Raw genomic sequence first — 65319 nt, forward strand, 5'->3', positions numbered from 1 at the left:
TATCATCAGATTACTGACCAATTTGTTAGGTACACCTTGCTAGTGCTGGATTTGATTGTTTTTTTGCCGTCAGAGCTGCTTTAATTCTTCATGTTGGAAACATTTCTCAGAGATTTTGGTTCTTGTAAATGTGACAGCATCACACAGTTGCTGCAGATTTGTCAGCTCCACATCCATGAGTGAATCTCCCGTTCCAACTCCAATCTCAAAAGGTGCTCTGTTTGACTGAGATCTGCTGATGTGGAGGATATTTGAGTACAGTGAACTCATTGTTCAAGAAACCAGTTATAGATGATTTGACCTTCGTGCTATGGTGCGTTATTCTGCTAGAAGCAGCATCATTAGATGGACTGTTTTGGTCTTCAGGGGATGGAAACTAAAAGCAGCCTGACCTTTGACAGAAGGTAGGATGGATGCTTTCTTGCTTGCCCCAAATTCTAATCCTACGTCCTGAATGTCGCAGAAGAACTGGAGACTTACTAGACCAGACAACATTTTTCCATCTTCTAGTCTCCAGTTTTAGTCAACCTGTGAAAACTGTAGTCTCAGTTTCATGTTCTTAGCTGACAGAAGCACCACCTGGTGTGGCCTTCTGCTGCTGTAGCCTGCTTCAGTGGGTCGTCTTGACCATGTCTTTATGCCTAAAAGCTTTGAGCTGCTGTGATGTGATGGTAAATCATATATTTCTGTTTACAAGCAGCTGAAAAGGTCTACCTAATAATGTAGATGGTTGAGTATATATAAGAAGAATATAAACAAGAAATAAATCACAACATTCAACCAATTTATTACATGTGAAATTTATGTTTTTACTCAAAAAGCTGGATTGTTGATGCATTGACCACAAAGAGACACAAATCAAAGCAAACACCCTCCAATAAATATAAAATAAAAGAAAGAGACTAAGAAGATGAAAAATACACAAATTAGACAAATGAAAAGCAAAACAACCTGAAAAGAATCTGACAGCAAATCAGAAAGGAAATCAGTCTGTTATGGCTGAGTTTAATTACTTTAATTACAATGCTGTGACCTCACTGAGCCTCTCCATGCAGAAAAAAGGTTTTTTTCTAGCCCCTCGTGTTCTGGGTGAAGTGCCCCAAAAACCTCCAAATACAAAATACCTGAAACCCTCATTATGGTGTATTCCAGTATTCAAACATAATCTTTTCTAATCACAGCTGAACAGTTTTATTTATTTAAAAAAATCTCCTGTCCTGATGTGGGATTCAATAATTCACCAAAAGCTCCAAAACTACTATTTTCCATCCTTTAAAAGTCAAAAATCTTCCATTGGTGTATATGAATCAGTTGACAATCAGTTCATGAAATTTAACCGTGGCTCTTTATTATGAAGGGCCCAGAGATAATATATTCAAGTTTAAAGACCAACAGGTATGAAATCACTGGCTACAAGCTAATCGATACTCCAGAAAATAGTGTCACCATTCCCGGAAGATCCTTCAGACCTCTGTGCACAAATAGCAGGATGATATATATATTATTCAATGACTTAGACTAAATGAGCTCAGTATAAGGTGAATGCATACTAAACATACTAAACATTCCATTAAATGTTTACATTGTATTTATAGAATGAAATTAAATGGAAACTTTTACATGTGATTGAATTAGTTAAAGTCAAGCCATTTTTTAATGTTAAGTCTCTGTCTTTCCCAGAGGAGCATCAGTAGGAAATACAGATTCTCAGATGTGACTTTATTCACTTTTTTGTTTTTTCTTGTTGACTACAATTTCTTTTTTATAATAATGTTATCTGAAATCTTTAATATGTGATTAATCTTTAATCCTAAAACAGGACATGTCGTTATACTTTATTCACCTTATATCAAATTTGCACAACATTTGAATTCAGTTTTTATGTTTAATCTATTTAATCTTTACTCTCAGATCATTAAAAGCCACAGTTCAAAGAATACAAACTACCATATGCACATCTAAATAATAATTTAATGAGGTAATAATTACAACATATCAGATTTTATGATTTGTAATAACAGGGCTGCTACATGTTAACATGTACTGTCAGCTTTCTTTGGCTTCAAATACTAATATTTTTCCAGTTTTAGTGTGCACATGTTCATACAGCATTTTAAGTACTAAACTGCCATTTGGTGCTTTTCCTGTTACTAATACTCATACAGCTTATTTGCCAGCAGCTGTGTTACTTTCCGTCTGTATTGCGTTTATAATCGCTTCATATTATTCTAATACTGTACTTTTCTCTTCCTTGCTCTGCTGCCAGCACATTTATCCCTCTTTGTGATTGGTCAGGTGCTGCCAGCACCACCCCTTTCTTGTAGCTTGACTATTGAAACCTGGGCTGACTTACAGAGTTGACATGTGACCTCTGAGCCTGATTGCTGATATCAGGTTAAGTGAAGGTAATGAAAGCTATGCTGGCTATGATGAGCTTGCTTTGTAGCACAGGGCTCTGGAATATGAATAACAAGATTACTTGCTGAGACTTTTGTGCAACCCAAATTTTTTGCAGACAGGTTAAAAAAATACTGTGATTAACAGCTGAAAAACATTAGCACTGTTAAGTTATTTGTTATAGTTATGTTTTGTTTCAATGGAATGTAAAAGAGAAAAAATAGCTACAATAAATAAGCATATCAACATCAGCTATGAGACAAATAGCTGTTGGGGGGGGGGGGGGGGGGGTGCAACTCTGTTGCAGAGCGAACAAGCTAGGCTCGTTGGTGGCACTGCAGGCCAAGAGCAAAGAGATGGAGAAGATGGTTCAGCTCATTATCAACATCATTTAAAAAAAAAAAAACCTGCAAGTTTATGCATAAAATGCATGAAATTCTTTAAATGTCTTTCATGTTTCCACAGCTTATAAGAAGTGAGTTTCAAATGTGAGTGCAGGTTTCCTTTGAGCACTTGGAAGGATGCACTAATCAGATGGATTTTGGGGTCCTTTCTGAGGAAAATTTAAACCTCAGACTCTAATTTTTAACAGACTCAGCTTCATTAAACCATTTGAAAGGATTCGGTTTAATTGAGTTTTATTTATATAGCACCAAATCATAACATCAGTTGCATCGAATTGCTTTATATTGTAAAGACCCTACAATAACAGAGAGAAATCCCCAACAACAAAATGAAGAGCTCGATGAGCAAGCACTTTGCTGACAGAGGGAAGGAAAAACTTACTTTTAACGGGAAGAAACCTCTGGCAGAGCCAGGCTCAGCGACTGACTGTGGGTGTGAGGAAGTTTCCTAGGTCTTGTTATAAGAAGCATGCTACTAAACAATAGTTAAAACAGTAGAAATAATAAGAATAAATACTAAAGTAAATAAAAAGTAGATAATAAATGTCCTATATCAATTTGTGGTGGAAATTACTTTTTTATGTGAAGGAAACTGAAGTTAATCCTCTCCTGTACGTTTTTATTGGGGGGGGACATGCATGTGACATAAATAATGAGGGACATGCTCTGTGGATTTTAATATTTACTTGTTTTTTCACTGCTGCTATTAAAAATCACGGCACACGCAGAAGCAGAGACACACCGCCTATATAAAGTGAACCACGGTTTACACACTCCTGTAGAGTGAGTGGAGGGACACACACACGCACACTCTTGCTGTGCAGCTCCACGCGTTCAGCCTGGAAAGCGACCAAACTTCAGACAACCTGCACTTTTATTCCACTCTTCAAATCCTCTTTGTGCTCCACTTTATATCCGGATCAGAGGAAGTTAAAACTGAGCGGTTTCCAGTTTGCTTCTGGTGAGTAGGGACCAAAAACCACCACAACGTGATCCGGATCCCAGGCTGCAACTTTATATTTCCACATCACTTCTGACTGAAACTTTCACCCTGCGGAGACAGACCACGCAGGACATGCTAGGGTTTGTGCCTGTCCTAGCCGCCTTTGCGCTGCTCTCGGTGGGCTTCAGGAGCGCGGGGGCTGAGCTGGAGATGCGGAGCTCCGCCGTGCCCGCGGTGCAGAGAGCTGCAGCTGGGTTGAACAGCTCCGGGGACGAGGTCGGGGGAGCGGGGCGGACCAGCTGCCCTGGCCGCTGCCGGTGTGAGGTGGACGGGCTGCTGCACTGGGTGGACTGTTCGGACCTGGGCCTCCGGGAAATACCGAGCAACCTGAGCGTCTTCACATCTTACCTGTAAGTCAGCAGCGAAGGTTTTCGTTTTCTTTAAGGTAACCTGTTGATCCAAAGTCTGCACAAAGTAAGTGTGTGTGTGTGTGTGTGTGTGTGTGTGTGTGTGTGTGTGTGTGTGTGTGTGTGTGTGTGTGTGTGTGTGTGTGTGAGCGTGCCTGCGCGCGCACGGGTGATGTTATGTAGTGGTGAGAAACGGAACACCTGTCCTCTGTGCCTGTTTTTCGGGTGCATGTCAGGTGCTGTGGTTCATGATGTTTAAGGAAAAACATTTAATCTGCAGAGACCCAGAGTGCATCACTGAATTTACACCTGGAGACAAAAATAAGTTCCCAAATTCAACCACAGCACAAATGAAGCTGCAGTTCCCCGAATGCCCACTTGAGGCAGTCTCCAACAGTGGGTCAGTCCCCATAGATTCCCATATTACAATGTCCAACGTTAGAGGAGAGAAAACACGTTCACAGCCTGATACAAAAACACCTTTGCTCTCTTCACTAACTGCTGCAGTAGGATTATTTTTTATATAACTTAAAGAATTAAAATTTGAGTAAAAGCCATTACACACCGAGGACAAACAGGGACACGACATTCAGAATTTTTCAGATCTGAACTTGTTGCATTTTTTACAGAAAATTCACCCTCAAAAAACACACACTGTGAAAAAAATGAAGTGGACACCAAGCGATGAAGAGCTGGTCCTGATGTTTCTAAACAAGAAAAGGAAGAAACTGAGATTCTGGGTTCATCTAATTCTCAGGAGAAGGCAGAGGTAGGGTCAGTTTCATGGTTTGACCCAGGAGTTGAATCTGTGTTGCACAGCTGCTTTTGTGCACATTTCAGGATGTTGGTGGGGCAGTATGAACTCTCGTTAGCAGGGTTCGGACCACGTAAGAGAAGGCATAGAAATCATTTCAGAGAGCCTACTGACCTGAGCAGTGTCTATGTGTATGTCTGAGGTTCAAAAAATAATAAATGCCGCAAATTCGTCCATCAAAATTACGGCGGTGTTGTGAACAGCTGCCAAATGGCTGCTCTCGGGGGACTCTAAGTGTTAAGAATAGGTGAGTCCAAAAAATATTTTTTATGCTTGAAATATTACACGGATTTTATGAGTCCGGCCTTAACACTTAAAAGTTCATGTCTTAGCTGAATCTATAACCAGGTACATTGCACAGACTGCAGGGTAAGAGTGCCAACATCAGGACAGGTGTTATTTCGGAAACCGTTTTCAGCCAAGACTCATTGAAGAAGCTCCTGGAGTTTTTCAAGTGATTCTATTCTTTCTACGTTTAGACAAATTTGGAGAGGTTTCAGCAGTTTTAAAGGAGCTCTGATATTTCAGGTTTCATTCTTTAAAGGCATTTAAGAGATTTTTAATTGTTTCAGGAACCTGTTGAAGGAGTTCTTAAAGTTTTCTAAATGGTTGTGCTGACTGGAAAAAATAATTGGATGATCGACAGATTATCAACTTTGAAGAGTATAAGAACAGTTTTAATAAGGTTTCAAGACCTTTGAAGAAGATTACCTCGTTTATCAGGAAGTTATCCCTTGGCAATACCTAGGAATGTATTGGAGTTTTTTCTTTGCTTCTGTGATCCTTAAAAGAGACTTCTCAAGTACATCAGGGATATCAGGGAATTCTTGTAGATGTTTTGATAGTTTCTCTGAAGCTTTAGGATTGTAGAATTCTAACATACATTTAGAGACATTGAAGATTCTTTAAAGGACTTTTAATTTATTCCTCTACAGGCAAACAGGAATGTGTGGACTGACAATGTTTCAAGGGTGTTGAAACATCAGAAGACAATTTGGTGTCTTCTGATAGAGGATTAACAGATCCTTGAGTTTAGCCCACAAATGTAGAGTTTCCTGGAGGTTTTGAGAAGGTTAGAGGGATTTCTCAAGAGGTGCAGCTGGTGAAAGAGTTTTGCAGAAGCTCCAGGCGTTCTTCAGGAAGTTTTGGTTGTGGATCCTAGGGTGCACATGAAGGTAAATAAAGAGGTTTGATGTTTAAGGACGTTTCGTCACATTCAGTGATCTCTAAAGAGGCTCCTGGAACAATTCAAGCTGTTTCATTGTTTTTGAGGAGGGAGTTTTCAGGTGTGCTTAGAGACATTTCATTTAGTTTTACAGAAACGCTAAACTTTCAGGAACACCTGAAAGGGGTCCTTAAAGATTAATGGAAGCTTGGGTGCTATGACAGCTTATTGGATCGCATCATAATAAAAGCTAAACAGCCCGAAAAATGGACTCAGTGGAATTTTAAATGTAGACGACTGGGAAAGTCTTTGAAGAATACACCCCAAAAGTGAATGTATACAAAAAGTTTGATGTTTGATCCTTGAGGACTTCTTTTCAGCTTCAGTGAGTCTTAGAAAGTTATTCTGGACTTTTGAAAGAGGTTCCACAGGTTTTTTTGAGGCTTCTGGTGTCCTCCGGGAAGACGTTTTATGGCTGCTTAAAGAAGTTCTACAGATTTCTGTGGCCATGTAATAACAGTATTTGCGAAGTTTTAGTGTTTCTACTTGAGTGTAAACTACTGTTAAAGCAAGACACTTAAATGAATTCAAATCCATTTCACCTCACAGCAGGTCATCGGCCTCGATACAAGACTTGTTTCAGCTTCTGCAAAAGCATTACGTCATTGTACTTTGTGTGTGTGTGGAAGGAAAACCTGCTCGTCTTGGCTGTAGCTGCAAAGCAGCACAATGTCCAGGATTTAAATTTCACTCTCATTAAAGAAAACCTTCCCCTATTCAGAACAGCCGTGTGTGTGTGTGTGTGTGTGTGTGTGTGTGCTTCACAGTGAAAGCACTTTCCCTACAGTTCGTCCACGACAGGCAGATGGACACACACAAACCCACTCACACAGCGACTGCCAATCAAAGAGTCTTTGTGTCTTTATTAAAGCTCCAATCAGGAATCGAATCCAACAAAACATCAAGGAGTTCCTGTGTCTTTCTTTGTTTTGGAGACTAACCAGATAAATTTTTACATTTTTGTTTTGGTGCAAAAAAACCCAACAAAACCCTGCATCCACAGAAGGGACCTGCTCTAAAAACCTAAAACTAAACATGAGTCATTATTTTTATTATTACTAAATGTAAATGCTGGAAATCAAAACTGCTTAATTGATGAAGAAATTACAAAGGAATAGTCCACACCTGTCCAAACAGTTTAAAGTCAGCTGCTCACTTACTATGGTTCTTTGAAAAGAATATGCATTAATGTAATATCTTCAAATGAAACCTTCAAATTATAATACATTTGCGATATAGTCCTTTTTTCTGGCGTTAAACAAATGTGTCCATTTCTATTCTGTTTTTGATATTTGTAACCTAGAAAATTGGGGACATTAGGCCACTTTAAATTTTTTTCCACATATCAAACAAGGATCAACAGAAAATACCTTCTGTCTGAAAGTCAGCCGTGGGGAGAGCAGCAGTGCAACCACATCAATGACATTGATTAATTCGGAACAGCATGAAAAGGAGGAGCCAGATGGAAGTGGTTTGCAAAGTGGCTTGCAGATGTGCCGCAACTGTAGGTGGTCTAAAGCAGCCTAAATATGCCCACGGTATAAGATTCACCGACTGGATATGAAGATGTGAATATGTAAAAGGCTTAAGACTGATGGTGTTTGTGGCTTGACTTGACCTGAACTAACGCTACGCTCAGTTTATTAATAGTAACTGGTATGAAGAGAACATGCCCCAATTTAAATACTTGGCCAATTCAATGGCCAATTAGCATATGTCAGCAGAATGTTAGCAATATAAGGACAAAATCAGCTTCACTTTAAGACAAATTAAAGAATAATAGGTTGACCAATTGCATTTATTTCCAAAAAAGGTTTTAAAAATTCATTTTTATTTACGAAAACCTTTTTTGAGAAGCTGCTCTCTCCTTAGTGTCCTCTGGGTGAATTGAAGCGCTTCTCATAAGTTGGGTTTGTCTTAAATTCAGTCCTCCTGAGCACGTGCTTATAGTATACAACAGGGGTGCCCAATCCCAGTCCTCGAGAGCTACCGTCCTGCAGCTTTTAGACGCATCCTTCTTCTGACACACCTGAATCAACTGAATGCCTTGTTATCAGGCCTTTGCCAAACTTGATGGCATGCTGAAGAGGTAATCACACCATTTGATTCAGCTGTGTTGGAGTAGGGATGCATCTAAAAGCTGCAGGATAGTAGATCTCGAGGACTGGGATTGGGCACCCCTGGTATACAAGAAGCCGTAGAACACCATCAAAGAGAAACAACTATACTCAGCTTTTTGTTATCAATTTGATGCAACAGATCTTGAAAGCAAAAGTTTTGATTCAAACAGATGAAAACTGTTGATGACAAACAGTTGATGAGTTTGTTGTTGTCTATGATCAGGACTTGTTATGTCACTTTTTTGAAACCAGAAACAATCAATTAAAATATCAGCTCGAATGTCCTGTTGTGATTTTGTGCCTCCTGGTTTGTTGTGAGAACTTTAAGGGACCTTCTGAGGAAAGCAACTGATCTCAGAGTCGCTTTACAATCTCCTTCAGTCTGTCTGTCTGTTTGACCGCCGTCAGTCTGAATACTGCCATCTGTCAATGCCTTTGTGTGTGTGTGTGTGTGTGTGTGTGTGTGTGTGTGTGTGCATACACTTGCTGCATGCCTAAGCAGAGCTGCCTGAAGTCTGAATGGGCCTGGAAGTCTCTATTCTACGTGTGACTGACAGCAGCAACACAGGAATGCATTTAGCCTCAATGTGATGAATGGACTGATGTATATATGAAGGTTTCTGTAGCCACGCCCCTTCTGGCAGCCATATTGGACATCCCGAGCCCTGAGCATATAAATCATGTCTGCACTTTCCTACACTAACAGCTCTAAAATTAAATGAATTTCCAGGTAATGCAGATGTTTAGCAAGAGTGAACTTCCTGACCTTTCACGTGACATCACAGGAAGGTAGGTAGCCCGTTTACAGTCCTGAGTGTTTGCACGTCTGCACTAGTGGAGTCTTAGTGTGAGGGAGCTCCATTGGTTTGAGCTCAGCTGTCATCAGATGGTCCTTGTGGATGCCACGGTCCACTGCACACTCACACAGTTAGTTAAAAGAGGACGTGACAGACAGGTAAATGGACTACCTGACTTCCTGTGGGGGTATGGGAGAGGTCAGGCAGACAATAGAAAGTGATACTGAAATAGCCTTAAGCTATCAGAGATAATTGATTTAAACTCCACAACCGTGAGGCCACAATAAAAATGTTCATCAGTGCTTGGACATTTCTACTCCTAGATCTTAAAATCTGAGGTCAAAACATCCCAGCAAGTAAGCTACACTGATATTACTGAAGCTGTTTTAAAAGGCTGCGTTAAATTGCTAAATGCAGGCACAATGAATGTGGTTCCTTTATCTCGCTTTTAGAAAAACTTTGGACACTAAAAAAATGGTAATGAAAGGATGAGATTACACTGTATATTGAAAATGTGAGCTCATTTTGATTCCTGTAGTCCTGAAAACTTAGTGTTAACTGCTTGACAGCTCAGGACCTGATTGTCAGATTTTTCAGCTCTTTAATCTTCTAAATGTTTTCAGTGGGTGACATGTCTGGACTGCAGGCAGCTGGTTCTTTACCCGTTGTCTAAAACAAGTAGAATATATTTTTACAGTCTTGCTTTTCGGAGAAGACAAAGGTTTATTTAGCGGTTTATGTTCCACCAAACTTTGCACATCTTTCACTATTAATGGTGCCTTCACAGACTGAGCATCCCACCTGGACTAAATGCCTCCCTGTAACTTGTGTTGAACTATCTGATGGGATTATGTTGCTGAAATAATAAAAAAATAAAATGGATGACAGCATATGTTGGTCCAAGAAACTGTAGATCACTCAGCATTAGTGGTATTACCAACATGAATGCTGGATTTGAACTGTGGTGTGATTGTTGCGCTTTTCTTAGATGTCCTAAAAGAATCTCCGGTTTTTTGGCCAGACTACAGGACGGTTTTCCACTTTGCCATCTTAAATCAGTTTTTTTTCCCAGGAAAGGCGGTTGGTGACATTTCTGTATCCTATTTTAAACTTGTAGGAGGCTGTGGCTCAGGAGGTAGATTGGATTATGTCGTAACTGGAAGGTTGGTTGCTTGATATTTGGCACATTCAGTCCACATGTTGAATTGTCCTTAAGCAACTGCTTCTGATGTATGAATCTGAGTGTTACTGTGTGCATGATAGGAAAAGCTTAAGGGATGAAGTAAAGTGTTGGATGAATGAGGCTTGTAGTACCTTTTCATGTTTAATTTGGGATGCAGAGATGAACTGTGTTCGATGATGATGATGGTTTTCAGAAGTGTTCCTGAGCCCATGCAGGAGTACCCACCACAGAATCAGGTCTGTTTTTAATGCAGCGCTGCCTGAGGACCCAAGGACCACCAACATTTAACTTGCAGCTTTGTCTATTTGCACAGGAACTTGTCTGAATCTTTGTTATTACGAACATTTACTATTTTTAAATGCTTATAGCTTCAAATGATTTGGAAAACATCCTGTTTTTATCCCGTGGTGAGAGATTTGATTACAGGTACAGCCTGGTCCTGACTGCTGTTTGCATCTTTGGTAAGAAGAAGCAAACACATTCTTGAAGCTGTGATTGCAGCTTTCCTCATTGCTGCAGCTTCACGTTGTTGCTCTCTCTTATCTCTGCTACTACGTTAAAAACACGGATCGTCACACCTTCAGACTTTTGTACTGTTTCTAAAGCTCTGAGCATTTTTGCTACACAGGGGACCAGAACTAATGTCTTAGACAGATAAACTCTTGATGTCTAGATTCATAAACATTTGTTCTTATTTCACTGACTGAGCAGCTCGTTTTAGGCGATCATCTGCGCCTCAGGTTACCTTCGTGGACACACAAACACAGATCTGACAGAGCTGCTGTTTATCTTGAGGTATCTTTTCCTTTTGGAGGAGACGACACAGACTGATTGAACCGACCGGGGAATAAACCTCCTGATGTTCTCTCGCCTCGGGGGGCCCCCCGCTGACCCACCCCCGAAAGACTGAAAGAAAGGCAAAAAGAAAGAGCAAAAAAAGACAAAAACTGAGAGAGGCCTCGCTGTCACACTACGCCTCCAAACTACACAGTTCCCTTTTCTTTTTTTTCTCCAGAGTTTGTCTTTCTGCAGCCCGCCGACATTTGAATAATCGTCTGATATCCATCAGTTTGAGCCTGAGGAGACGGAAAATAGACAACACACACACAAAGCTTCGTCCACCACAACATCGAGAGGGAAAAACACACAACATGGATAATGTATTCGTCTTTTCTTTCATCCTTCTGTTCGCCTTGTTCTTCATATGTGCCTCTCTTTCTCCTCCAGAAAAAAAACAACTCAGAAAATATTCAAGCGTCTGCCTTAAAGATCTTTTGGAAAAGTTTTGATCCGGTACTTTAAATTTACAGTATCAACAGTTTGCTGTACTTCAAGGTCCAGAAAAAGTCAAAGATCCTGAAAGAGTTTCTGGGAAGTTCATAAAGTATTACAATTTATCTTCAAAATATTTCAGAGTAATTCAACATTTTCCTTAAATTCTTGACTTCATGCACTTTATTGCCCCAAAAACCCTGCAGTTATTAAATCTTTATTAAACCTTTAGAGCCGATCGGAGCGGACACGCTCTGTTTTGCGTAACTATTTTTAAATCCCAGTAGCACTGCAACCACGTAAGCTAGCGCAAAAATTTTTTTTGCATATGAAACCGGAGGAGTTGTACTTACATCTTATGCCATCAGCTTGTCCTCGGTCACGGTTTCCTTCCACATAAAGCTTTGCAAAAACTGCATAAAAACCGCTTGCAGGAACAAAAACATAATATTCCAGAAACATGCTTTACCGATCCGATCAGCTGGTCATAACACTTCCTACGTTGGAATAGACGTCAGCGCGAACTTTTGCATTTCCGCCATTACCTGCCCGAAACCGGAAGTGACGTCATTTTCGCAGAAATGTAGTCTTTTTTGCGATCAGGGCCTCAGGGCCTATACTGGTCTTTTTAAAACTTATCTTTGACTTTATGACTTTCTGTGTCGTTTCTGGGATGCTTAGGACTCATATTGCACTGCTGGAAATAGTTTATTTTGATGCATGTGCTGCTTTTTTGCAAATTTGCACTATAATATTTATTTTCGTTTTTCCTGCAGTGTATAAAAATTGGTGTATTTCAAAAATAAAACTATGAAGACACTCAAAATAAATTTCCTGTGGTGGGAAACTATTTTGTGCAACTTTTTTGTATTTACAGTTTTGAGGGATAAGCCTCTTAAATTTCTCTAACTACAAATATATGTTAAAAAATCAAAAACGATTTTAAATTTTTTTGTAGTTTATTGCACTTTTTTGCAATTTATGTAATTACTATGCACTTAATGGATACATATTATTAAAATCTGGGCTATAATGGTTGTATTGATGTATAGCAACTTGAAATGCTCCCAAAAATGGCTCCACAGCATGTAAAAATATAATATAAGCTCTGGCGGACTTGGTTCTATCAAATCAAATCAAATCACTTTTTATTGTCACATCACATGTGCAGGCACACTGGCACAGCACATGCGAGTGAAATTCTTGTGTGCGAGCCCCACAAGCAACAGAGATGTGCAAACACAACAACACAAACGAGCAAAATACAAGAATGGCCAACCTGAAACTAATAAATATATGTACAATATATAATAGTGTATGCATTTCTGGATGTGTATACTAAATATTTTCCTACGTGTGTGTGTGTGTATGTGTGTGTGTGTGTGTGTGTGTGTGTGTGTGTATACACATTTTTACAAATTAAATAGTAATAAAATAAAATAAAATAATAATAATAATAATAATAAAATATATAAAATATACAGAGTTGAATATGTGCAAAACAAGTGGCATTTATATACAGTGTGGAGTGCATAATGTTGAAGTTCCAGTAGTGAAGCTGAGGTGTCTATGACGTGTTCAGCAGTCTGATGGCCTGATGGAAAAAGCTGTCTCTCAGTCTGCTGGTACGGGACCGGATGCTGCAGAACCTCCTTCCTGATGGAAGCAGTCTGAACAGTTTATGGCTGGGGTGACTGGAGTCCTTGATGATCCTCCCCGCTTTCCTCAGGCACCGCTTCCTGTAGATGTCTTGGAGGGAGGGAAGCTCACCTCCAATTATCCGTTCAGAGCACCGCACTACTCGCTGGAGAGCTTTGCAGTTGTAGGCGGTGCTGTTGCCATACCAGGTGGTGATGCATCCAGTGAGGATGCTCTCAATGGCACAGTGATAGAAGGTCCTGAGGATGCGGGGGCTCATGCCGAATCTTTTCAGTCTCCTGAGAAAGAAGAGGCGCTGCTGCGCCTTCTTCACTGTTTTGTTTGTGTGTACTGACCACGTAAGATCCTCAGCCAGGTGTACGCCAAGGAACCGGAAGCTGCTCACTCTCTCCACAGCAGCGCCGTTGATGGTGATGGGGGTGTGTACTTCTCTGCACCTCCAGAAGTCCACTATCAACTCCTTTGTCTTTGCGACGTTGAGGGTGAGATGGTTGTCTTGACACCAGTGGGTCAGGGCGCTGACCTCCTCCCTGTAAGCCGTCTCATCACTGTTGGTGATAAGACCCACCACTGTAGTGTCGTCCGCAAACTTCACAATGATGTTGGAGTTGTTAGTGGCTGTGCAGTCGTAGGTGTAGAGTGAGTACAGGAGAGGGCTCAGTACACACCCCTGTGGAGCACCAGTGTTCAGTGTGATGGGGGATGAGGTGATGCTGCCCAGTCTGACCACCTGGCGTCTGTCAGACAGGAAGCTAAGGATCCAGCTGCAGAGGGAGCTGCTCAGTCCTAGATCCTGCAGTTTCCTGTCCAGCTTCGAGGGAACGATGGTATTGAATGCTGAGCTGTAATCTACAAACAGCATCCTCACATACGTGTCTCTCTTCTCCAGGTGTGACAGGGCAGTGTGTAGTGTCAGGGCTATGGCATCATCAGTGGACCTGTTGTGGCGGTATGCAAACTGTAGAGGGTCCAGTGAGTCGGGTAGTGCAGAGCAGATGAAGTCCCTGACCAGCTTCTCGAAGCATTTGCTTACGATGGGGGTCAGGGCTACAGGTCGCCAGTCGTTCAATGAGGAGATGGTGGAGGATTTGGGTACAGGGACGATGGTGGCCATTTTGAAGCAGGCTGGGACTACAGATAGAGAGAGGGAAAGGTTGAAGATGTGTGTGAACACTCCAGCCAGCTGAGCCGCGCATGACCTGAGGACGCGGCCGGGAATCCCGTCCGGACCAGTAGCTTTGCGTGCGTTCACCTTCCTGAAGCACTTCCGCACATCCTCCTCAGACACAGTGTGCGCACTGACGTCATCCGCGGTGCGCACACTGTCCAGTCTCATGGTGTTCGCTGTGTCGAATCTAGCGTAGAATACGTTTAGATCCTCACACAGAGAGGCCGTGGTCTGCGGTGTGCTGGTTTTCCCTCTAAAGTCTATGATCGTGTTTAGTCCCTGCCACATACTCCGAGGGTTGTCAAACTGTTGTTCCACCCTGTCCCTGTACTCACGTTTGGCTGCTTTGATCGTCTTCCGGAGTTGGTAATGTGCGTGTTTGTAGTCCGATGTGTTCGCGGAGGCAAAGGCGGTGTTCCGTGCCGCCAGTGCCGCGCGAACATCTCCGTTAATCCAGGGTTTTTGATTTGGGAAGGATTTGACTGTTCTGGATGGGACGACATCTTCCACGCATTTCCTGATAAATCCACAGACTGAGTCTGTGTATTCATCAATGTCTCTGGCGGCCACGTGAAACATTTCCCAGTCCGCGTGATCAAAACAGTCCCGCAGCGCAGACTCCGATTGGTCCGTCCAACAGTGCACCGCCCTCCGGGTTGGAGCTTCCTGTTTCAGCTTCTGCCTGTAGGCGGGCAGGAGCAGGATGGAGCAGTGATCTGATTGGCCGAATGGGGCGCGGGGGAGGGCTTTGTACGCATCCCGGAAAGAGGTGTAACAGTGGTCGAGTTGCCGGTTTCCACGTGTGTTGAAAAGGATGTGTTGATGGAGTTTTGGTGAGACTTTCTTCAGGTTTCCCTTATTAAAGTCTCCGGCTGTGATAAACGCTGCCTCTGGGTGTGCGGTTTCCTCGCTGCTGATCGCGCTGTACAGTTCCCTGAGTGCACGGTCAGTGTCGGCTTGTGGGGGAATGTAAACAGCCGTATGGTAGGTCTTAAAGGGTTAATCAATCCAATCAAATCCAATTCAACTCTATTTATAGAGCAGAGCAAACACCACAGTGCTAAAGTGCTCTCCAGTTATAAGACAGCAATGAAATACAAATTAAATAAAATATTTAAACAAAAAGAAAAAAAATAACGGTAAAACATGTTTTTTGTTTATATTAAAAATACTTTCATCTCAAACATTTAGAAAACCCCTCCCCTATTTAGAAAAATAAGATGTGCTTTAAAAAACATAAAATAAAAAAAATTTTTTTAGGAACTTATTGTTATAGAAATGTACAAGATGTAACTTTATTTTTGTAAAAACGAGCAGGTTTAAAGGCAGATTGGCATAATTTTACATTGTATATGCAAAATATCTTCAATCAGAACATAAATCTTTTTTTTTTGCAGCAAAAACATTCAAACTTTTCATAAATCTCTTTAAATTTGTTTCTTTTTGTTCTATTATCCATGAAATAAACATAATTTTGTATATATTTTGCAATAAAACATATAAAAATATATACAGATATAAAAAACAGTATTTAATTTCTTAAGTATAATTTCTAGATATACTTAATTTTGAATTTATTTGTAAAATATTTCACCCTTTTTAACTATTTTAAATGTAATTATTATTATTATTATTATTATTAATATTAGTAGTAGTAGTAGTAGTAGTAGTAGTAGTAGTAGTAGTAGTATAAAACAACAATGATGATAATAATATCATTGTTGTTTTTGTTATAAATTCCATAATAACTTTGTTTCCGGTATTTGACAGAAACATTGAGTCAGAGTGCACAGGAAACTTGGCAATTTCAAAATAAAAGCTCTGGCCTTCAGTCAGACAACAAACACAGTTTGTAGTTCCTGTGTATGTTTATACTGTCAGCATGCTAATCAGTGCTGGATGTTTACTTATTGTTAAAGCACAACAATACCTACTCCCATTGTCATCATCATCTCATCTTCATTGCAAAGTCGTGTGTGTGTGTGTGTGTGTGCGTGCGTGCGTGCGTGTGTGCGTGCGTGCGTGCGTGCGTGCGTGTGTGTGTGTGTGTGTGTGTGTGTGTGTGTGGTTGGGTGTGTATTCCGTGAAGGAAATCAAAACATAGGACACACTGTTGTCTGTCTGCTGCTTTCAGTCAACTTTCTTTCGATTTCGAATCTGTGTGGCAGTGAAAACAGCCTCTGGACCTCGGTCATCAGTGCTTTCTAAATAAATGATTCCACCTGTAAATATGCTGCTTTTCTTGCTGTTACTCTGAGTGGAACATTTTTCTTTGATGGTGTATTAGATAATTACAATAATAAAGGATAGAAATGATTGAACTGGTGAGGCGGTGGGTGCTGTTCCGTGGGTTTTCTCTCAGTGTGGAGAGGAAAGAGTCAATTAAAAAGAAAACATAATGTTTGCTGTGTGAGTCTGTAGGCTGAGGTGCAGTGTCAGCACACCCTCTGGAACAAACAAGCAAGACTAAAACTATATCATTGTGCAACTATCTCTTCATCTGAAAACCTTCTTCACTTTCAATAGGAATCTTACACACATGCAGATTCATTCATGTACAGTACAGTCACAACAACAACGACAACATCAGTGACGGCACGCACAGCAACAACACAGCAGTAATTCCTCTTTTCCTCGAGCGTCTACAAGACTACTCGGTTTAGTTCAAGTTTGCCATCACAATTGAGTACCAACTCAATGTATGAGCTGTACGAGCTGGTGCTATAGCAACGCAAAAGTCCCGTTACATCATTTTTGTGCAACATAAACACAAACACAACAATCGAGGAGATCAGGGCGATTGTACACTGACTGCTAAACTGGTGGTAAGCGTCTGTTTCTCGACATTAGACCGCACTGTTGGTTTGCGTGTAGCTCTCATGACTCATCTAGTGATGTTACTCCCTGGCAAATTTTTGTCATGTGTTGTGTTGATGTCACAGTTTTGGCTTGACTCAGCTTGCTTGGAAGCCTGCCCAAAAAAAGTACCTGGTACCAGGTACTACCACGTAATGGAAAACCCTAAAAACCGAGCCGAGGAGAGCAGGTGTTCGAGGAAAGATATGTAAAGGTGACAATGATTGTTATGAACTGATGGTTTTGTGTTTTGTTGCAATTTTCTTTAAACAAGAAAAAACAAACCAAAAGTTACCAAACTAATAAACTTATCAAGTAATTTTCATTAACAGCTTTTTCTTTTTCATGCTCCAGACTTGATCTCCACTGACGGTCAGTGTCATGTTGCGCTAAACATGTAGTGACCCTCCAGAGATCCTTAGGATGGTGCTGATGTGATAACATAATACGACAGCATATGGTGCTCCATGTCTGTGCCAAGAGCTAATGGTGATCCAGCAGCTAATGTTACAGGGGAGAGACCTTACTGTTTGATAATATGGAGATTCATGAAAGTAAAAAACTGTTCTAAAAATGTACTATTCTTAAAGTTGAACTTTTGTATTAAGTAAAAACCTTTTTAACTCATTCATATCTTCAGATTCCAATCTGCTTTAACTTGTTTGTTGCAGTAGATGTTCCTATTAAGCATCTCTTTAAATGTAACCCTGTGAACCAAAAGGCTTCCGAATACTCTAATGATCAGGAACCTCCGAGACCAAAAAATACAGCCAAATGTGGAAGTCCCAAAACTCGCAGTTCCTCTAATGTCCACTTGAGGCTCCAAAAGTGAGTCACTTGCACACCCACTTCTAGCTCTACACACACCTCTAGCTATCGAAGCACAGAAGCCACACCCAGCTGCTGTTCAAACCTCTTGTTTGTGAGAAGGAGCCAATCAGAATAAGTTGTCCTAACAAGTGAACAAATGGCAGTAAAACTGCTTCTTTCAGACAGTGGATGAGCTGAGGGACTAAAATCAAGGCTCATTATAAGATGAAAAAGGATTATTTTGAAATATGAATCATACAAAGCTGCTCTAATAGAGCCCAAGTATTAAAAACATTTAAAGCTGGAAATAAGCAGCTTTAAGTAAAATCACATTTGCAATCATAAAGAAACACATACAGCGATTTCTGTTTATGTTAATGTTCTGTATGTGGGCACATGCAGAGGCCTCCGCCTGACTAATGAACAGCCCGGTGTGTTGAAGCACGCTCACACGCAGCCTACACGACTACATATTTATCTTTATGAATGAATGAGTGAATGAAATGTGCTGGTGTTTTTGTGAGCGGCAGTAAAAGCCAATCAGCCATAACGGCGTTAGTCTGCTCAAGAGTAAAGGAGCATTCTGCTAAAATAAAGCTAAACAGAGGCGCTCTGTGTGTGTCTGTCTGTGCGACCAGACTACCTGTGGACACACATTAACAGGTTTTATGGAGTGTTGAGAAAGTTCCTTAACAACCGGTGTATTCAACCTGCAGACACACCCTCTCTCTCTCTCTCTGTGTGTGTGTTAAAGACAGAGACAGTCTGTCTCGGCTTCCTTTCAGACCCGAGCCCTCCTGGAAAGACGCTACCTGCCGATAGTTATCAGAGAGCAGAAAATAGACGGTTCAGATAAGAGAAGAAAAGAAAGGAGGAAGAACGTCATGGCTGCACACAAACACAACATACAACAAACGGTGTCCCTGCAGCCAATCACAAGCACCGATGTCGGCTTGTTTTAACTTTGCTTTTGAGCCGTGGAGCCATAAAAGTTCCAAAAATATTCACGACAGCGCCCCAAACGTGAATTGTCGAGCAAAAAAATTAATAAATAAAAAATTAACCAACATGCTGATGATTTTTTTTCTGTTTCTGCAGCCTTGCTAGTAAACAGATGAGATCACATTCCTGACATAGTGTTGAGGTGTGTGGATGCACAGGTGTGTATGCGTGGGTTATGATAGTGATGTAGTGTGTGGGGTTTTTTTTTGGTTGTTTGTTTGTTTCTTTTCGGTAATTCTGTGAATGCGCTGTGTCCTTATAATCAGATTGTTTCACTTGTAGTCATTTGCTTCTCTTTGTAAAAAATCTTTAATTTAATTGTAATTTATTTTTCTGTGTTCAGTTTTCATCTGTTTACAATTATTTTGTAACTTAATGGATGATTTTCCACTTTATGCGGTAGCTTTTCTCTTTCAGAATGCCCCAAATGTTTTTTTTTATCAGCCTTTGTGTTTGTTTATTTATTCATTTATTTTATTTTCAGGTCCATTTCACTCAAAGAAAATACTTTTACTGGAGGCTTGTTTTATGGTATTGGTGTTTGGACAAAAACTTTAATTAAGACTTCATAACATCTGTGTGTGGGTGAAATATTTTGACTCGCCAATTTAAATTTAATTAAAGTCTAAAACTACATCTTCATTAAAGTCTGAAGTCACTTCTCCAGGCTCAGGCTGAAAGTTGCTTGGATGAGGGATGAAGTGTTTCTCCCACTGAAATTTGTGTTCAGGTGAACTGAATCAACCTCCTTGGATTTCCTTACCTGGGTTATTCATCACGCGTCAAGAGATTAAAAGTTATTGATATTAACTTAACAAAATAGCTTTAGCAAACACGAGTTAAAGCAGCTAGCAAGCGGTTGGACTAAAGCTTTGTCTGAGAGTGTTTATTTAACTGCAGCGCATAAATCTGAAGATCAGAATACAGAGACCATTACTGTAGATTTCTGTGAGTCTTTTTTAGTGGGAAACAACACAGATCTGTGTACAAATCAGAGCTGTCACTAGTGATTCAAAGTTCTTGAGCTAAGATAACGTGAAGGAACAGGGAAGATAAAAGTGTTTGAGTTTGGCTGAGGTCACTGTGAGCAAGCGTGAAGGAGGGAAACCTGCTCCTTTCTTTCCTCCGGCTCTCCTGCTTTCAGTGTTTCCAGTAATTTCTACTCCTGTCTTGTTTCTCACTCAGGTGTGTGTTGACTCATTCCTTTCACCGGCCTTAAAAGAGGCGGGAAGTCCTGCATGGGTGTGTTTATGTGCTTGTATGTCAAACTCTGTGCATAGGAAACCGCTACACTCATGTCCACCTCGTTTTTACCCTGAACTCTGCTAGACTGGATTTGTGTGATTGAAATTGCAAAATAATCCTTTTTAATCTTATACTGGGCCTTCGTGCAGCCCTTCAGTTCAGATCTTCTGTCTGAAGCGATTTGTTTTAGTGCTTCCTATTAAAGCCATCATTTTTCTGATTGGCTCCCCTACATTAACAGCGGGACATTAGTTTGGGTTCAGCATGAGGGGTCTTCACAAATGTGGAAATATATGCGTAACGGGGCTCCCAGAGGTTGTCAGACTAAATGTTTTTACGTGCGAAGGCTGTTGAATGGTTCCTGTGTCTGAGCATAAACAGGTCTCTGTGGTTCTTTAATAATTCATAAGTCTAAATAATTCTGTTTATTTTCAATGTGTGTCATTATTTTTACAGTCAACACTGATTCATTAATATGTATTGGATGACTTTTTATTAGTTTATGCTCTGTTTTGTTTCTGTACTTACAAATCCAGGTGTGTCAGTCACGTCTGAGCCAAAAGGTCAGATGTGACTGACTAAAGCTAAAGATAGAGCGACACTAACAGTCTCTCTCTCTCTCTCTGTGTCTCTGCAGTGATCTCAGTATGAATAATCTGACTGTGTTATCCAGCGGAGCTCTGTCCAACCTGCACTTCCTGGAGGAGCTGTGAGTCACACAAACACATGGTCATGTTTTCATCATTTCAGAGGGCCTTTACACAACCTGTACTTATTTCCTGAAGACTTACTTGAAGTCAGTGTAGACTCAGAAGAAGTCTTGCCATTTCGAAACAATGGAGAAGATTCAGCATATATCACAGAGGTACAAGTGCAAGGTGACACGATGACACCGCTAATAGCTGCTCTAAAAGTAGAAGCCTCTCTAAAAATGGTCCAGAGGTGCACGAAAAGATGACCTTGAACCAACAATCAGGCTAACTTAAACCAGGCTTGTAGCTTTTAAGAACCTGTTCTCAGAATCTCCTCTCCACACCTTGTATATGTTTTCTTCTTTATCATCCTTCAAGTCTCCACACATGATCAGATATCTTACGAACCCTTGTTGGTGGGCGATGGACTGAGATGGATGAAAGTGAGGGTGTCTGAGCGGGCGTTGAGCTCATGTATCTGTGAGGAGATGATATGTAATCCCATCTCTCCTCACCTAGCAGCCGCCACGTCCTGTACGAACATTTCCTTAAAGCTGGGGAGCCGAGAGACAGCGAGGCTGACCTCACAGGGACCTGAACATGACTCTGACTGCTGTTATGCTCTGCTGCCAGCTGTATGTGTCTGTGTGTGTGTGTGATATTTGTCACCGCAGCGTGAGAAACGTCACTGCGGCGATAGGACACCGCACAGATGCATGCTGGGTGTAGGCAGACTGGCTGAACTTTGTGTGGCCCCTGAAAAACATACAGACCTACAGGACCCACTGTGGGTCAGTGTTTTGCTGTTGGTTTGAAATGAAAGCACCGTGTGTGCTGGAAACACGGATCCCCAAACACACCTGATGTCTGACTGTCAACTTGTCTAAAAGATGATGCTCAGTGCGAGTCTTAAAGCTAAACTTGTGAGTTTTTGGAAACAAATTCATCAGTTCATCTTGCAGACTGTATCCAAGCAGCTCTAAATTTTAATTGCTTAGGAATGGCATCTTCTAAAGATGAGATAAGATGCTGTCATATTCAGCATATAAGATGTCATATTTTTGCATTAAACTCGGAAACGTTTCAAAATATTAAGATAAATGTTGGTTGCAGTAAACCCTGCAAGCTCAAGGATTTGCTGTTAACATCCTCACCTGGACTGTGTTCTGACGTCCCGTCTGAAGAAGTAAAACAACAAACAACAGGCTCATAATTGAGGAAATACCCACAGCGGAGTATGAGTTCTACATTAGGAATGAAAAGGATTTTTTTTTTCATTATTATTATTCAATTTTGAGATTAAAGTTGAAATGGTATTTTGTAGAGAGTATAGCAGCCGTGGCAGCTGTTTGACTTGAAACAATTTTAACCTCCGTATTCCCACTTTATTCTCAACATGAACAATAATAATTTATCTTAAAACAATGTTCTTAATGTCTAATACTCCTTTGTAAATGCCTCCACCTACAACAGCAAGCACCAAAAGCACTAAGGACCCACTGCCAAAGTGTAAAAGAATAGTAAAAGCCCTCTTTTTGAGACACTTTGTTAGCATGAATGCAGCAGCTTTGATTGGTTGGCCCATCTCTGATGGGGGTGGACACGCTGAAAGGTGATGGTGGCACTTCATCTGAAGTTTACTTGGAACACTGAAGAGGACACCTTTTCTCATACCGGTACATGTTTCATTTTCATATTTGGAGGCTGTTTATAGGCTGACATGGTGCTTTGGGGTCACCCTGTGTAAAAGATATTCATGGCTGTACACAAAAAACATTCACTTTGGACTCCTCATAGAAACATTAAAAAATATTTTCCATTTGTAAACACATCCCTCATTTAGTTCATTTTTATGCTAATTTGGCCAAAAATGATCTGAAGTCAGTAATGCTTATAATCTCTCTCTCTCTGTGTCTCAGGCGTTTGGCGGGAAATGATCTGACCTTCATCCCCAGAGGAGCGTTCACTGGCCTCTACAACCTCAAAGTGCTGTAAGTTCACACATATTTCCTCACTGGCATGATGCCTCAGCAAACATACACATTTTATGATTGTTATGTGAATATGTTCCTAAAAGAACATCCTGGTTAAACACTAAAAAAAAAACATTTATTGGTTTTTGGTGTTTAACCTAGACTGTTTAATCCCATTATACTGTCTCTGCTGGGCTATTTTTACTGGGCTATTCTCTACCTGTATTAAGATCTGTTCCTTCAAACTTGATCTTGACCTTTAAACGTCCTTTGAATTTGTAAAGATTGGCCAAGATGCATCAGAGAGCTTTATTGTCATTGTGCAAGCAGTGAAACTTCACTGGAGACTTCACACATGTTCAAAGATAAATGGGACTGGAGTAAGATAAGAGCTATATACGGTTTACATCGGGGTGCATAAAGCATCAGTGATAAAGGTGCGATCTAACAGATTACGATTGTTTAAAACTGATAAGGGTCCTCAGAAAGATAGCAACTCAACCCCACCCTCTCCACAACCCTCACCCACCTCCTACCCCCCGGACACACACACACACAAGCACGCACACAAACACTGGAATATTGTGTGGTATGTTTACTGGTGCTAATCATTCACAGAGACACTTTGAAGATTTCATGTGTGTCTCGGTTTAGTGCACAGTTTCTGCAGTTTGGAACAACACTTCTGTTCCCTGTTTACATTTTACACATTCGCTCGTACCAACACATTATTCTGTTGTCTTTCATTCTTCTCTCTGTTCATTTCTGGGTCAGTTAATTTTCTATTTTATTGATCTGTAAACATTGGGACTGTTGAACTCCTGTTATTGCAGCACTTTATAGTACTGTCTTTATAATATTTCTAAAAGCTACAATCATACACATTATTAGTCTTGAAACTTGGTATTTAGTAAAGCATTTTTCTACTCAAACTGAACACACAAAGGGCTTTTTAATTACAAGCCTCATTCACCCAATATCATTCACCCAAAAAGACTTTGACATGCTGGCTGAAGTAACTAGAGATTAAACATCTCACCTTCTGATTGAGAGAGACCCGCTCTTCCTCCTGAGCCACAGCTGGCTGTGTTTTATGAATGGACGTTTCACATTTTTTGTTTTATTGTTAGACTTCATAAAATAATTGGGATTGACCAACACAGAAAGAAAGCAAGAAAATAAGTTTCCAGGTAACACAGAAACTTCTAAAAGATTTACAAAACAAATTCTGTAATAAATGGAGTTCCACAGGGTTGTGCACTAGGGCCTATTATATTTTCATGGGCCAGTAACTTCTACAATCTAAAGAGCCATTTTGAGCTAATTATTTTGTCCCCAAAATCTGTAGGGAGCCTCAAAATATATTTGAGTCTTGTATTGAAGCCAACACAACATGTCAATATTACTATTAAGTATAAACATCTTTGTATTCATAGAATTATTTGGTACTTTACAGATATTTATCTGGTATTAAACTTTTTTAATACTTTACTTAGTATATAGTATACTTTAAATACTTTTTCATTTCATTAACATCATGTTTATTGTTGCACTTAATGGGTTTTGATCTAAAAGAACATAACCTATCAACATAAAAAAAAATATGCAAGCATATACAGGCCAAAACAGAGTAAGCAGTCTATTTTTAGTCACTCTGCAACCAGGAGCATTGGCAGTGAAAGCTGCAGTTTTGAAAGGCATAGACAATATTTTAGATAACACAGAATACATGTTTGTTTGCTATGCAGATGACACCCAGGTATGTTTACCTATGAAGTCTGATTTATTACTTAATATACAAACATGTCTTGAAGAAAAGGAGGATATATCCTTTAAAAAACCAATATTATAAACTAAAATATTTTTTTAAAAATCACAACACAACACAGACAAGTATAAAAATAGTTATTCACCACTTTTAATCTATTTCCTTAATTTCCAGACTTTATGCTAAGATTACTGGCTTCTGATTATCCTGTAGATATACATGCGACTCTAGTATTTCCCAAAATGTGGTCCTTGTAAACCATCTTTGTGTTGTTTTGTTGCGTTTAACACTTTTTGTTAAAGTTTTGATTGCGTTTTTACAGGATGCTTCAAAACAACCAGTTGAGATCTGTTCCTGCTGAAGCCTTCAACAACCTGCACAACCTGCAGTCACTGTGAGTCACATTTCACTTTGGTTTTTTTTAGTTTCGTGTATTATATTATGTTAATTCTTACTTTATATATATATACCGTGCCATTTTACTGACCACACATTTTAGCTTTTATTAATACTGTGTATTATTTTAGTTTCTCTTAAATTCCTTTGTGTGCTATAATCATTTGTCTTATGTAAACCTAATTTTGCATCTATGCTTAATATAACTATACCTTTAACCTAACTTTAACCCCAAGTTAAACTATACCCTCTGTCTTTGTGCTATTGATGTATCTTATGGGAACATTTGTTAAAACATGTTTTTAACATATTCCTCAGCACATATGTTTTTATGTGCTGAGGAAGGCAACCTCTGTCCTGTTGTGCTCAGATCATCCTCTCTTTAATGATTTTCAACTGCTTCCATCAGGTCGTCGTTATAAAGTGCCTGCAGTGAAGACAAAGAGACATAGATTGTCTTTTGTACCTACTGCTATTATCATAGTTAATAACACTAAACCATAAGTGTTGTTGCCATTGCACATTGTACTTTTTTGATGAAAAATCTAGGTTGTTTTCTCAGGCTTATATTATATTATATTATATTATATTATTTTGGAGTGTGTATGTGATGTGTTGGTTATCTGTTTGTTTGTTTGTACGGACATACTGCAAATCAATTTCCCGTTAGGGACAATAAAGTTACCAATAACCAATAATAAGTCCATGCGATATTAAAATGGCTTAATTTTCCTACAAAAAATGAATAATACACATATAGACACACTAATCCAGCGGTCCTCAACCCAAGTCGTTTGGTACCGGGCCGCGAGAGTTGAGTTTTCAGAGTTTTTATCTGTTTTAATTGTTATTTTTTTATCGTTTTTGTTGTTAACCCTTTAAACCCTAACCCATCACGGGTGACGGTTAGCATTTTCAGCAAGGATGGGCAACTCCAGGCCCCGAGGGCCGGTGTCCTGCTGGTTTTAGATCTCACCCTGGGTCAACACACCTGAATCAAATGAGTAGTTCATTACCAGGCCTCTGGGGAACTTCAAGACATGTTGCGGAGGTAATTTAGCCATTTGAATCAGCTGTGTTAGATCAAGGACACATCTAAGGCTACGTTCACATTGCAGGTCTTAATGCTCAATTCCGATTTTTTGATCAAATCCGATTTTTTTGTCTGCTTGTTCACACTATAAATAAAATGCGACAGCAAACGCGCTCTAGTGTGAACGCTCAAAGCGGCCCGCATGCGCAAAAGAAGACGTCACACACAACGAACTCCGTTTATACCCTGAGCAAACAATATTGTTTGACTGATGACCGTTAATATAAAGACTTCCGACTTTACGTTTCCCAATTTTTGCTTTAAGTTATTTTGTTATTTACATAATAATGTAAATAACCTAATAATTATCCTTATTGCTGTTTTAGAGGAGCAGTGCTTCAAAGGATAGTTGCAGATTTCTGTCAGAATCTGCAGATTATACAGAACAAATAAAATGTTCACGTTTCTCCAACGTTGTCTTCCCAACAGTTTCACTGACATCTACACTGGATGGCCAGGAAGCGTTCGCGATGTCTTCTCCGGCGCTGATAATTGGCGTCTGTCTTGTGTCAGTGACGTAAAAGACGGATTTAATGCGACATGACCATTCACACAGCAGTCGCTTTCTGAAACATCGGATATGTATCGAATTCAGTACCACATACGAAAGTGACCCAGATCGGATGTGAAAATATCGGATTTGTGCCGTTCACACTGTCATACCATTATCGGATATGGGTCGCATAGGGTCAAAAAAATCGGATTTGATGCGCTTTCGCCTGCAGTGTGAACGTAGCCTTTAACCTGCAGGACATCTGCTCATAAGGCCTGGAGTTGTCTTCCCCTGGTTTAAAGGGTAAATTAGGTCAGGGTTTGAAGGGTTAACTCGGTTTCCCTGGGTCTTTGAATGTGTTATGAAAAGAGATGGGCAGTAACGCGTAACGTGTTACTGTAATCCGATTACTTTTTTCAATGTAAGGGATTACTATTGCAAAAAAAGGTAATTAGATTACTGTTACTTTCCCGTAAGCACGCCGCGTTACTGCATTACTAAAACTGTGATTTTTTTTGCAAGAGTGACAATGACGTAAGCGAGTACGACATTCGTGGAAACAGCTGTGTGCAGATAAACAATGGATCATATATCGAGTGCGGGAGAGAGTATGAGCGTGCAGTGTTTAAAGCGTGGAAGTACTGACCTTACTTTGAGTTTGATTCCGTAAAAAGTGACAAAAACATTAGCGTCCGCTGTTCACTGCGTGGGAAGAAAACTTATTTTTACAGCGAAAAAACCCTTAACTTCCAAGCAAGCACCGAGTGCGCTACGACGGAATGTGAAATTCATAGACAAACTCGCAGATTCTTCCACTGACTGCTGCGGCACATCTGCACCAGGGTAATCCTCTGCCTGCTATACAGGTGAAAATAGAGCAACAGGACCACTGAGTCTTTGATATTTTCTGCTGTGTTTTACTTGCATCTATTTGAAAGACTGAGTGTAAACACAAAAAAATATTTTATTTTATGTGCTGGGATGTGCAGAAAATAGGTTTAAATGTTAAACAAATTTCTTCCAGTCAGAGAATGTTGCATATAATTGAATTTTTGCTTGATGCATAAAGTTAAAAGATTAAAACTAATAAAACAAGTTTTAAAAAGGGACCTTTCCATTTGATTACATTTTATATGATGGATTATGCAGTAAAAGTAGAATTGGGCTGAATGATTTCTTTATTACCTATTCAGGTTGTAAATCGTGTTTTTAAAAAGTAACTAAGTAACTAACAATTAATTACTTTTGAAAATAAGTAATCAGTAAAGTAACAGGATTACTTTTTGGGGGAAGTAATCAGTGATTAGTTACTGATAACCTTTTTCAATTAACTTGACCAACACTGGTGATGAATAAATCTTCCTTTTTTTGCTACCAGTACTGGTTTCATTTTGTTGTATTTATCCGCGACAGCTTAAAGGTATAAACCGGTCTGTAGCGCAAAAAAGGGAGCGCTGCACTAATCCCTTCGTTTCATTTTACTCTTTGGTGGAAAGGAATCTGTCTCACACACACGGCTCAGTATATTAATGTATGTAGTGCAGCGAGTGTGTTCTCTGAGCCTGATAACACACAGTAATTATACTGAAACTGTACCTCTCTCTCGCTGTGTGTGTGTGTGTGTGTGTGTGTGTGTGTGTGTGTGTGTGTGTTTGGGGGGGGGGGGGGGGAGATAAGGGTATAAGAATGGAGACGTCTGAGTCTTTCTTTTGGTCTAAGGTCTCTCTCATTTATCTAATGGACAATTATGTGAAGTCCCATCCTTCTCTTCTCTCTCCATGTGAACAGAGGAACTACTGTTAGGATGAACATACAGTCAGCTCTCTCTTTATATCTACAGATCTTGCATGTTTATGTTGCACAGCCTGCAAAAGAGCTGTGAGTTTTCTGCCTGAACTCAAGACAGCAAAAGTCAGTAAAAGGGAACTGAATGATATTCAGTAACTTTTTAAAATTAATATTAAACTGGTCAATTAGTAAATTAAGACCAGACCCTTAGACATCTCTGTGCCAATATCTCAAATATCCCCACACCCAATCAGTCAATCACTGAGTTTAATCTGAGCATGTAGCATTAGCAGAATTATCATTTATCCTATATGCAACATCTATATCTGAATCAAACTTCCCTGATTCAGAGCACAAATCAACAGGTGTTAAAGGTAAAATGTTCCATATTGGGAAATATTAAAACACTGTCTATCAGATTTTATTCATATTATAAAAAACAGGAAAAGCTATACCAAGTATTTATGTATTATAATATTCAAATAAGTTGTATTTATATAGTGCTAAACACAACAAATGTTGCCTCAGCCCCTAAATTGTTGTGTAAAGAGGAAACCCCAACAATCAGATGACTCAGTTTATGAGCAAGCACTTGGCAACAGTGAGAAGGCAAAACTCCCTTTTAACAGGAAGAAATCTCTTACAGAACAATGCTTAAGAAGGAGCAGCCATCTGCAACCAGCTGGGGTGAGGGGAAGGAAACAGAACAAAAGACACACTGTGAAAGAGAGCCAGAATTTAAAATGAATTAGGTAATGATTAAACAGTGGTGTATAAACTCATGAAGAGTGAAAACAGATGAGTGAAGAAGAAGTGGTCAGTGTCTATTGCAGCGTAACTAAGAGAGGGTTCAGGGTCACCTGATCCAGCTCTACCTAACAACCTCTCTTTGAGCAACACAGTTAAAAATCAAACAGGGTGGTAAGACTGAAAAAAATGTTTTGATGCTGTAACATGTGTATAGAAGTTAATTAACACATAAACAAGACACAAACAAATTAAAATGGACCTTTAAATGCTTCAGTTCAAATAATTAAGCAATTATTTTTGCGTCTTTGCATTGTTTAATACCACTGCCTAACAAATGTTCAGTCACTCACTTATTAAGGCTTATTGTTTTAATTTTCCTGCTTTTTGAGAGCTATGCCTTTGTCCGACTCACAAAATCCACACAATCACATGAGTAATAAGTGTGGTCATTAAAATACCTTCATTTGACCTGAGAGCCAAGAGGCTGGTTGAGTGGTGCTTGAGCAGCCTGCCAATCATTCCTTTGCTGCTGGTCAAACACTTGATTTCTAATGTTCCTCTTGAACAGACAGTGAAGTGAAGCCTTCAGTTTTGCATTTTGAGTCTCTAAACATAGAGCTTTTATTGTGCATCTCAAAAAGTAGATGTTTTCTGTTATTATGTGAATAATTTAATAATAATTTAATCAGTAAAGAGAGTTATTAGTTCTAAAGTGTCTTAATTATGTAACTATAATGCCGCATTAAGTTAAAAATTGCAGAAAGGATGGCTGGGTTTTTTGTACTTTTTATTAAAAATGAGAAATTAGTATGTTATCTGCAGAGCAGGGCCCTATTTCAGGAAGCCGGTTTAGAAAACTCAGAGTGAAAAACGATACTCAGGGTTGAGTAACCCCGAACTGTCCAACTCGGAATATTCGGATTCAGAAAGGCTGATAACAATTAGTTCAGTCAACGCGGAGTTGCTTTAACCCCAAGTTAAAGCACGAGGATACATAAAGCCCTGATTAGTGGAGCACAGATTAAGCGAGTCACCATGGAGACGGAGGGAAAGAAGGCGCGGTCAATGTATCTTACAGCGCTTGAGGCCGAAATTCTGATGGCAGCATATGCCGATAACATGCAAATTTTGCGGAAAAAAAGTAACACAGCCTCAGCTGCAAAAGAAAGGGAGCATGCATGGCAAAACATAGCCGACAGAGTCAATGCGTGAGTGTTAATCTAAACATTGATCTAGGGATTTCCACCCATTTAACACGTTAGTTTATCATATGTTATTTTATTTTATATTTTATACATTTTATTTTGTGATGTGACGTGAGCGCAGGTGCAACCCAACAGGCCCCAAACGTTCCTGGCAGCAAGTAAAAATGAAATATAAAAATATAGTCCAAACAGGTGAGGTGTAATTGTATTATGAGCCATAGTGCTTGGTCTGTTTGTCCGATGTAAATCAATTGCAGTTAGAGGCTACATTAATTTCCCCTCTGTAAGCACTTATTGAAATTATCTGAGCACATTACAAGTACATATTTGCTTAGTCTGTATGCTCAAATGTGACCCGTTATAGCCAACAGAAAAAAAAGCGGAGGCCCGAAAAACAGGTGGAGGTCCTCCACCACCACCACTCACAGAGGCTGAGCAGTTGGCTTCCATATTTGTGATAATGTTGGCAGCATCACATATGATCTTCACAGTGCAGAGAACACAAATTAGCATCCATTACTATAATGAAATAATTTGTTAGTTTGAAATGCTACAGGGAGCTATGTACCTGTACATTAATGCTGTGGAAAGACTTCCTGTTCACATAGTCTCCTTCATTTACTGAAGGAGCAATGATTGGAATGTGAGTGCCATCTATACAGCCAATCACGCCTGGGAACTGTGAGAATAAATGTAAAATTTAAGTAGTAGTTCAAGTATCACCACATCATGAATTAAGTTTTGTTCATCCTGATACCTGCAATTTTGTGGCATCCCTCTTTGATAAATCTTGTGGGTCACAAACGAGTACAGGAGACGTTTCAGTGCAACTGTAACATTCCTGACTGCCCGACAGACGGTAGCCTTGGAAACGTGCTCAGCGTAACCAATATTATACAGAAAGCTCCCGTTTGCAAAAAACCGAAGTGCAATACAAATAATATGTACAGAACTGAGAGAATGTCCGCGATGTGTCACATGAGCAATATTAGGCCTGAGGATGTTATTCAAATAAATTATAGATTGTGCTGAAAAACGGTAACGTTCACACAGGAAATCATCAGGAAATGATAAAATGTCCGAACGCGCTCTAATCACTCTCTCCCGGCGGAGAGCTCTGCGGAGAATTTGGGTTTCAACATCTACTGGCTCTTCAAGGAAGGGACACGCCATGTCTGACACTTCCTACAGTCAGGTTTCTGACAAAGAGGCGGAGAACGTCAGGGTTAGTTGAAGTAAACCTGCTAGGGGGCAGGTTAGCTTCACGGAGTGTGTCGTCATAGTAACTCACTCAGAATTAATCTAAACTCGCTTTGTGAAACCGAAAACCCAGAGTTTTCGTTAACCCAGGGTATACTTAGAGTTTGCACTAAACCGGCTTCCTGAAATAGGGCCCAGAAATCGAAGGTTCCATCACTAAATTTAGTCTTTGTTTTTGTTTTGTTGTTGTTGTTGTTTTGTTTTGGGGTTTTGTTTTTTTTTACCATTTTTTTTAGTAACTGCACTTTTTTGTACTGTATGTTGTTAGTTTAAAGAAAAAGAAAACTCTTCAATTTAAAAGGCTGTTTATTAATTTTTATGTTTCTACAGTTGAATCAGAAACGTTGCTAGATTTCTAAATACCTCCAAACAGAAAATTTAATTTTGGAGCCAACCCTAAATCTTGTCCCTAATTTATTGATTAAACCAATCTGGGAATCGTCCCAGTCTCTGGGGATAATGGCCAATAGTTTAAGATTTCTGATGTTTCTATCTGATATCTGGAGCTAGCTAGCCATCCTTTCCTATGTGCAAATATTATAGGATCATCGGGTTTTGAAATTACCTCTCGTTTACTGGCAAAGAGCAAAAAACTTTTAGTACCAAAAATCTTACATTCTGCATATTATATACAGTTATGTGTTTGCACCAACCTGACTCATTGGCAATATGTATACAGAATTGCTCAGTGAAACTTTTTTTTTTCCCGCCTGTCCCGTTTGGTTCTTTTGCCATCAGAATTATTGTCTAAAGGCAAAGAAAGATGCCCAACAGATTTATTTTACCAAATGGATCATCCCGGCCTTGCTGTATTGGTCTTTTTGATTCACCTTTGCTTTTATTGTTTATTTTATTTTATTTTCACTTGCTACACATGGGACAGACTTGACTGGGGGAAAGAAAAGGGAGAAAGAAAGAGGGAAAGAAAAACAGCAGGCAAGAGGAACGGTGATGAAGGGCAAAAAACAAAAACCAACAAAACAAACAGACAAAAAATACACATATCAATCACCTGGATCAACTGTTGAGAAAGAAAAAAGAGAGAGCAAGCAAAAAAAAAGAGCAATATAATAAACAACATCATCGTGATGATCTATGTGAATATAACAGTAAATATTGAATATTATTGTGCAGCACGTAGGATCGACAGCGCACAGTGTGCTTTGAGGTAGGAGCTAAAATGGGTGTAGATTGTGTGTGTGAAACTGTGAAACTTCATAAATGCATTTACATATATATGTACACATAACTGTTTGCTTGAATGTACATTTAAATTCAGTGTGTATATCTCTTCATAGCCGACTGGACGCCAATCATATCTCTAGTGTTCCCGCTGGCTGTTTCTCCGGCCTGCGTTCACTCCGTCACCTCTGGCTGGATGATAACTCTCTGAGGGAGGTCCCAGTGGAGGCGCTGGGCGAGCTCCCTGCCCTGCAGGCCATGACACTTGCCCTCAACCACATCAGCCACATCCCCGACCATGCCTTCAGCAAGCTGGGCCGCCTGGTGGTGCTGTATGTATACACAACTTGGGTTATCCAGAGCAAACAAATAGAGTAGAATAGAGTAGAACACCTTATGTGACACTAGGGTTCCATTGAATAGAATAGAAATAGAATAGAATAGCCTTTATTGTCATTGTACAGAGTACAACGAAATTGGAGTGCCACTCCCTTGGTGCAAGTTTCAATAATAAATATAAATGTAAAATATAAAAAGTACAAAAAAACAATCGTAAGTACTCAAACAATAGTATGTACAATATATACAGGATAGCCTGTACATTCCAACTATCTACAATGGTTGGAATGTTTACAGGACCGTCTTGGAGGACCAGTTAACTAATGGTGTTGGTAGTAGATTTGCTGTTAAACTAGGCTGGTTACCAATGAAAGGAGCTGGCTAAATTTGGTTTATTTATGAGTAAATCCAACAGTGGTTGTCCATAGCAAACATACCATACATTAGATTTAGGTAGATAGTTTATTAGTAGGCTATCTTACTTTGTTATTCTGTTATAATTGAGACATTTTTTAGCATAGATCCAGTAGCTGTAATCTCAGAAACTGATTTCTGAGATTTGTATATAAACATAAAGAATCTGTAGCAAAAGGGAGAAAAAGATTTTTCATGGTCAAATGGATTTCATTTATTTCCTGCTTGTAGTATGATTTTCATTTACCAATCAAGTTTAAGTCAGGCAAACACTCTGTGAGGAGATCAAAAGGAGAATCTCGTTTACCAAAATGATGGTGCGGTATAACCACCGACTACCATCTTACAACAGTTTAGCTTAAATTTGTTTTATCTTTTTAAAAATGTATCTATATATTTTAAAGTTGAAAATTTTGTAAATGAGTTAAATGATAAATAAAAATTCATTCTTTGCCCATATATCTGCTTCAGATTCAGAAAAATAGTTGTGTGTGGTGTAATTTAATTTAAACTCATTTCAAAAAGCTTAACTTAAGTTTACTGACCTTAAAACATGAGGATTTAAATCAGATCTATTCTTCATATGCAGGCTTACAGAAACTCTTTTCCACTTTTTGGGTAGTGTTTTTGTTTTTATCTGTGTGTGTTTTTGTTAGGAGCATTAAGTTCAACCGTGGAAGCGACTGTCCCCGTCCGTCTGTATTAGCTCCTTAATAACATGCAAGCTCTCTGTTTGTGTGATGGCATTCAGCGCGGCAGCATTGAAGTCTGCTGTCATTCCTTTTGTCCAATCGGTTTGAAGCTAATTTGCATGAAATTACCAAAAGAAAAAAACCTTCTTGAGAGACTCCTGGGCCCCTTTGAAAGAACGCACACACACACGCACACACACACAGTCTTTGTCTGCTTCATTAGTCCATCAGTCTCTCGCTCTCTCTCTCCCCAGGCATCTCAACAACAATAGGATCGTTTCCATGGGACCGAACTGCTTCCACGGACTCCACAGTTTGGAGACGCTGTGAGTTTCTGTGTGTGCGCTCGTGTGAGTGCGTGTGAGCAGGAGTTGGAGCAGTCAGGGTTGAGTTGGGGTCAGGGTGAAGGGTTAGGAGATGAGAGAGCCTTAATTTTTACATTTGTAGAGGATCCTTAATGGGATTTATGTTCAAAGAACCTGCACTGATTTGGAGGAATCTTTTTTCTTTCTTTTCAAGAGTTTCATCTTTAGCCTACCTTAGCACAAAGATATAAGGAAACAAAGAGAAAGTACCAGCAAAGCTCCAGAGAAAGCCTTAAAGAGCAATGTTAGCACTGCTCTTTAGCGTACATATTTTATTTTGATGTGGTAAGGCAAGCTATGGTAAGACTGTAAAACTGCCGACAGTTCAGATCTGTGGCTTTGAAGAGAATAAACACCTTGATGATCTTTTTTTGATAAGTTGGAGCCCACATCTAGTTTGAAAATTATGCACTCCATCCCTGCATTTATTTCAGTTTGCAAAGGCATTCAGTGGGCTGGACTGGATTACGCCAAATTCTGACTATCAGGAGAAAGTTTGAGATCCCTGCAGTAAGTAATAAATAAACGTTAAACGAAGAAAAAAAACAATTGATAAATCTGATACATTTATTTTTTTAATGTTGTTTTCTGTCATATATGTATATTCAGGCTCAATGTATATAATGGCACTTTACAGTGGCCCTGTGAGATCAACTGCAATGCAACACCAGCAAATAGAAAAAGGCTGCAAAAACACGTAAAACACAACGTGTTGACGTTTCTTCATGTTTGTTCTTGATTTCTTAAGTTGCAGTCTGTTTGATGAGCCGTCATATTTATTTTGTTCAACTTAGTAAACAATCCAAATTATAGACACCAAGGAGACAGGTCAGTCAGGCTGATGGAAAAAATAAAGAATCTGGAGCTTTCAGATAAACAATAAGATCCACACAATGGAAAAACATCAATTTTCTTTCCTTTATCCAACTCAGGGTCATTGGAGGGCTCAAGAAACTCGAGAGCAAGAATTGATGATGAAGACAAAGATTGAGGGAGAAACTCAATAAAGACCGTGAGCAGGGTGGGAAAAGAACAAAGGAAGGAAGTAAAAACATGAAAGGCTGCTGACTTTCAAAATAAAGGCAGAAATTAACTAATACAGGGAGGAAGACTAAAAATAGGCTGTAAAAACCTCACCTTTATCATAGAAGTTAGATGCTTTTTTTAGATTTATATTCTATTTTGTCATAAACATATTTTTTACAACCAACTTGTCCAAGATCAAAACATCTATTTGTGTCATTTGTAGGTATATTATTAATATACAGTACAGTTTACTGATGGCTAGCAGCATCATGAGCTCCACATACAGCTGATTTTAAAAGATCTAAAAAATGGCGCGTGCTTGAACAGAAACACATGTGGGAATTTTCTGAGAAATGCTCGCTCTTAAAATGATCATCAATCTTATTTTAACCATTTGCAATCCAAGCCAGTACACGCTTTATGGCGAGATACCAGTTGTTTCTGCCGTCACCAGTAAGCATTTTACATGGAAATATTAAATGGAGACAGAGCAGATTAACCTGTGTGTGTGTGTGTTTATGTTGTGTGTGTGCGTATAATCTGAGGAATGTGTGTGTGGATAGAAATGTTTCTGTTTTCTCAGTCAACCAGAGAAGCAGGTTTAAACACACAAACATACACGGACTTCATTTGGAAATACTTCTGTGTGCGCTTAGCTGGCTCTGTGTGTGGCCTGGGCTGTATGCTAATCATAATTACTATTCATGCACACACACATTCATGGGCAGCATGTGTTTGTGTGTGTATGCGTGTTGGGAGGCTGTGTACCTGTATGATGAGCAATAATAAACCAGAGCAGAGACTCGTGTTCATCTGAAGCTACAAACACAGACAGAGAGGGACCAGGAAAACGGATATGAGAGCAGAAAAAAAATTAATGCAACCAAGCTCTGATCAGACCTAAAGGAAAACACATCCGACTTGTGGAAGAACATTCTTTCATGTTTCATGTAGGCCTCCTCCCTTTTGGCCAAATTAAGATTTTCTGGTTCCAGTAAGTGACGGAAACAGTGGTGAACAGAAGACCAAAATCCAGCTCTCAAAACATCTCCACACAAACCTTTGAGACTGTTTGTGGGTAACATGACCCAACCCACAAAAATAAAAACCACCATGCTGACTGACACCTGACAGTCAAGATAATGAGCCATAGCATGTTCTTAATTATTTTCAGTAGAGAAAGTAATATATGTCAATGAAAACCAAGTCTTAAGGGATCAGTTGGGTTTATTTCCACCTGCTGTATTTCCCATTCATTGGGTCTGTCTTTGAACTCTTCAAGTTCACTGGCTAAGGTTTATCACTCTGTGTGCAGAGCTCACCATTCCCACTGTAAAGGTGTTTATCCAAGAGCCAACCATTCCAGTACAGACTATCTAAAAATGATAATATCCAAAGCTTGTGTCGAGCATGGCTGATGTTCCTAATCCAGATTTGATAATGGTCATCCATCCATCCATCCATCCATTTTTTTCCCATTTATTCATTGGGTTGGAGCTTATCCCAGTTGTCATAGGGCAGCAGATGTCCAAATCTTGAGCTGACTTTCATTAACAAAATTGTCCTAAATTAGAGTTAGCCTTAATGCCTATGATGACTCATAACCTCTCACAGGATTTTTAGCACAGCCTTTAGTCCAAGTTTTGACCGATCATATCCCAGATTAATATTTCCAACGTAATCGTTCTTGCCCCTGATGTTACGCTTCAAAACATTGAGAGTTAACATTACAAATTTGACTCAATATTTCCTGTTTAGAGGATAAATAGATTAGCTTACTAAGTGTAGCAAGCATTAGCAAGGCTGGGGCTAATCATGCTAACTGATGTGCATCTATAACGCTATAAATCAAAGTACAAAGTAATAAAAGAAAACACTTGTTACATGGACATGGAAGACACAATTATTCGGAGGCAGAATTTAAGCTAAAATGATATTTGATTACTATTTACTATTTAATGTAACAAATTATTTGCTTAACTTCAAGGCAAAGGTTTATTAATTTTCCTATCTCTGTAAATACATTCATTACAAAAAACCGAATCATTACATCAAAACTAAAGTAATCTATGAGAGACAGAAACAAGAAGGCTTGATACAAACCCAGCCACAAATCCAAAAATCCTAACCTGATTGTAGATGTCTGAAAAATCTCTCATCCAATCCCAAACGTCCAAGCTCCATCAATAATAACCTTGGAAAACAGAAAGCATACCAGTTATTGTTGTTCCTGATCGTCCCCCGGACACACACATGTACTCACACACTCAGAACCAGACGGAAGCAATTTCAATTTAATGGTATTTTTCACAATGTGGCAGCTTCATTCCACACACAGTGTGTATAATAGCCACCTGCATCCCAGAGATGGATGAGAGAACCTAATTGAAGCCATGTGTGGACTTGAAGAATGCTCTAGTCTCTGCTGGTGATGAAAGAAAAGAGCAAAAGAGGGAGGCACAGTTAAATGTTTCTTTAATAAACTCAAAAGACGGGGAAAAAAAGATTAAGCTAAACATCAAACTTGAAACCCAAACATTTACGTGAAACACTTTTCTAATATAAAGCTGACATTCCCACAGCTTCTTAAAAACTGCTTTTTTGTAATAGAACTAACATAATTCCCAGTGTAGAGCTGGTTTTCTAAATGTGAAGCAGTTACCAGTCTGGAGATGAAATTTCCAGTTTAGATTATTGGTGTGACTTTGGTGCTATTTGCTTCCCAACATCCCTTGTTTAAAGTATATTATTCCCCAAGGGCAGGTGTTTACCATGCTATATTCCCAATCTAAAGGTTATCATTAAGAGTACAGAGTTATATATAAAGTGTATATACTTCTATATACTTTACACTACAGATGGACCAATCCGATATTACGTATCGGTATCTGTCCGATACTGACGTAAATTACTGGATCGGATATTGGAGAGAAATAAAAAAATGTAATCCGATCCATTAAATAACAAAAAAGCACCTCACAAAATAACCGTAGCACGTGGCAGCAGTATGCCTCACGTGATAGAGCGGCTGTGTGTATTTGTAGCCTTGCTACCAATCCGGCATTTCATTTCCGAGGAAGTGATCCCAGAGAAAAGTAAAGCAAATGTGTAAGTTCGTCTCTGAATGTTTGTAAACCATTGCCGAGTTAAGCTTAACAACCGATATATGGAACGACTGCCTCTCTCTCCCTCCCTCTCCTGCTGCTACTTCAATCATGAAACTGATCAATGATCAGCTGATCGGCTTTTCTGTCACGAGTCCGTCTCTCTTGCTTGTCTATCGCCCACTTCGCTCCAGAAAGAGGAAACCAGCGGCTGAACAACAGCAGCACCTTTAAGCTTGATAATCTGTTGTTAGAATTGATTTAATATTACTTTGCACACCAGGATCCTTTTCTACATACAGTGGGGCAAAAAAGTATTTAGTCAGCCACCGATTGTGCAAGTTCCCCCACTTAAAATGATGACAGAGGTCAGTAATTTGCACCAGAGGTACACTTCAACTGTGAGAGACAGAATGTGAAAAAAAAATCCATGAATCCACATGGTAGGATTTGTAAAGAATTTATTCGTGGTTTTTGCTGGGAGTTTTAGAACCCTATTAGTTAGGTTGCTTAATATTTCTGCTAAGTACTCTTTAAAATACCAGAATAGGGAGGATGGTGCAGGTTTAAGTTTATTAGATTGATCAGTTTTGCTGAACTATGAAATATTTTGGGTGCAGTGTATTTTTTGCATACAGGTATGACAGAATAGCTTTAGTGTTTTTTTTTTAACTTGAGTATGAACTTATACAAAAAGCAGCAAGATATTAAAAAAACAGTTTTATTGATTAAAAAACACTATATCGGATACATATCGGTATCAGCAGATATCCAAATTTATGATATCATTATCGGTATCGGACATGAAAAAGTGGTATCGTGCCATCTCTACTTTACACTATACTCTCAATTTGAGATTTATCAATACTAATATGGGATTTATGTTCAAATTGAGAGTCCACAATTCTCAGTACAGAGATTGTATTTCTAGCCTAGACTTTGCCATTGCCAGTATAACTGGTGCTTCCTGCTACTGGTGACAAATCCAATTTTTTTTTTTTTTGAAACAAACATTATTCTAATTTATAAACATTTTATTGTCAGAAATATTACAGAAATATTAGTTTTCTTCTTTACTGATGTGAAAGGTAATTAATTCAACAAAGTTCAGCAGAACTTTTTAGCACCTTGGCATTTACACACCAAGGGGCGCTGCAGAAGACGCTACATAAGGAAATCTCTCTTTTTCTTCCTCAGAGATCTGAACTTCAACAGCCTGGTGGAGTTTCCCACAGCCATACGATCACTCAGCCACCTCAAGGAGCTGTGAGTCTCAACCGACTGATTGAAAAAGGCATCTGTTTATCCACAGCAGACATGGCTAGCTCAGGTTCTCCGGTTTAGCAAATTTTAGCATATGAGGCAAGATGTGGACAGCATCTTATGCTTGACTGTTTACATATTTGATGAAAAAGAAAAAAGGACAAAATCAATAAAAAAATTTCCCTGAAAGTTAGTTCAATCAATCACGACTGTCATCAAAATAACGAGAAGGGCGAGGGAAGCTTCCCAGTAATAATGATGAAATGAAGGAAGGAACTTTTATAACAACACATGGTGGAAACTAATTTCCTTTATCTTCCCGTTTAGCGGATTCCATAGCAACAACATCCAGTCTATCCCGGAGCACGCCTTCACTGGGAACCCTTTACTGAACACCATGTAGGTACAACTAATAACAGATTCAACAGATTGCAATATTTTTTACTTCCTGGTTCCAAAATTAATGAGGATAAAATCAATAATCTGCTAAATTCATCTGTTATTTTTTATATCCTTAAGATAGTGACAGTCATGAATGATGATCCTTCTTCTTACTCCGTTGTCACCTTGATAAAAACTTTGCTGATGAGTTTTGTTGAACTAAACATGATGTTTATGCTCGGTGATAATTATTAGTGATAATAATTTTTTTTAAAAAGATCATGAAACATGTTTTATTATGTTTTAGGGTGGGGCATGCAGAGCCCCTCGGTTTCTCAGTTCGATCCCCTGTCGTATGAGAAATCAAAAAGCTACAATAGCATGGTGGCTGTCTCCATGTTTATATCCAGCATCTTAAGTAATTTTGCTAACCTCTGTTTAACACTTGTTAGCTTCTCACTGCAGCCTGAGATGAAAAACGTGTTTTTGTGGATGTTTTGCAGATTTTTTTATGACAACCCAATTCACTCTGTCGGACGCTCGGCCTTCCAGAACCTACCAGAGCTTCGCATGCTGTGAGAAACACTCAAATTCAACACACAAATAACACAGCACAGCACTTTTATAGATTTAACTAAACCTGTTAAGTGCTTCAGTATGTTTTGGGACTTTTCTGCCTGACAAACAATAGAATAGAGACATTTTTACTTCTGCCTAATCAAGAGCAGAGACATAAATAAGTCTCAAAGCAATGAGTCAGTTAAAACTACTGAATCTTTTCTAAATATTCTTGAATCTGAATTTAGATTGAACTGTAAGGACCTTCACACCAGAAACTCCTTCCAGCCATTCAAAGAGGAGGCTGGCATAACATAAACTCCTCGAACTTTATGAGCCGATAATATTCATAAAGGTCCAAATGATCATTTCTAGACAAACAGGCTTAAACTAAAAGTGAAACTGATATCAAGGAGCAATTTTTTAAACATGTCTACATAAATATGGGAACTTTCTTCCATTATTAGAAGTCAATAAAAGGAGCAGGGAATTTTACCCCCCAAAAAAAACAAGAAAACAACAGGTATTTTAGACATCTGTCCAAAACATCTGCAAAACTACATTTATATTGTTACTTATTAGGCAAAAACAAACTGCATTCCAAATTTAAGCCAACACACTGCACTTGAAAGCATAACATTCAACAAATTAAAATATATATTTTTTCTGTTCAGGAATGCAAGTAAAGTATTTAAATATTTAAGCAAGTATTTAAGAATTACCAAGCTTGTTCATACAGGCTGATTAACCGATTACAGAAACATAAAACGTGATTTCAGTAATTACCAATACTGTGCATTTAGGATAGCTATGGCATATCCTTCCATTGGGTGGTGCGCTAATAAATTTATTAATCACTGTACATCTTCTGTTCGATTGATGGATGTTCATTAAACATGAATAAAGTTCCAAATAAGATGAGGCAATAATGCCCATGACCCAAATTTCTGTCTAACAATCTTGTCACAGATATGTATATTATCAGTATTACATAATTTCTGCTCTGGATTTCCGGTCAACACGTTAAGGATGTGAGATAGTTGTTTCTTTTTTATTTCTTTCAACACGGCACCTGAAGACATTTTGCTGGACCCTTCATGCAGCATCACAAGTCCTTAAGTTATCTTTATTTCAGGAAAACAAATTACATTTTTCTGATTTTGTTTTAGGAATATATCATTAGTAAAATCTTTCAAAACCAAGCTGTAAATGCACTCCATTCACGCTCCAAGACCAGTTTCAGTAGTGCCACAGAGATATACTCTGAAGGTAGAGCATGGCAGCAGCTATTACAAAGTTAGCCACCTCTTGTAGGACCATCAAGGATGATCAAAATGCCTGCTGGCCTTTCACAGGCCCTTAGTATGGTAGAGGTATCTTCCATTGCCTCAGAAGTTTCAGCTCTGCATCAAAGCAAAATGGAATGACAACATAAGATGCTGGACCAAAATGTCTTACATCTGGATGTATGGATGGCATAAAGCAGTAGCTGTGGAGTCAAAGAGATGTCCATCTGCCCTTTCCTTCAGCCACTAAAGACAGATTCAGTGGTTTCCAATGAACATATCCATAAACTGAGTTTAAATACCATCCAAAGCAATGGCCGACTGTAGCAGAAGGAGAGCACCAAGACTGAAAGGCAAGGTTTACAAGATGGTAGTGAGACCTGCTGTGATGTTTGGTTTGGAGACGGTGGCACTGGAAAAAAAGACAGGAGGCCAAGCTGGTGGTGACAGAACTATTGAAGTGAAGGAGGACATGCAGGGTGGTGGGTGGTGTGGCTGAGGAGGATGGGGGGTTTGGGTGAGAGTGGGTTAAGTGATTCCCTGTGGTGACCCCTGAAGGGAGCAGCTGAAAGAAGAAGAAGCAGCACTGATAAACTGAAGTTGAAGCTTCTGTCTTTGAACCTCACAGATCCGCCCCATGACAGATCCAAGTGTTGACAGCTTTAGATGAGAAATATCAAGTAATCGCTGAGCATATATGACATGCAGACTCAACCTCCCTGTTGCCCTTTTGTTCAGTGCAGATGTTAATTACGCAAATAATGAAACGCAGTAAATCATTTTCTGCTTCTCTTAGCTTAAACGCTCTTTCCGTGTCCAACTCTCAGATCTCTGAATGGAGCTGCAGATCTCACTGAGTTTCCAGATCTGACGGGAACCAAAAGCCTGGAGAGCCTGTAAGTGACACGCACACACACACACACACACACACACACACACAGGAATGTTTCATATCCGAGTGTGTTTCTGAGAGCTGAACACCCCAAATCACACTGCTGTTATTAATACACAGCAATTATTATTCTATCTGACAGACTGTAACTTTATTTTTCTGCAGCTCGGCGTGAAATTAAAACCCTTCTTTCTCCTTGTTGTGACCCACTTTTCCGTGTCACAATAAACACCATGGCTGTGTTTATTTTCTTGTCTTTTTCCATTTAAGCTCATTTCTGAAAGCAGTGTGTATTTAACAGTAACCTCACGCTGAACCAGTAGGTGGAAATAAAAAGTCCAACCAAACAAACCATCCCACATTCTTCCATTTGACCCCCTCCAGTGTTAACCCCCCTCTCCAACATCCTGTTTCATCCTGTGAATCCAAATTCTGCACGTAGCTGCTTTTCTTTAATCAGACTTTTCCATATTGATGATTTATTTTTCATATAATGAGCTTGGACCGCTCACCGTATTACTCATTACTGTACTGGCTTCATTTCAGTCATGTGGATAAGGGAGTCATTCCAACCTTAATGCAACTTCAAAGCACCTCAACACATGGCTGTAAAGTGTAATGCACTGTGGACGCCCCTGGACACATCACAATGTTTCTACATGCTATTTAACAAGCATATACAGTTTATTTTACACAATTTACAATACAATATACCCAAACATGTTGTGTACTAACCTGTTTCCAAAAAAAACAAGACTACAATAAATTGAAAATGGTTCAAAGACAACAATAACTTAATTTCAGATTTAATCACTTTCTTAAAGGCTTTACAGGCCAAAAGAATCTGTGTTTGGCAGATTGTTTTTTTTGTTGTAACAAACTTTCTAGCAATAAATCTTATAGCACTAGGAAGCCTGTTTATTTCCCCTTTTCCTCTGATGTGGAGCCACATTTTCAAGGAAAATGCATCTGTGGGTTGCCCCCATGAAAAACTCAGATCTTCTTTGCCAGTGCCAAACATCTTATTCTGCTACCGACTCTTGTCTGGTGTCGTTTACTGGATTGGATGAGTGAAGTCTGAAGAAACAATTTGTTCATTAAACAAACAGGTAGCATGTGGAAGTACCATGTGCAGCTACGACAGCCTGGCACCTCCTCGTCATGCTTGTCACGAGCTTGGACACGCACTGCTGAGAGATGACATCCCATTCTTCAACTAGCATTTGCCGCAAGTCGGTCAGTGTGGGTGTGTTTGTCACTCTGACAGGAGCAGCACAGCCAGGCTGATCTCACAAGAGTTCAGTGGGGTTGAGGTCAAGACTGCAGGCAGGTCGTTACGTCCTCTCCACTCCCAAATTCTGGATGTGGTCTCTGATAAACTCCGCTCTGTGGGGGCAAATACTGTCATCTTGGAGTATAGAGTTTGGTCCCAGACTGTGGAGATATGGGATTGCTACAAGTTGCAGAACCTTATCTCAATGTCTTTCTGCTTTAAGATTGCCTCCAACACCTGGAGTACAATAAACTCAAAACAAAAGCCAAAAGCAGAATAAGCTGTTTGTCATTGGCAGAGAAGATTTGTCAATTTTTTCATGGGTGCAAACCACATACTCAACTCTGCTGCTCAACCAACAAATTCATTTCCTTACAAGTGTGGCACCATTTAAGGGGAAATAAACAAGTTTTTCAACAGTATAACATTTACTGCCAAGAAGCACTGTCACAATAAAGAAATAATCAACCAAACACAAATTCCCTTACTTCTTGTACCTTATTTAATGTTAAAAATTAAAAAATCTAACAGTTTTCCTATTTATTTTTTTTAAACGTCACGATCAGGCTGAGAAAGTTGTATAATCCTACTTAAAAAACAAATGCATCCAGATGAAGACCTTGCTTATTTACGCAAGACCATGCCATCCTCCATGATGGTATTGCAGAGGCATTAGTGCCTGTGGGGGGAGTATCTTGTTCATCCGTGACAGCAGCATTGATGTTCAACGGTTTCTACAGACTTTGAAGAAACATATGTCACCACCCAGATTCCCAGCGTCTCTGTACGAGAAAGACGTGCATATTTCAGGATAGCAATACCAAACCACATTCTGCATGTATCCCAGCCCTTTAAAAACATCTGGAACAATATGAAACTAAATATATGACAAAGGCAGTCCAGATCTATGGAGCAGCTAGCTAACTTGCAACAAGCAAGAACTCTTTTTAAAGAAGGTCGAAGGCATCACACTGTGAAATATTCCCTGGCACATTCTTTTTAAACGTGTTGCTGATGATAAATTTGTAATATGAATGTAATATCTGTAAGGGGAAAAAACTTAAAAATTCCAAGTTTTAGCATTTTATCTTTTAGGTTGTTTCATTTTCACAAGATTCACAGCCCTGTTTCTTCTTATTAGAAACAGGGCTGTGAATACATAACACATTTTTAATGTACTTCTAAATTGCTCCCGTGGAAAACTAGTTCTGTTTTATCTCTCTGTGTGTAGGACTATCACCGGAGCTCAAATCACCTCATTGCCCAGTTCGGTTTGTGAGCAGCTTCCAAAGCTGCAGCTGCTGTGAGTCCAAACACAACAATTACATCCACATCTCTGCATGTCTCTGAACACTGAACTCAGGCTGAAGGTGGTCCCTGAAGGCCCTGTATATCATCAGGGACTATTCATGTCTGTCCATCAAATCATATCTGCTGTTGCTTCATTTATTTCAGATATTTTTTTAAGTCTTGGCTTGTATGCTGGGAGCTGCTGTGATGTGTTCAGTGTGTATAGGAAATTACGGTGCTGACAGCTTCAACTCACTCTCTCCCTCTGCAGCGATCTCTCCTATAATCAAATCCAGACTCTTCCCAGCTTTTCCGGCTGTGAGAGCATTCGAAAAATGTGAGTTTAATGTTCATTTTACATTTAATTAAACTGTTCTTCTTAATGTTTTATTGCCTTTTTTGGGAGGGTCGGATATAGCTTATTTTTTGCCCGTGAAGCTTTTAAGACACAGTTATTAAATCTGAAGTTACCATAACAATCAATAAAGTACAGACAGCTGTGCATTGTGGGAATAATTATCACCCTCATAGTCTATTTCTGACCAATCAGGTCATTCAGGAAACACTTGCTGTAAAACAGATTCTTTAGTGATGTAATGGAAACAACGATGGCTAATATGTGTGTGTACATGTATGTCTGTTTTTGTGAGGACCGCAGTGAGTTCTGGGCCTTGTGAGGACATTTTGCACAGTGAGAGTTGAGAGTTTGTACAGTTCAGGGCTTCAGATTTAGTTTTCGGGGGATATGAGTTAGATCAAGTGGCACCCCCCATTTTATCTATTATTTAGCAGGTACAGTATGTGTGCCCATGTGAAGCACCCATACAGCTTATGGATACAACTAATCAATAATAATAATAATAATGATAATAATACATTTTATTTGAGGGCGCCTTTCAGAAACCCAAGGTCACCTTACAAAAAACACAATTAATAAAATGAACAGTAGTCATAAAATACATAAAATAAGTTAAAATTACAAAACAGAGAACTGGGGTAATATGAGCACTTAACGGAGTGCAAGTTATGACCCGAGCTACAGAATTTTGAAGAAGTTGGAGTTTATGAAAGGACCTTTTAGGGAGACCAAATAGGAGGGAATTACAGTAATCAATACGGGACGTAATAAGACTATGGACAAGGATGGCAGCAGCATGAGGAGTAAGGAAGGGACAGAGTCAGTTAATATTACGTAAAGCAGACCGGGTTATGTAATTAATGTGAGACTGGAATGAAAGAGTATTATCAAGTATGACACCCAAACTCTTAACCTGAGGGGAGGGAAGGGTAGGAGCATTTTCAATGTTAATGGAAAAACTGTGGGATGTGGTTAAGATAGATGGTGTACCAACAAGTAAAACTTCAGTTTTATTACTGTTAAGTTTGAGAAAATTGGAGGAGAACCAGGATCTAATCTCAATAAGACAGTTTGAGAGGGAGGTAGGTGGGAGAGATGAATTGGGTTTAGAAGAAAGGTAGAGCTGGGTGTCATCGGCATAACAGTGAAAATTGATATTATATTTTCGGAATATATAACCAAGAGAAAGCATATGAATAATGAATAAAAGAGGCCCTAATACTGAACCCTGGGACACACCAGCAGAAACAGGATGGAGAGTTGAGGAATGGGATTTAAATTAAAGGATATTTAAGGATAAACTGAGTGCGGTCTGAGAGATAGCAGGTAAACCAGGCAAGGGGGGTGTGACTAATACCAATGGATGCTAACCGGTTCAGGAGAGAAATGGTATCAAACGCCGCACTAAGATCAAGAAGGATGAGAATGGATAGGAGACCAGAATCAGCTGCCATCAGAAGGTCATTGGTAATTCTTAACAGAGCAGTTTCTGTGCTATGATTGGGGCGGAAACCAGATTGAAATTGTTCATAGAGATTATGGTCATTGAGATGTAAATGAAGCTGGGCAGCGACAACTTTTTCAAGAATTTTTGAAATAAAGGGGAGATTTGATATAGGGTGAAGATTATCAAAGTTATTGGGGTCTGCACCAGGCTTTTTGAGAATTGGGATAACAGAAGCCTTTTTCAGTGCTTCAGGAACAATCCCAGTGTTCAGGGAGGAATGAATAATATTGGTTATGAGAGGTGCTAACAAGGGAAGACAGGCTTTAACTAACACAGTAGGGAGAGGGTCAAGTTGACAGGTGGATGACTTAGATTTTTTAATGAGATTAGATACGTCAGTTATGGAGGGAAGAGTAAAGCTTGAAAATAACTCACAGGAAGACAGTAGGGGGACCAGGAAGTCTACTTCAGAGTCAGGAGCTCCTAAAGAGTTAAGTTGACGGTGAATGTCTGAGATTTTACAAGTGAAAAAAGAGAAAAAAGAGCACAAGAGAGTTGCAAAAATCAACAGAATACATGTGGGAGGAGAATGTGTCTGGAGGTTTTGTAATTTTACTGAACAATGAATAGAGGGACCTGGAGTTACCTTCATTAAACCAACCAGACTAGCTGGCATTTCTCCACACACTCCAGCCTTTCATCCAAACCTTCTCCATAAACCATGTTTCATTTACAGCCCGAGAACTCAGGTTGATGGAGCGGCATGTGAATGCATCATATGAGCGATGGTCCTCTCAAAGATAGAAATACAAACATGTGTGTGTTTTTCAGTGATCTGCATCACAATGTGGTAGAAAAACTGGAGGAAAACACATTCGCTGGTCTGCTATCACTACGCTCACTGTAAGCATGCAAACACACACGCACACACACACACACACACACACACACACACACACACACACACACACACACACACAGACACACATCGCCAATTTAATTGGCCAGCAGATCCTGAGCAGAGATCCCTCTGTAAGTATTTCCAAATGGAAACTCACTTAGTCATCCAGGTGGTCCGCTTGTGGATGGGACAGGTTTGATGCTATGGTTTGGAACAAAGACAAGAATCTGTACAGCACTACACCTGATACTACAGCTCATACTAACACTACACTTAGGACTATTAGGGTTAGGGTTAGGACTATTTGCAGCCTCCAGTATTACAGCATCTCAAACTGAGAAACGAGACATGCCTCTCTTAACATTACTGCTAATTTTATTATGGTATTACAGACGTAAGAGTATTATGTGCACAGTTTCTTTTATTCTGGGATTAGAAACAAAGACCTGCTGTTTCGTAGGCCTGCGGTGCTTTCGCTTTAATCCGAACTAACAGCCTACGCAACAGCAGAGATCAGGTCAGCGTACAAAGTTTACCAACAGATTAAAGTGGAGTAAACAAAACTGGACAAAAAATACAGAGAAGGTTATGTGTCTGCACACAAGGTATTCATAGGCTAAAATACAATCATGAAAAATTCAAAAGAAAATGAAACGCATTGATTTTTTACATATTTCCACAAACCCTGCAGACTGGGTTGACAACCAGAAGAACATCAGAGTTCTTTCTGTTAAGGAAAAAGCAACTAAATCTCAGGCACCACGGCTAGTATTTAGCAGAACTAACTTCTTGTAGATTTAACTGACATATTTTTTTATTATCATAAATCAGTATTTCTGATCACATGACTGCTGGTTTGTTTTCTGACTTCATGTTTTTCTATCCTGCAGTGATTTGTCCTGGAATCGACTGTCATCAGTGAAGCCAAACTCGTTCTCTGCTCTCCCTGCTCTCACCAAACTGTGAGTTCTTTATCTGTCTGAACATTGGTTAGTAGTTTTGAAACCATTTTTTAAAAATTCCTTTTATAAAAATTAGATAGCGTAGTAGTGGAGAGTGGACAGGAAAGCAGGGAGAGGAAGTAGACAAAGAAGCGCAGCACAGGTCGTTCACAAACTCGTGAGCTGAACGGGTGCCTGGAAAACCATTTTTGATTGAAAAGTTGAGGAAGCACGTTAAAACAGCTGCTAAATTTTCAGCAAATATGTTCAACTGCCCTTAAATATGTCATTTTAAGTTGAAGATTTGTGGTTTGTGTGAGATTGTAACCTATAGATGTCCAGGAGACGGGAAAATGGCCTGTTTTCCTTAAATTTATCTGAATTAGTTATAGAATATAATTAACTGGTTTCCACACTGGTTTCCTCTGTTTTTGCAGTGACTTGTCATCCAATCAGCTTTCCTCTCTGCCTCTGAGTGGCCTGCAGAGTTTGACTCACCTGCGTCTGGCTGGAAACCAGCAGCTGATGGAACTAATAGCCCAAGAGGATCTGCCTCGAGTCAGGTGGGCATTCACTCATAAACAAAGGAAGACATATTTGTATTAAGAGACGTCCACGTACCACCAGACTGTGATGCAGGACCTCCAACATGGTTATCAGGAAGCAGACTTATCCACAAATCTGTCCTGCAATGCAAACACTGCTGATGTGATTTAGGAAAAGGTTTGAATTAACAGCCACTTTGCTGCTGATTAACTCCTGTAGTGTTTAGATGTCACACACACGCAGATTCACACACTCACTCACACACACAGTGTAATCTGTCTCCTCCATCTCTGATGGAAAGCATCTAAAGGGACATTCCACTGAACAGCAGGTGCAATAAAATGAATTTATTTGAGCCATGTTTGGACAGATAGAGGTGTTTATCACTGTGTGCGTCTGTGTGTGCTCAGGGTGATGGAGCTTCCCTACGCCTTCCAGTGCTGTGCCTTCATCTCCTGTGAGCGGAGAGGTGGAGGTGCAGGAGGTTTGTCCTGGGAGAGAGAGGAGGCAAGAGACTCAGCTGGAAGAGATGCAGCTATCCTTTCCAGCCAAGGTGAACCCCAACACACAATGGAAGTTTTCACCTGAGGAACCAAATGATTACATACACCAGGCATAACATCATAACCACTGACAGGTGACATGAATTATACTGATATCGCTTAATCATGGCAAGTGAACATGCCGTCTTCAAATTTTATGTGACCTCACAACTTACAGGTGTTAAAGGATGCTGCTAAAATCTTGGTGCCAGATACCTCAGCACATCTTCCAGGTTGGGTCAGGGTGGTTTTGACAGCACTAGGGGGACAGATGTTATGTTATGCCTGATCAGTGTATTAATAAGAGGTAGACATAACTACTTGCTGGTTTGTGGGCTTCACATTTTAAGCCTCTGCTTTAGCTTTAACTTCATGGAGACAGCTGTCCGCCTCTTTATCTTGAGCCAGAGGTGATCAAGAGGTGAGCAAGAGGGTGAATTCAGACAACACTAACTGTTTTGCTTCGGAAGCTGCATTCATTTCAAGTAAAAGACCAAAACCAGAGCACACTCTTTTTGGATAGTCTATTTGGATAATTAACTGTACAGCAAACATATTATTTGTTGGTTAATTCCATTAGAAATTCTCCAAAAGGCTCCATGAGCACAAATACAGTCCAGACTGCCAGTTCATGGAATCCAGTTAATGGACCTAGCAGAGAGCTAGCATGTCACTAAATTTTAAGTCTCAATTTCCCCCGGACTGGAAATTTTTCTATAGATGCCACAACTGTTTAGTAGCACGCTTTAAATGTGTTTATTACTGCTGTAAAGTTGGATATTTTAGCATGGGAGACTATGGGAACTGACACGCTTTTGGAACTGCCTCAAGTGGCCACTAGAGGAACTGCAGTTTTCCGCTTCATGTTTCAGTGGCAGAGGTTGCACCTTATTTAACTCCTCAGAAAACCCTTCCTCGGGGTACCCCCTTTAAGATGGGACTTAGAACACTGGACAGTGTTAGTTTGTTTCTATTTTTTTGTCAATCAAAACTACAACATGGAGCTTGTTAAGCATTTATAGAAAAAAAGGGGAAGAATCCAGCAGAGATTTGAGGCACTCCTCTACACAGGTCAGCCCTAAAATTTTATTCAGGTCATCATTTTTCTTCATTAGATACAAAACTGTTTTTTTTTTAAAAAGAAGCTTGGTCAGAGTGGAAAGCAGGTAATGAATGGGTGGAAAGTGGAAAGTTCCATGAGCTTTATGTAAGATTTAATATGAGGTGTAATCAAAATGTCCCATAAAAATAAAAATATTAAGTTTCCAGTTTCAAATTTGGCTGATCACCAGTTCAAAGTTGTTTTTTCATTCAGCTTTGACTTAGGGATGCTTGTTTTTCCACTAAAAGTAGAAATAAAACCAACGTACTGCTGTCCTCACTGTGTCTCTGCAGTAGATCAAGATTGGGAAGATTTCCTGATGGAGTTGGAAGATGAGCCCAAACCCCAACACTCAGTCCACTGCAGCCCGGCACCAGGTACCAAAAACCCCTGTCTGTCAAATCAAAACACAATAAACACACATCTGTTATATGAAAATTAAGGAAACACAACTCTGAAACAGATTTTATTAGTTTTAGAGAATCAAATCAACAGCACCTCTATGATAGCTGAGTCTTTATCATCAGTGCTACATTACCTATGAGGATTAATTACTTAAATCTTTATCTGTGAGAAAAATCTCAGCTCTACATTTCTACATTTTAAAAACAACTCAGTTGCACATAAGAGCTTAGAGGCACACTTCTTTGGCTTACAATCATTTCTGTATATCCATATCTTATATCTTTGTTTTAATTAAAAATAAATACTTGTTTTAAATGTAAAACACCAGAGGGCGCTGCAGGAAGGGACTTTTATCATTACAGAAGCATAAATACTAGTTGTGTGTACAAAAACATTTAAAAGATCGTGTTAATGGTTTATGTTTCCTGCAGGACCTTTCCGTCCCTGCCTCCACCTGCTCGGCAGCTGGATGATCCGTGGTGGGGTTTGGCTTATCGCAGCAATCTCATTGGTCAGCAACAGTCTTGTCGTCCTTTCAGTCTTCTTTTCTCCAGCCACTTCTCTCACTCCCCCCAAACTACTGATTGGCTTACTTGCCCTGGTGAATGGCCTGATGGGAGTGTGGAGCGGCTGGTTGGCGGCAGTGGACGCTTGGACATTCGGGAGCTTCTGGAGGTAGGACACCAAACCAGAACAGACTGGGGACTCTGGGTATCACTCGAGGGATTTAGGAGGAGATCAAGGAGAAGGGGGGATATACTGTATGTATTAAGGAAATTAGGGATTGATTATTAGAGGAATTTGGGACTACTTTTCCAAAGAGTGTTTTTAATTACCTTAAAATCAGTCGGATTAGAATGCTTTGAAAGCACTGTGGATTACAGGGACCTTGGGCACACAGGAATCCAGACAATGACGTAATTTTTGGGGACTCGTGAGACATTGTGGATTTATTCTGGAAGCAGGGAACAGTTGATTTCTGAGATTCTCAAAAACAGGCAGGGTAGTGATAGATACAGTGAGAGCACTCTGGAGTCTTAGGACAAGCTTGTCATTCCTATTGGCATGAGAAGCTTGCCAATAGGAACCTTATAGATAAACAATAAAATACATGTATCACATCTGTCAGAGAGACTACCCATCTGTTGTATATAAGATGTAGTGATGAGTACTAAACCTGAGTGTATAGTGGTGAACAAAAACAAAACAATCGAAGATTTTATGAGTGGAGACAGATGTGTTTTGACATTGTATGTTCCAGGTACGGGGCAAAGTGGGAGAGCAGCTTCCTGTGTCGACTCAGTGGGTTCCTTTGTGTGTTTGCGTCACAGACCAGCCTCTTCCTCCTTACCGTTGCAGCTCTAGAGCGATGCGTGGCCACCACTGTAGGACACAGCAAAACTGCTAGCAACAGTGGTGAGGAAACATATATGTAGATCCAGCAGCTTTTATTTACCCTCTACACCAACATTATTGTCTCTACCACCCAAATGTGTCCAAGTCGATTTTTACAAAGCAACACAACTATTTTATATGCCACAGATATAACATATTTTTTATGCACATTACATAATTTCATGTGAAAAAATTATGTAATTTTTTTACATAGATGACACAGTTCTATATGCCAAAACTGTACATTTCATCATGTTATATATTCAAAATCTGCAAAGCTTATTTTTATGCAGATGACACTGTTCTTATATCCAAAAACATCAGGCATCACCAAACTCAGAGATAAAAATTAAAGCCACCAAACCCTAATTGAATTTTAAAGAAAGTGAACTTGTATGATTTTGGGGAACTAATTTCACCAAAGTGATGACATTTTGTGTTTTGATGCATGCTGCAGGTAAGTAAATCCCAAAAAGCTGATTCTGTTCATCTGGATGTAGCGCTTTCAGATGGAGACCAGTGACCATTGATCAGTGGCCATGAGTACCTCAGAGAGAGTTGGCTGCAATCACAGCATTGTAAGATGGTGAAAGAGGTGCCCTTAGGCCCCCTCCTCGACTTAGGTCTTTCCCTTTTTACATAAATGGCCTCCTTGACTCCCCGCTCACACCAGCGTTCCTCCCTGTCCAGGATGTGTGCGTCCTTATCATTGTTCATTCAGTGGGTTAGTTTCCATCATTATTCAAAGGTACTGTTTATAAGGTTGTGGAAACCTGCAGTCAGCTGAGACTGAAGAAGTCACTTGTATGTGTGATGAAACGCTTCTCCCACTGAAAACGCTACGTCCAGATAAACAGAATCAACTTTTCTGTCCAGATGACTTTTGGCTTCATGATTAATAAAAATAGCCTAAAAGACATTCTTTGCTTAAACTCATCTTTAACAGCTCATCAGTACTTTAATTTGGATATTGACTTTAACATGTCTACATGTTTACTGTCTACATACAGTTTTCAAAGCAAAATTTTTTTTGTCATTGATATCCAGCACATATTATTATTTTCGTCTGCCAACATTCAGACACTCTTAAAAGTTGATTTCTGATTTCACTCTTTTTTTTTTCTTTTTAAAAAAAATCCAGGTCACTCTTCATCGCCGTTATCCTTCCGTGTTTCCATCTGTCTGTGTTTCCTGTTGGGCTTCACTGTCACAATGCCCTCCCTGGTGGCCGGACACAGCAGCACCTCTCTCTGTTTACCGCTACCTTCCTCATCATCATCGTCGTCCTTAGCCTTCTCCGTGTCTCTGGTGCTCTTCGACTCCCTCTGCTTCCTTCTCATGACGTTCTCCTACACTCATCTCTACTGTCGCGCCCACAAGACTCCACCCAGCTCAGAGGAGGAAGCAGCATTGACGCGACATGTGGCTTGGCTGCTCTTCTCTGACTGCCTCCTCTACCTCCCTGTTGCCTTCCTTACGTTCTCCTCCCTCCTGCGCCTACCAGCCGCTGGACCAGAGGCAGCAAAGGGGGTTCTGCTGCTTGTTGCCCCACTGCCAGCCTGTGTCAACCCTCTGCTCTACCTCCTCTTCAACCCGCTCGCCAGGGAGGAACTGGCCGCACTGGCCAAATGCACCTGCAAGGGCGTGGCACTACTGAAGCTACGCAGGCCGAGAAGAGGAGGCGGCGGAGCTGGAGGTCTGAGGCCATGCACACTGGATTTAGCGTACGACGAGGATGCAGAGAAACAGTCATGTGACTCGACGCAGGTGCTGGTACTTGTCGGAGGTGTCAAAGAAGAAGACGAGGAAGTGGGACAAGGAAAAGCAAAGAGTGACGCACAACATTTAGCGACACTTCAATAAACTGAACACAAACACAAAAGGTTTCAAGTCTCACTTGACAAAAGGTAAATAAGAAAACGTTGTGCCAGCTGGTCACTGCAATCAAAGAGCCCCTGATTAGCTGTAACTAACTATAAAGTAAAGTATTATTAAGTGTAACAGATGACCAAGCCCTGTTTGGATGGGATTTCTTCATGTAGGGAAATCAGCTGATTTAGTGTAATTTTCTGTGAAAAAAAGTGTGTCCCAGGTCCTGTTTTACTTTATCTGTCCTGTCCTAATGGGTTTAAAGCAGTGACCAACATTTAATACAGTCACAAATTATTTTCAGACACACAACCATGAGAATAATGAAAACTGATGGCTGCAGAAGGCACATCAAGGCTTTGTCAAGTGAGACAAAACCAACACAAACATGTACCGTATGTATAATCCACAGCAGACTGACTGACAGGACTGTGAGGCAGCAAATGTAGCAAAGGATGGTGAAAGGAAATGAAGGGTGCTCACCATGAACTCCCCACCAGTTTCTGTTGTTGTCTACCTTCTCCACCATCTTTTTTTTTCTCCTGCAGCAAACTGTCCAAGGCAAAGGCAAAACTCTGAAGAAGTACAAATTAGGAAAAGCAGGAGAAGATGGGACCTATGTTTGGTCCGTTAATCTTATTGACGAGGACAGACACCCACACACAGAAACACACGCATTATCAAGGGTATAAATTCAGCAGCTTTTATTTTGAAATATGACACAATTTACAGCGCAGTGTTACCAAATGTTGCCCCGCATGCTTCTGGTAACAGCTCATGTTTTCGCGGGTGTGTGTGAAAAGTGCAGCGTCCTTGTGAGTGTCGTCACAGTCCATCCTGAAAACAGGCGTCAGGAGACGGAGAGCTGAAGCTCGTGTTCAACACCTGGGAAAAACATCACAACTGGTCCTCCAAACGGAGTAAACCATCTCCTCTCCCAATCATGAGTGTTCAAATTAAACATGGTCGCATTATGATGTCAGAATACTGAATGTAAGAGTGCGAGCAGGACACAAGATGAGCTTCGGGCTGCAGTAAGGGTCATCAAAACATCTAGTGTGAGTTAACAGCTCATGCATGATTCATAATATTCGCACACTCACTGCAGCTTTAAAGGTTAATGATGCTAGTAAATGAAAGGGGGACACCTGGTGTTTCAGGTGCAACTCGCTCTAGATTGTGTTCCAGGTGGTAAGTACTTAAAGATTAAAAGACTTGGGATCATAGGAATAAGAAACAGAAGGTTCATATTGAACCAAGTGTCCTGTGGCAAATGATTCAGCATGGAGGAATGTACCTTTGAGCCCTTAATCCACCTTAAACAGGCTAAATCTGTAAAACATGCTTTCTCTCTCGATTTAAGCCTTGTCTACTGTCTCCATTTGACACTTTTAACTCTCCAAATGGGTTTACATTAGAAAGATCCGATCTCATGTACCTTCAGTAATCAGGAGCATTTACACTTCTTGTTTTGGACTAAGGAAGCATAATTTTACCCAGATGTACAAAAGTAATTTACTTGAGCAAAAGGATGCTGCATGTGTGTGTGTGTGTGTGTATGTACAGTAAATGTGTGTACATATTGTTGTAAATACAAGCTACTGTGACAATCTTTTTCTTTCTGTGTAGACTGTGAGAAATCTTTCATTTTTTAATGTTTGTTCATTTTGGCCCAATGTCAACATTTGATTTTCTCTTCAGTTTAATTTATACTGTCATACATGTGCACCTCAATGAGCATTATTAAGCTGTCATAGATTTCAATCCGTGAATTCATCCATTCTTTTTTTCTTTTCTTGTAAGTAATTTGAAGTCAGGTTTGCGGTGGCGACAGATTGACCTCTAAACATCCACCAGGTCACTGGTGAAACGCTTACTGCTGGCGCTAGGGTTCGGTTGTAGTTTAGCCAAATGCTAAACAAGCTCACTTAAAGAAACAAGATGCTGCCTTTCAAATTAAATGTTTTACCTTCGTTCACTTCTGTTTCTACGACTTCTGCAGAGGTGAAAATTCCAAATAAAAGTGTAGATGTGAATCTGAACTTAACCCTAAATAGTAGACTGTTCACAACAAGTTAAGCACTACAGTCCAGATGGTCATTCCCAGGTCTAGAAAGTGGTCTGGTAAATCAGAAATGTTGCCTTTAGGCTCAGATTCCTCTGAACCACAACAGTCCTCTGCATTAGTCCTCTGTACTCTGCCTCCTGTCAACCTCACACTTCATTTTACCCTCATTGTGAAGATCCAGGGAAACTACTTCCACTGAGGCAACAACTGTCCACTGCTAGCTGTCCCAAATCAACTGAATCAATCAAAAAGATCTCGTTTGTACTTTGACATTTACACCATTCAGTATCCACTGAGCGGTTTATTTGGTTCATTTTCCGTGTTTGGTGTTTCCATTTCAAGTAAAGTCTGTAACATTTTGGCCTTACAATTTTTGTAATTTATTTTTTTTCATCACATGTTTCTAAGCAAGCCTTTAAAAATGCTCCTCACCGACCCCAGTTAGCTGAGGTGAAGCCTGGCAGCTACAACCATCTATATGTGTATCCACCTGCCAAAGAGGCCACACCCATAGCAGCAGAAACTTAGTAAGCCTTAATAAAATTTGAACAGGTGAGTTACAAAAACATTCTCCCCACTTACAGTTATTATGAAGGGGAAAATTATCTATAGAGACCAACAAAAACATGTTTGTTTCTGCTGTAAAGCTGGACGTGTTAATGTGGGAGCTTATGGGGTTTACTCACTGCTAGAGCCTCTAGTGGACATTAGAGGAACTGCAGATTTTAGCTTCACCTTTGAGCTTAAGAAGCTGCTACTTGGTTTTAACTTTCAAACAAATGAAATGACTGTGTGTAAACTGGGTTTCAGATAATGATATTTAAAGTAAGTGTGCTGCATGGTCATTGTCCACATCCTGCATGATCTGCATGAGCTTCCACCCAAATTTAATGTGAGCTTGAGGGTGAAAAACAAGATAAAAAAAACAAACAATCAATGTGCTGTTTGTGTAAAAAAAAAAAAAAAAAAGATATGGGTGGTGTCTCTGGCTCCGCCCACTTTGTTCAGATATAGCACCAGAGCAAATTTAACAAAAAAGCATGACTGTTTGTATGTGTGCTCTGTGGCAGTTTGACTGCTGCACTTTTCTATGACCAGCACTTAAAATAAATAAAAATAAAGAAGTTCATAAGCTTTGTTAAAACCTGAATGGTTCAAACTTCATCCTTTCACCTGATTTCTGGTTATCTTGTAAACGACTGTAAAATATTTGAGTGTCTTTTGTTTTAATTTGTAAAACTGAGAATGAAGTTTTAGTTTTGTGACATGAATAAAGGTGTGTGGCCTAAACTGCACTGAGCTGTCTCTCTATTTTTTTCCAGAAAGAACAGAACAAATAAATGACAGTCAAACTGTCTTGTATATATATGTGTATTATTTTGAAACATAACCAACATAGAAACCTATGGGAACTTATCCTCTAAGTCTCACCAACAGCCACTCAGTCAGAACCTCATGGGAGCCACAGCAGTCAGATGCAGACCCAGTGGTGGAGTAAGAGCCTGCAAGTAAAGGTGCCACAAACTATATATAAAAGACAGAAGCCACTGTGTCACCCATGAGATGGCTTGTTGAAGCTTCAGTGAAGCTTTAGTGTTTTGGCCACTGCCAAGTGAGATTCTTTAGAACCAAAAGTGATAATATTGCACAGACAAAGATACCTACCAAATGGTAATCATTAACATCAGAATAAAATCCCACTCACTCACCAGAGAACCAGAACATGGACTTCTTGAACAGTCTGTTAGTACAATAATTTCACATCAGCCATTATATTGGTCAAATTATGTAATTAAAAATGCTCCAAAAGGCTCTAACAGCACAAACACAGTCCAGAGGTCAAGTTCAGGAACTCCAATTAGCTTAGGTGTAGTATAGCATACAGCTAGCAGCTACAGCTGTCACCACTTAGCTTTCTGTCAAAGAGGCCACGCCCCTAAATTGAAAAAGATGACCTGTGCACAGCTGTTACATTACCTTAAATACATAGACCAAAACGGTGTTTGTATCAGGATCTAAAGTAGAATATTTTACATTGCAGTCTATAGGGGCTGACTCACTGCTGGAGCCTCCAGTGGTCAATACAGGAAAAACTGTTTTTGGCATTCAGCTATGGAAAATGATGTTAAGACACGAAATTCCACACAATCCTAGATAAATAGATAATAAATCTTCTCAGATTTACTCAATCAAGGGACGATGTGTTGAACCAACTCAGCGTGAGAAACCCAATCAGAATGTTTTTTTAAGACTAGCAAACTAAGCTGTTATGAAGACTTATTTGTGCTTCCTACTTTGTGTTATCAAATTACACGCACCAAGCACGTCTCGCATCAGTATCATCTTGTGCTGACAGATACTAAATCCAGTTCTTTAGTTTATTTACTGACGTCTGTAAAACAAAGCAGAAAACTGAAATTTGGAGTAAAAAGCAAAACATTCTCTCTGGAGTCAAGAATAAATCAGCACTTTACAGGATAGCTGGAGTGATGTCTGTCACACTTGAGCACTTGGTGACATTCTTGATGTTTAATGAATGACTCCACCGCTGTCGCTTTCAGAGAGACTGATGACGAACCTTCACAGCTGACTGAAGACATTGGAGCAGAAGCTGCTGACGCGTGAAGAGGTCAGGATTCCCTCGCTCGTTTTTAAATCTTCTCCACCGATGTGGAACGATGACTCTACGAGTCTGCCGACAAACGCAGAGCACGCTGTGCTCTGCCGCGAACCTCTGTGTAATTGTCTAAACTTAAACCCTATTTTTGCGAGAATGAGTCACTGCAGCCTGTTTGACATTCAGATCACTGACTGATGGAGGATTATGACGATGATGAGGAGGATAAATCATAACACACGGATTGTGCACTTCTGAAGTTTCTCTCGGGGGATCGGCATTGATAAAAATGCTCACGACTCACCTTTTAGCCTCTGTAACTTCTTCACTGACCTTACAAACAATCCAGAGCTGCACCATACGTTCATCAGTGAGCAGTTTGTTAGCCACCACACTAAAGCTGTGCCTCAAACAGACTCAGGTAACCCAAACGTCTCCTTCTCTGCTCACTGTTGGGTTTCTTTTAATCATACCTGAGGCCCAAAAACTGACTGATAGCTACATGTGGACAAGTAAACCTCCACACTTTTCTTGGTGATTGTTTTTATTTCATTTGAGATAATCTTATCATGTTTTGGTCATTTTGTATCGTTTTGTATCATTTGTTCATAATTTCTCATTGTTTGGTGGTTTTAGTTAGTCTATGTTGCTTCTGATCTAATGGACAGTGATTATGGGATGTTGCAAATTTGAGCACAATCACATTTGCCCTACAATATATATATATATATATATATATATATATATATATATATATATATATATATATATATATATCACCTCTGGATTCTCTCTTTCTTCTAGTCATTATCACGTGTACATGTACAGTTTTCTGAGAGGTTTGTCTACTCACTGATTCCTGTTGGATCCCCAATAGCTCCCACACCTGCTACTCCATACAAATCACCTGCAGTACTTACAGAGGTCAGGACTCAGGCCTCACACCAAAGTTTCTCATCCATGTCTTTATGGACCTTGCTTTCTGCACTGGTGCAGAGCCATGTTGGAACAGGATGATGGATCAGGTACATAGAGATTCTGATTGGAAGTTCCTGCTTTGACTACCTCTTAATTAACACACACTTTAACTGTCTTAATTGTGACTCAGCTGGGTAGGGTGGAGATGGAGTTGGCCCTATGGGTTTGTCATAAGATAGATACTAAACTCTGTGTATGTATGCATTTTTGGGTCCACCAGATTATGAAAAGAGATCAATAATTTTAAGACTGCATTTGTCCAGTGTTGGGATTTCTGCTCTGGAAAACTCTGCAGATGTGTGAACATTTAAATAAACGAAGCCTCATTTGCAGATTTAAAGTCAAAATTTCAAAAAAACTAAAAATGTGTCAGAATGTTGTCAGTTTTCATGGTGATCTGATTTATTGAAATTAAGTCTTTTGATGCAGAAGTTCTGAATCTGTGCTGGTGACGCACTTTGTGTTCCTACAAGCTCACCAATGAGAGCATTTTGTGTTTCATTAAAGTTTTCTGTGTGAGTCAGCTGTTAGAAACTTTCTTTTTTTTCCTATCTGCTGTGGAACTCAAACCCATCGGGTGAAGAAAACCAGAGTGACGTGAGTCACACTGATTATTTCTTAAAACAATCGCACAATTACCCAGAACAAACCACAAAGTACCGGAGCACTGACTCATCGTGAACTGTGGCTGAGGTGAATTTGTTTAACGATCCCAGTCGATGGCTTACAAACAAACCTGAGTAGATCATTTGCCTCTAGCAAAAATAGGTGTGTCTGCTGCTTCTCTGATGGATTTCTACTGATTACAGTTCAATCTCCACATTTAAGGCTTAAAGGTCACATAATTAAGTAGAAGTAATTGACATAATAACACTAATACTTCTTTTTTGTTACTGAGACCTCCACAGCTCCAAAGTTTAAAGTAAAGGACAGACTGTATATAAAAGATGGCATCACCTTTTTAGTATTTTAACATTTTAAAACTGGACTTGATGGCATGAATCTCATACTTCACACTGATTGACTAACACTTTGATATTTTTGTATTTTACTAAACAAAAATCATGTTGCATACACGAGCAAGTGAGCTAACGCGCTCATGAGGAAACTGAATGCTGAGGTCAGAAATCCAAAGAGCCGAGGGCCATTTTCTCTTTGCACTCAGAGCAGTTGCCCCCCGCTGGTCATTAGAAATAATGTAGTTTTAAATTCCTCAGCACGTCAGTTCAGTTTAATCTGTGGTTTGCTTTAATCATGTGAAAGCTTGTTTTCATAGGCCTGCCTGTTCTTAAACACCGTACTCATTTTAGTTTATTCTGGGAATGTGTCTTTTACTACTGGCTGCTTCACAACTCGTATGTGTGTACACGTCTATAATATCTTTAATGTGTCACTTTCCTTTAAATTGTGAAGCACTTTCCTACTGTGAATATATTTTTGTTGTGGCTGTGTGTGACATATATCATAATTCTTTAGGAAAAACTTTTCCAGTTACAGGGCAGCATCAAAACTGCTCTTTTATTGTCTTCATGTGTTCACTTTTTTGTGTTTGACTCCTTATGGTTGACTTGTCAGCCTGTGAAGCCACAGTTTGACTGAGCAATTTGTAGTCCTGCAGCACCACCTGCTGGCCAGATGGAGAGGCACTGATCAACTGATGTGAACCATTTGCTATATATGTAATTATTTATTAGGTTAAAAACGTCATTACGCCATTTTTTCATTATCAGACTGATGACAGTTCAGTCTCTGCTGCCACCTGCTGGTCAAACAATGACACAGCATGAGCTCAAAAGTACTGCGTGGTTGAAGGTTTCCCTGTTCTTTAACATTCAATTCTTTAACATTCAGTAAAGGAGGGTCAGCCAGACACTGGACCAAGGACTCACTGCTTAAGTATTAGCATCAGCAGGCAGCCCAAGCCACAGCTGCAGGATTTTCCTGCAAATTTGAGGTTATTTCCACAAAAAGAAGCAGGATGATATTTCAGAGATTTACGGTTTTGTTTTTCTTTAAATAAATCCTGCTGGTGACCACCGAAGAGGTTTTGGATCTTCCCTGAAAGAAATTTAATCTGAATGGTGATCTTGATGTTTTAAACCAGCTTTCTTTAGGGAATTTACTGCAAATATCTGTGTTTTTAAATAGTTTTAAAATTCCTAAAATGAACTAAATCTATCAGGAAAATGAGAAGAAATCACAGCTTTGACATTATGTGTACAACAGGTAAACAGTGTTTAAGAGTCATCAACTGAAGTGTGGCTGTAGTCAGAGGGCTGTAGTTAACGTAGCAGACTGACAGTAGAGAAAGTGTCATGACTCATGAGGAAATAGATACTGGGCTATTCAGGAGAAATTTAAAAGAGAAGCATGTAAAATACCTTTTTGTTATAGGCTATAGGTTACAGATTATGTAACTCAGACAAATTTGTCTGAACTACATATGTGGCACATTTCTGCCTGCAGGTACAGTCACACCACCACCACGCCCCACAAACCCCTGAATTATCGACTCTTTGCGGTCTGAATCTGACGTTTGAAGCCAAACAGCCAATAAACAGATCACGTGTGGTGTGTCGGAGGGAATATTCATCAGAGTACAGAAATGTAATTGTTTGAAACTCACACCGAACCACTTAATCACACATTACACCCTCAGCTTCGCAGATGTATAAATGCGAACTTGAATTTCTGCATAGCAAAGACAGAAACAGCAGCCTCTGATGTGTGGATGCTTTCATTCAGCTTGTTAACACTTTTTTTTTATTCCCCCTGTGAAACATCACGAGGTGATGAGGAGAAAGAAAGTACAGCAACATTTACAGAGAGGCTCGGCATGCGTGTGCTTCCAGAATATGACTGGCTGGTTTATGGATGTCCGCCTCTGTCAGGTGTGCGAATGCCTCTTCCTGTTCAAAGCTCAAAGTCCAGCTGACAGACAGAGACAATCCACACAGCACCGCATACAACCACAAGAAAACATTTTTATTCTTTAAAGGAGGGATTTCCCTCGGCTGCACACACAGAGAAAGACGAGGAACAGTGGACACTTTGGGGAGTCTTTGAGGATCTGAAACATGGAACACTGAATCCGTCCTTACACATGGATTGTACCTGAAGACAGCAGCTTGGATAAAGTCTGAAATCACCACTGACTGGCGGCCATCTTGCAGACAGGTGTGTTTGAACAAACATGTCCCAGCAGATCTGAGCTGTTTAAACAGGACATTTCAGGTGATTTATTGACTGCAGGTGTCGTCAGACACGCATTACCAATAAAAACAAATCAAGTGTGTTCTCACTTTTCTGCTTTTAACCATTTTCAGAGTAAGTTGATGAATGAACTGAAATTATAAATACATAATTAAAGCAATCATAAATGGATGTATGCTGTATTTGTGTATAGGCTTTCTCTAAGAAGGCCTTTTCCCTGCAGGTGATTAGACGGAGCAGCTGTCCATCTTCAAAACAAAAAACAGGTTAAAGCAGGCAGCTTTAATTCAATTCAATTTCAGTTATACAGTACTTAATCACAGCAACAGTCACCTGACAGTGCTTTTTATAAAAGACTATACAATAATGCAGAGAAAACTATGAGCACTTGGCAACAGTGGGAAGGAAAAACTCCCTTTTTACAGGAAATAACATCAAGCAGAACCAGGCTCAGGTACAGGCAGTGGTCTTCCGTGACCATTTGGGGGTGACAGGACAAAGACGTGCTGTGGAAGAGAGCCAGAGATTACTAACAAGTAATGATTAAATGCAGATCAGATTCAGGATCGCCTGATACAGCGCTAACTAAACGCTTTATCAAAAAGGAAAGTTTTAAGTTTAATCTTAAAAGTAGAGAAGGTGTCTGTCTGTTTGGTAACATATTCAATAACAGGGAGCCAATGAAGAGAAGTCAGTAGTTCTTTCTAAGATACTGACATGTCCACCTGACTGTGGTTCATCTGCAAACATAGCGTGGATGGTGGCGTGACTGCTTTCTGTGATTCAGACAACAAATACAGATAAAGGTTAAAGTCAGGAACGATGGTGTGTTTTGTTAAATGTAAAGAAATGAGATTCTACCCCAAGCAGTTAAAGCACATTTAACTACATTCACCCACTGACACACAGTTATACCTAATGGTCTCTCAAACACACACAGACAAGCATCAAGAGCAATTTGGTGTTCAGGATCTGACCTTCTGCTGGCAGGTCATTTGCTTTACCTCCTGAGCCACAGCTGCCTTTTCACACTGAATGGTGCAGTTAACTAAAATCCCTTGCTGTGTGGTTAATCTGTGTGGCAGGATCTATGTGTGTGGTAAACAAGTAAACAATCTGCCTTTTCTTCAGTCTTTGATGGCAATCACAACA

The 65319-nt window shown here is 39.7% G+C and overlaps 1 protein-coding gene across 1 annotated transcript; it reads left to right on the forward strand.

Moving 5' to 3' along the window:
- Positions 1–3601: 3601 nt before the first annotated feature.
- On the forward strand, positions 3602–58654 carry LOC146689330 (leucine-rich repeat-containing G protein-coupled receptor 5-like). The gene is made up of 20 exons (XM_085436564.1): positions 3602–4154; positions 20940–21011; positions 22914–22985; positions 25058–25129; positions 33019–33234; positions 34602–34673; positions 40040–40108; positions 40433–40504; positions 40990–41061; positions 43158–43226; positions 45727–45798; positions 46057–46122; positions 48422–48493; positions 49382–49453; positions 49870–49995; positions 50389–50531; positions 51916–51999; positions 52459–52702; positions 53289–53443; positions 54564–58654. The coding sequence occupies exons 1-20, from the start codon at positions 3877–3879 to the stop codon at positions 55283–55285; spliced, it is 2820 nt and encodes a 939-aa protein (XP_085292690.1). The 5' UTR covers positions 3602–3876; the 3' UTR covers positions 55286–58654.
- The last annotated feature ends 6665 nt before the right edge of the window (positions 58655–65319 follow it).

This window comes from Copadichromis virginalis, linkage group LG17 (assembly GCF_057382275.1).
Source record: "Copadichromis virginalis isolate Kocher_CV1m ecotype Utaka linkage group LG17, C_Virginalis_male_GT1.1, whole genome shotgun sequence".
NCBI classification, from domain to species: Eukaryota; Metazoa; Chordata; class Actinopteri; order Cichliformes; family Cichlidae; genus Copadichromis; species Copadichromis virginalis.

What these genes read in the sequence shown, in the direction of transcription:
- LOC146689330 (XM_085436564.1), top strand. Translation starts at nt 3,877, where the DNA reads ATGCTAGGGTTTGTGCCTGTCCTAGCCGCCTTTGCGCTGCTCTCGGTG. An exon ending in AACCCTTTACTGAACACCAT is followed by an intron (nt 40,505 to 40,989) that starts GTAGGTACAACT and finishes GATGTTTTGCAG; the next exon opens with ATTTTTTTATGACAACCCAA. An exon ending in TGTGAGAGCATTCGAAAAAT is followed by an intron (nt 46,123 to 48,421) that starts GTGAGTTTAATG and finishes TGTGTTTTTCAG; the next exon opens with TGATCTGCATCACAATGTGG.